Source organism: Lycium ferocissimum, chromosome 6, assembly GCF_029784015.1.
Source record: "Lycium ferocissimum isolate CSIRO_LF1 chromosome 6, AGI_CSIRO_Lferr_CH_V1, whole genome shotgun sequence".
NCBI lineage: Eukaryota > Viridiplantae > Streptophyta > Magnoliopsida > Solanales > Solanaceae > Lycium > Lycium ferocissimum.
The window spans coordinates 73,473,077-73,545,165 of record NC_081347.1 but is presented as its reverse complement, the minus strand read 5'-3'; the positions used below and the strand labels follow the sequence as shown (position 1 = coordinate 73,545,165).

Below are 72,089 nucleotides of genomic sequence, written 5' to 3'. Positions count from 1 at the left end.
ATACAAAAAAAAAAAATTATATTTTCCTATTTCGTTTTTGTATAAACGAAAAAAAAAAAAAATATTTATTTCGTTTATACAAAAAACGAAATTAAAAAAAAAAAAAATCTGTCCTATTTCGTTGGTAGTCCAACAAAATAGGATAAATTTTTTTTTAATTGTTTTGTATGAACAAATAAAAAAAAATTAATGCTATTTCGTTACTGGTACCACGAAATACAAAAAAAAAAATATATATATATATATATATATATTTGTTACATTTCGCTACGGTCTTAGCGAAATGCAAACGATGTCATGGGTATTTCGTTGGATAACTAACGAAATACCATTTTATATAAAAAAAAAAAAAAGCATTCTATTTTGGACTATTAGCTTAAAACAAGCAATTTTGGCTCCGGACTCCATATATTCCCGCTAAATAATATCAAAATATTCTATATTTATCCAACTGATATGTTAGATCAAAAATTCGTAATTAAATTATACGAAAAGTGCAAGTTCCTGAGAAAGATAAAACATAGTTAATCTTTATTTTTAGTCACCTTCAAAATGAACTTTAAGAAAAATGAACTCAATATCTGCAAAGACAAAACTTAATCTAAGGTAATTAGATACTATTTATAATTGTTTCAGTGGTATTGAAACAAGTGTTCTAATTAATTTGATAAGATTGGAAAAACTAACAACATCTAATAACTTCAACATTTCCTCTGAAATATCCCAAAAATAATGAACATATGCTAATACCAAAAGTAGACTCAAGAAATACTAATAGTAGACTAAAAACTTTGCAACCACATCTATGATTTGCTTCGCAACAGAGCAGAAAACACCATTAATTACGTGTGATGGATGGTCATGACATTGGCTAACAACTCCCAAGCTCTTTCTCGTCCCTCATAAGTCACAGCCCATGAGGAGCAAGGAACATATTTTGTTGAACCTATAGAAAAAAAAAAAGTTAAAATAAATAAGTAGCTTTAATTACCAGAGACGTTATACAGATTAGGATTCATTCAAGATATGCGACCATTTGAATGGCGTTCTAGCAAATTCATCTCCTAGGAATTAAAGCATTTGAACACATTTGCTACATTTTGGTGAAAATGATAAAATAAATTATGCATAAGATTGAACCTGAGAGGACACAAAATACAACGTATATGCATACTGCACTCTTTGTATGCTATAGAAAAATGACCCTATGTCCTTACCTCTCGGCAGAAAATCTCCAATATTGTTCTTGATTAGAATTTAAGTGTGGAAAGAATGAAGAAATAGAGGGATAGCGGTTGTTCTTCAATGTACAAGAAGTCAATAAGACGATAACTACGTACAGCCATAAAATCTGTTTAAGCATAAGGTGAAACCAAATTTATATATAACATTATAGAATTGTGACTCTTCACCTCCTCGTAATTTATGTTCATTCAAAAAACTGTGACAAATATTGTAACAATAGTCTTTCCAGCTTTAGATTACTTTAACTTTATTAGTAACTGTTCAATATATTAATTTGAAGAAGTATATAATAGCAGGTAATTAATGAGAGATACTCAACTGTTTTATTATAGAGATTATTACTACTATTTATGGACCATTCTTTTACGTTTCTGAAACAATTATTAAGATGAATGTGGTATATGCGAAATCATTGAATGTAATTAACCCCTTAAACTTTTCACCTTTTCACCTTAGCCCATTCATTGCATTTTCATGGTCTATAGCATTGAAGTGCTACTGTTTCATTTTTAATTCACTAGTTCACTTTCAATGTAATTAACAAATGATTACCTAAATAAAATATGAATATTTAATTAAATTTACTTTTTAATTATATATTTAATTAGATTTTAATTTTTATAGGGGCAAAATGGTAATCCAACATTTTTAATTCAGTGGTTCACTTTTAATGTAATTAACAAATGATTAGCTAAGTAAAATATGACTATTTAATTAAATTTACTGTATAATTATATACTATTTAAAGATTTTAATTTAGTATAGGGGCAAAATGGTAATCCAACTTTGAAGTTGGGAGCTTCCTATTTTTAGTATAATATGATATGATGATAAACGGGAATTGGGAAATCTCTTTTACTGCTTGCTGATTATTGTTTCCAGCTCCCTATTTGTAAGTAATAAACGGAAATTGGGAATCTCTTTTAGTATCCGTTGATTATTGTTTTCAGCTCCATGTTTATAAATAATAAATGGAATCTATTTTAGTGCTTGATGATGATTTCTGACAACTTCATCAGCAACTGGGAAGTTGCCTTCAACCATTTTCCTAGCTTCTGTTCCATGAGCAACCTGCCATATGAGGTGAGCAACATATATAAATGGAGTGGTGGAACTATAATGTTTGTCAAAATATGACAAAGTAAACATAAAAAAAAATTAAGAGGACTCAACACAGAGTATATATACATAAGAAATTTACCAATCTATATAGTGTAATGTTCAAGCGTGGAAACATGTGGCTCCGCTAATGTATAAGAGGTCATTTGGATGGATATATATCATAAAAAAAAAAATAAGTTACCTAACTTATTTTTTTGCTTATATAGTGTATTTTTTTAAAGCGTTTTATACATGTGGCTCCACTTAATGTTATAAATGCCAATCCAAACAGAACTCTAAATGCTCTTGAACAGTGTTTATATAATTAGTAACAGTATTGAACAAATATTACTCCTAGCTAGTATTTAAGACCGAGGAGAACACAGTGAAAATTAAATTACTAGCAAAATTAGGAGATTAAGGGAGAGAGCACAAAAACCAAGCTTAAAATCCATTGTTTTTCTGTTGAGTCCTTAAGACATTTTTCTGAAGTAATATATATATATATATAGAGAGAGAGAGAGAGAGAGAGAGAGAGAGAGAGAGAGTATGAACTGAACACAAAAAAAAAAAAGATACGAATAAAAATAATGGGACAATCAAATTATTGTTGTTAACTCTAACCATATGGTGAATCATGTTATATCTATCTTTCTCTGCACAAATAATTACGAAGAAATTATTTTACTCTAATCATATGGTGAATCGCGTTATATCAATCACTGTCTGCACAAATAATTAATAAGAACCTCTGCACAAATAATTAATAAGAAATTAGTTTACTCTAACCATATGGTGAATCGCGTTATATCTATCATTGTCTGCACAAATAATTTAGAAGGACTTATTTTACACTATATATATATATATGGTGAATCACGTTAGAGAAACATTGCTTTTGCCTGTGCTTGAGGGGTTAGCTCGAAAGGATAGGACATATATTCATTGGTACGTAATACTTTTTTTAAAACGAAAATTAAAAAATCGAGAATGTACGTAAAGTTTTCACAAAATTTAAAAGCAAGATTTTTAAACTAATTATCCTGGCATAATAATATATGTACATAATGATAAATCATGAAATGTTAGCTGTAGAACTATAAAATATTATTTCTAGACAAATGCATAAAGAAACTTCTTAAAAGACGCTCTAGGACATGTATAGAGGAGTCAATTCCTTGGACGGTCATTTAAGTTATAAAACTTACTAACTTTTGTATTTTTTAGGATAATAAAGTCATCCAAGTATGTTTGTATCTCCAATAACTTAAAATAAACCAAGCCGGCATTCCTTACAGAATCTATACGTTGTAATCATAGAGAGTAAACACGGTAAATCGTGTATGGTACAATTCCAAGAGCATATAATCCAAGGAGTAACATGTGTGGCTAAGTAATTCACATCCGTGAAGGTGTTAATTATAAGTTCCTTGAGATTTTAATTCCTTAAAGTCACCTCACGCTTAGTGGTTGAGCCATCCACAATTTATTTATAGTATAATCAGCTATATATTGTCCTTTGAATTATCACCTCAATCATGATTATGAAATATATATATATATATATATATATATATATATATATATATATATAAAAAAAAAATTTGAAGAGGTTGAAGAAGAGCAATCAACTAAACATTAGCTGTCGCCTTCACATTGCACACTCATATATTTGAGAAAAGAGTTTTAGTTTTATAGATTGTCAATGTAAATAATTTTTACACTGTCTGGTAATCTAAAAGATGTACAGATAAATCTCCTTAAGATTAGTTTTTGCTTAAATAGAACCTTGACGCAACACTACTAAACACTGGCCAATACCAAGATCCCCTAGCTTTATTCGATAAAGCAAACGATATGTTCCAAGAGTTTCGGACCAGATTAAGTCCTTTGAACCAGAAATTCATCTCGTTTTTCTTGTATTTGACTAGTAGGATTAATGAACAATCCTTTAATTTGATCTATACGTCATTCCAAATTCAGTAAGATCTGATTAAAAATTCAAAAATGAATAGAGCAAGGGGCTTTAGATTGGGGGGTTCGTATTAGTCTCACCCTTCTGCACCTGCTTTGTAAGTCCGATCAAGTAAGGGTCTACGTATTGTTTGTCCTTAATCTACTCAACCAAGTAAGATTGTGCCCCAATACTTGCGAAAACTCCACCAAGTTTGTCACCATTCAAATCTAGATATGCCATGACCAATAATTAATGAGGTACTTCCCATTGAGCGAATTCTTGAACTACATCATGGAGTAAACTAAAGCATGACAACACACATATAAAATGTTGGAGGCAGATAACACAGCAGTAAGATTATACAAACATAATGTTTGATCAGCCATATGTGAACTTCATATTTTACTGTTTGCTGGCTTTTTTAAGTCCACATAGGGATTGTGCAAGACTACAAGTCTACGAAACAACTGCATTTTGCCAGTGGAAAATCCCAGGTTGTCACATATACACTTCACCATGTGACATTTGACATGACTCTGACTTGACATCTTATTTAGCTAGAGATAGCTATGAACTTATCAAAGTAAATTCCCTAAAAGTTCACTCATGTATTGAGAATTTTCTACAAATATCACTTTTGTTTCTTTTAGGATTAAAATATCATTCAACTATCACTATTTTTCTCAGAATATACTAAACACATAATATCTTCCTCCTCTCCTAGTTGACATGCCTTGCCAAATAGAATTCTATCTTTACTAAAATTGAATTATTTTTCAACTATCCTCCATTAATAGAAACTTTAATTATTTTACGGCTTCCCAAAAGGATTCAAGAGTCGGGTTTTTTCTCTTTTTGATTTAATACCTTAAGGGCATAGAAGTTTTTAGATTTTTTATTATCAGATGTTATGTTATTACAAAATATGTGAAGTCACTTTAATATCAAACTCTTGATTTATCAAAGCTACTTCAATGGCTAACAAAAATGAAAAGAATATGTAAGGATCCTTTTTCTAGACTGAATAGTGAATAGCAAAAAAACAATCAAAAAACGACATGTGAGATTATCTGTACTAAATGACACAGTAGAAATTTTACAACTATACTTCTTAGATTGTTAAACTATCAAAGTTGGAATTATACACTTCTCGTAACCAAATATCTCTAGTAATATACAACAGGAGTATCAATGGCAGCTTACGTTGTGTTACATTTGAGCTGTTTAGGATGGATTATTTGCACCGTACGTGTGACTTTTTGCTTGAGGTCACCTTTTAAATTCTATTTTCATTACTCGAGTGAGTTAAATTTTGCTAATAAGTCTTTTATGCATGGTTTTGTAAGAAACTATAGAGATCAGGGTGCACATAATTTTAAAATATAGGATAGGTGCAAATCATAAAAGGAGTATACGTTAAGGGTGCAAAATGCAAACAAAATTGGGTATAAAAGTTATGCTTCTTTAAAATTTTCTAACCAGGTTAAATGTGTTTCTTTGGATTTAAAATTTTCTAACCAGGTTAAATGTGTTTAAGACACGAGTTGATTAGTTAAATAGATTTGAGTTGGATTGAATTAAATAGATTTGATGAGTTAAATGAATTTATTACTAGAAAATAGAATTTTATGTGACCCATCCATGCCAACTATTAAGAATGAGGATTTTAAATAGATTTAGTATATTTTGAATTGAAAATAGTGATAGTTGGGTGATATTTAAATTTTTAATGTCTCAATAAGAGAATGAAGATTTTGTGTATTTAGTATATTTTGAGAAAATAGTGATAGTACTAGAAAGATAAATAAAAGTCATATTTGTAGCGACCCGCCATGGGTGACCTTTTAGGCGCTCTCTCTCTAAGGCCTTTTTTACTATTTATCTTTTTTGTTGTTTCTTTAGCCTTTTACTTAAATATTTCCCGTTCAAATTCTTAAAAACATAAGCCCGAAAAGTCGCGACTAATTAAAATCCACCTAACCGTCCTCCCCCTTACAACAAAAGAAACAGCCGTTTCCCATATCCTTCCTTCACTTGAAAAACTCAAAAGCCTAATTGACTTGCCCCGATTTCTATCACCCTTTCACGTATCTATATTATGTATGCTTTGATGCTCCAGTAAGTGCGACTCGAAAAAACGACCACTGAAAACAAATGCTCTTGATGATATCTCTTTATTGTCTTTTTGCCTGACATCTCTGTGTATTGTATCTCCTTAATTAATGTCTTCTACTTTTAATTTTTCGAATTTCGTTTGTCGCTACCAAGATTCCATTTTTGGATCATTCAACCTGAATATGACTTATGTACCTTCAAATATCTTTAAAATCAAATTAAAAATTGAAACTCACAACCGTAAATCAAGTGTCTCCCTAATATCAAGTCTATTATAGTTTATAGCTGCCTAAAGAAACGAAGATCGATCGTAGGAAATTGAGAGCTTTTGGATTTGATATCATTTTTATTGTCCTCAAAGCAAGTTACGTGAATCTTGCCAGTTCCTCCCTCCATCATCAAAATACCTTTGTCTTGAAAAAGTATTGTGGTCGTAAAAAAATAGTAAACAAGTTTAAAAAACTCCCCTAACGTTTGTTGACCTGTTGGTTTTGAAGGGTTAAATAGGTACAATTAATAAAGATCAACTGTTCACGTGATCATAGGTTTAATTTAGGTGGTTATCCAAAATATGCAGACAAGCTCAAGGGGATATCTATGTATGTGGCCCTTAAAGTATAGTATATCTTTGTATTCCAGTACTCTTGATTCCTGACTAATTTCAGGTTGGTGGTGACAATGAAGTTTACATATTTTGGTAAAGTGTCCCTTTGTGAGATTCAATTACTCTCAAATGAGATTAACATGTTTTGTTGTATTTGTTTGTTCAATCTTCTTGACGTCTGCTTGATTTTAGGTTGGTATGTTGGTCACCTGCAAGTACTTCTCTATTTCAAACAACCAGGTTCGAACGGATGTTTTTACAGGGAAGCATTTATCAATAATATCTAAAGTATATCCATTTTGATGTTTAGTGCATTTTCATCACCGTTTTGACATTTTTTGAGAAAAACGCTTGGAGGAGCACATTTTAGAAACTTAATCAACCATTATGACTTTCTTAGAAGCAGAATCAAAGTTTTCTGATTGATCACTTCTATATTTCATCCTAGAATGCGACTTATTAAGCTTCCCATATGAGCAATTAAAAACTACTTTTACACTCTGAAATACTTTTTGGGAAAACAATCAAGTACAAGATTAATTTTGTTCTCGCCCGTTGGAACATAGTGTTATCTGAAGTGTATTTGCAATGACTATGACTCAGCATGAGCTCTCTAAATTTAGTTTTTCAATTAAATTTGTTATGAATGTATAGTAAGGTCAAGATGAATGCTTTCTCAATTCAGACTGAGATAGGAACTATTGAATATTGACAACAAAAATGCATGAGAATTTTCATTACAACAAAAGAAGAGACACTAGGAGGTTTCTCTTTGTTAGATCTTTTCCAGGGGAGTTCATTTTTGTTGGATTTTTGGCAATTATAATGGAATGTAGATATCATTTAAACAGTGTAAGACTCTTAATATAATGAGGCAGTTTGGAAATGAGGAGCAGCAGACATTATCAATGTTTCATTATTAATGTTGGCGATGGTCCTGGACACCATCCAACTCTATTTGCGCCTATTGTAGATAAATATATGTTTGCCTGCATTGTCAATTCATGCATGATTCTAATGATTCAATTTGGTAGTTATTCATTGTGACAAATTTAAACTTAGTTAATTAGTTAATATGTGCTTTTTCATTTCTTCATTCTTCACTTATGATTTAGCTAATCATGAGCTATTAATGAAGTAGCAACTAAAAGAAACGGGCAACATATATTAGATAAGATTCTAAAAGAAAATCATTTTGATATTAATGATATTTTTACCTTAATCAATTGACCTCAACCTAATCAAAGTTCTAATCAGATTCAGAAGTATACTGACTACGATAATATAAATTACAGTGGTTTCTCTTCCAAATGTTAACAGGAATTTGTTATCTTACGTTTGATAACTACTGAAAGCATATGAATTTGGGAGTTGTACAGCATTCCCTTATTATGAGTAGTATGTATCTGTTTTGAAAGAAGCAGTGTTTTTAAGAATTTTGAACATGTGAATATGGCATCTTTCTTTATAGCTGGACCTGTGACTTGGATCTATTGATGGTTTCATAGGAATTGGTAGTATGAGGAGATAGAACTATCTGATACCATGAAACTCTAATATCTTCAGCTCATAACATAATGGAAAGTTAAGTTCCACTCATAATAATGTGAAAATTGTGTCCTGTTGATATTGGATTAAGGATATCTATATGTTCTAATTTCTGGTAATCCATGATGTTCTGATTTCTGAAAATGCTTCTCTTGCACCAGATTTTGTCTTGTCCTATCACTGTGGATGGTGTTCCTCTTCTTTTTACGGTTACTATGCTGAAAAGGAGTTGTGGTTGTCACTAAATTTTGTACTTACAGGTGTTTTCTTTTCCTAATTAGTCTAATGGAAGGGCAAAATAGTTCCCTGGCAAAGTTATCTTACCCATTGTAATTGAAAAGTATTAATTAGACAAGACTGACTTTTTTTTAAAAAAAAAAAAGTTTAACAAAAGTATTTTAATTTTTATCAGATAAATCTTTTTCATTTTATCCCAATTTCCTTCCACATTTTAAGCACTATGGTGCTTTCATTTAATCGCTTTGGAGTGTTCTCACTATTTTAATTTTTTACAAGAATCCTTTTTCCCTGTAATATTCAGATATTAGGAAAAATATCATTTGTAAGTTTAACGAGGTTCTTTATGACCACACGAAGCGGGGGAGATCTTATAGTATATATATAATTGCAGAACATACACCTGGTGACGTGGCGCTCTCTATGCTCAGAATGACTATTTATTTATTTTCTCAATTTTTTGCCTTTTTAAATTTGAAAAAAATCAATTGTTTAAGTAAGTAACACTCAAAAACCCCTTCGGCCTTCGGTTAAAGCAATCTCAAAAGACGGTAATGTTTCCTGTTAACCAAAACATGTTCTTTCCCCATACCATCTTCAATTTTTCATATGATCTATATATGTAAAAAGTGCTATGATGCGCTCTTTATTTACTTCCTTTCCGGGTGAGTGCTTTGTCTCTTACATAAGTTTAAAGTTTGAATTTATTCCCAACCCATGAATAAGTTCTTTCAATTAATTATAGCTGTAGACAATTCAATTTGATTGGACTTAATCCGCTAGAAATCTACTGTAATACGTGATGGATGAGAGTCTTCTAATACCCTTAAACCTTTGCGTGTTCAGTTCCAATACATGGAGTTTTCAGTTCTGTGACGGATCAGAAGGGCACGATCAGTATGTATCTCAAAATTTAAGTGATGCTTACTTACAATTTGTGTCTGCATTGGCGATGTTTTCCTCCATATATGTCAAATACCCATTAACTTGAAATTTATTTGGCAGTTCATCGTGTTTGGTGTTGCTGAAAACTGAGATTATAAGGATAAGAATTAGTCCAAGTCAATTATTATTTCATCACTTGCCTTCAATGTGATTCTTTGCTTATATGCTTTACTTTGCGGCGAAAAATAGTTTGGATTGGACTTTCTCTATTATCTCAATTTACTATGAATGCTAGCATTGCAGGAATAAAGTTCACCTATAGGATATGACCACCAAAGAGTTTTGGTCCAGATGGTCAAGCTAATCAGTGCAAGGTTAGTTCATTGCAAGTTCTATGTATGCATACAAATCTCAGTCTCTCTTTTGCTCTTCGTTTCTCTCCATTTCATAGTACATAATATCAAATTCAATTGGTATATATGTTGTACGCACTGCTATTGTTTGGCTGGGAAATGTTTATTCTTCAAATTCTAAATTCATGAAACTTCATAGAGTTGAAATGTCAGTTTCAAAAACTATTTATGTATCTGGTTATAAAATTGGTGACTAGAGTTCAAAATGATATTTGACTCATTTAAAGAAATACGATAAAAACAAGAGAAACGGATCATGTTAGTCTTAGCACTTAAAATATGTTAAAAGTTAGTTATGTAGGTTCATAGTGCTTATCATCTCCTGCATTAGAAGTTGTCGGCTTTAGATCTTTTCACCAGTTGGAAGGTATGATCAAGATTGAGGTAAACTTCAACCACTGTTTAAGAAAAAGATGGTTGTAATGTGTAATTGTTGCTCGTGATGAAGAGGAACGTGAGTTCTGCACCATGATTGTGAAGTTTTTTAAAGGCTGATTTGTTCAAATCTGACATAATTAGTGGACGAAAGGTTAAATTATGATTGCTATAGTGTTGCAATTTTAAACTAAGTCGTGCATTCTTTGGCATGATTCTGAAAGTTTGAATAAAGAAAGATATCAATATGCACTAAGTTGAACTAATTCCACCATAGCAAAATCAGCTTAAGGAATTTGAGATGATCCATCAAGAATTTTTATTTTTTAAGTTTCAAATGTTGCAGAAATATTCAGTTTTTTCCTTTCTGTTCCAGATAAGCAAAATGGCTACAAGGTATTGGTAATTGTCTTTTTGGAGAGTAGAGACTGTTTAGTCTTGTGTTGATGGGAGAATTTAGTAAGGTTGGAGTTAGGAACACACCTTGCACAGAAAGATACAAGACAAGGTACTATTTGAGTATTTTGATAGAGTTGGACTTGGAGATGACATTTTGAGGTGTAATTCATGGCTCTGATGTTCACCACGCAGAATCTCTTTAGATGATAGAAATTCCGAACTTAAAATATGAGTTATCGTTGTTCATTTATGTATTATGACATATCTTTGTGTTATTTTGTAATGAATTCATGATTGTGCTAATTAATTCTGCAGTTGATTTATCTGGTTGTTATTATATCTACTTTGTGATGTTTTCAGGATTATGATTAAAGAAGAAAAAGAGCAAAAAAGAAGAGCCACGTGAAAAGGACTATGAATACATTAAAAGTCTTGCTATGGAATAAGCAGAAGAGCAAGAGTACTGCAATGAAACATCTGAAAACATAGACACAACATCATTGACAGGCTAAATACACACACACACCCAAAATGAGGAAAGTCAGAGTATTGGTGATCTACATTCTTCTACTGATAACGATAAAAGAGCAAAGACACAAGACAACACTGGGAAACAAGATATGCTGCCCCTCTCACTAGGCTCAATACTATTGACAGACAAAATAAAGGTGGCATGATCTTGGTGGACTTGGGTTCCATAGAACTCATAATTAAAACCGGACTGAACCAAAGGCCTGGCATTGACATGCAAAATGACATTGAACAACTGATGGAGGAGAGTGATAAGGACTGTTTCAAATGGAGCATATTCATGATTCAGATTTAAGAATCATATATTTTTATCATTAGCTATTGGGATTGGAGCCACAAATGTTTAATTCTTATCCCGTACTGAATATGATATATTTTGCAGCAAAATGAACTTTACATTTGCTGAATTAACTTCGAGAAGAGCTATGCTTGTGATAATAATTACTTACTGTGATGGAAATATCGAAATAGCAATAAGCAAACTTTTTTGGGATATAATAAAGATGAAAAAAAAAAAAAAAAAACTTATTAATAGTTGTGACCTAAAAAACTTATTAATAGTTGTGACCTAAAAACAGGCTAATGCACCGCCTCTAATTGACTAAAATAAGGCCCTAACCATGATTACATAATTAATATCTTATCCATAAATATATTAGTCTCTATTTACTAGTTGGTTAAATATTTTAGAGGATTTATTAGACTCACTTATAGACGATTCAATTGCAAGATCAAGGGCAAGGAAAGTCACCATTAAAGGTTATCATGATTGTGTGTAAGAGAGAGAAAATATGTTAAGGGTTTTTAATTATATAAACTATGAAAATTTTAGGGGTGCAAAATATGTATTTTGCCTTTATCTTCTGAGTTTAGTTCTATACTTCTATACATTGACGATATTTAAAATATCCACACAATAAAATCACTTCTAATCTAATTTAATTATTGGAAATTAAAGAATACCCCAGTTAAATTTTGAATTGGACCTATAATTAACCCTTTTGGTTCTAAAATCAATAGATGAAAAAAATAACTCTCGTCGCAAAAGGTTAAAAAAGTTTAAATGATGAGAACGTAATGGAATATCTTGAATCTAATTAGATCATGTGCCGATTTTTGCGACGTGATTATAATTTCTTGCTTGTGATAGTAAGCTATTTTCTTCAGCTTATTCATTGTGCCTTATGTTAGATGAAGATGATGTTACTTTTTTCTTCTTTCCTCTTTTTGTGAATTTGCTCAATCGAATGAATTTCGGCCTTCCAATGCTTTGTTTAATACGTTTCCCAGAGTGTTGTTAATGCAAGTCATTGTAATTGGATAGCTACTTGTTATACTATTGTGTACAATTTACATAAACCTTGTGCTTATTAGCTTCGTGTCGAGTGGAGTGTCAAATCGAAGTAAATATGTTAGTGTATTGACCAAAAGAAAAGACTAGCAATAGTTGTTCCTTGTATTGAAATTGATCTATAGCTCACCGGAAAATATTGTTCAAGGGTTTGATTGTCTCGCTCAAAAGTTGGATGGGGTGTTAGTTCTCAACTATTAGGGGTTGTATGGATCAAAATCCCGAAATTATTACCAAGATTATAATCTTAGGCTTATTACCAAAATTATAATCGAGATTATCTATTTTATTCCATCTTTTGTATATGATAAATAATTCCATGATTGTGATATAAAATCTTATTCACGGTTTTAAATAACCTTTAACCAAACACAAGAGAAATTTAGTCTCATATTTTATACCGGGATAACCCTCTTAATTCCTCCAATCGAATGACGCCTTAAAAGTTAAGGGGGTTTAACAGAATTTAATAGGCATTTGAGCATAGATTTGGTTGAAACTTGGAAAAAGAAGTTTCTGAAATTGTTGAAAAAGAACTCCTTTGGTCTCAATTTAAGTGTCATTTTTTGAATTTTGATAGTCAAAAACTTTGTCATTTTGACTACTAATTCGTTTAATTTTTTGAAATAAAATTTATTTATTTAGAGACTATATAAAAACAACTTTAATTCATAATAATTGACAATTTAAAATATTTAAATGACATATGAAAAAGTCAAGTAAAAGAAAAACTCGTCTGACTCTCGAAATCTGCACGATTACACATAAATTGGGACATAGTATGTATAAGTTAAAGTTGTGATTGAACATGCATTTCAGTTGAAAGAAAATTGAAGTTTTGTGAGGGGAAAAAAAGAGATAATGGTCAAAAACACACCTGAACTACCACTTTTGGTGAGTTTCCTATCTGAACTATGAAGGTGTGCGAGTTCCTACCTGAACTATCACTAATTATTTGAAAAACACGCTTCAACTATCAGTTGTTCGATTTTCCTACCTCAACTATTCAGGTAGGAAAATGGAACAACTAATGGTTGACGTGTGTTTTGATAAATAATTGGTGATAGTTCAGGCAGGAAGGTCGGACACCTGATAGTTTAGGTAGAAAGCTCACGCAAAAATATAATTCAGATGTGTTTTTTTACCATTAACTCGATTGAGGTAGGAAAAGGGAACAACCGGTAGTTGAGGTGTGTTTTAACAAATAGTTGGTGATAGTTCGTGTTGTAAACTAGCACACCTGATAGTCCAAGTAGAAAAATCACAAAAAAAATCATAATTCAGGTGTATTTTTTTTTTTTTTAATCATTACACCTTCTGGTTAAAAAAAGTATTCACTTAGCCATTTGTGTTGGGAAGAAACAAGCAACAATCAAATTGCACGACAAGGTAACAGCGGAAGAAATACCCAAGTCAAAACTTCACACACTATTTGAACCAAGAGAAGACAATAAACACTAGCACAAATGGAAATCCGGACATCAACTATATCAACAACAAAATAGCAAAGCAAGCAAAAGTAAATCAATACGAGAGACACCAAATTTACGTGGTAAAACCCCTTTAAGGTGAAGAGGAAACATCCACGGGACCTCCGGCCCACAAAAGCTCCACTAAAATCAACAAGAGTTACAACAATGTTCTCCAAATGGCTATAACATCAAAACCAAACACGAAGCAACAACACATAAAATATAGCACCAAAACTAGTGAATAAAGGAGAGAAATCACTCCAAAAAATGAGCTATTGTTCGTACTCAAAAACTGGACCTACAAGCCACAAAATCCGATCTCCACCATTGAAATTCAAGAACCAGATGTTGAGAACCCCCAGTTCAAATTTCAGCACGATCCAACGGTTAACGAATCGGGAAACACAATTTTAAGTGGACTGCTGTGGCTGATTTTCACTGGTCCGAAAATCACCTCTTCTCTCTCAATTTTTCTCTCTATATGGCTGCTATGAATTCACTCTTGTGTTATAAAAATAAGACCTAAGTTGATCCTATATATAGAGGATTTTAGGGCAAAAGTGGCCTGGTCCAAATTGGATTGGGTTTTATTAATCCAATTCCACATAGGAATGGAAAACCCAACAATTCTCCCCCTCCCGACTATGTGGAGGAAACCGCCATCCCGGCGATCAAGCAACACTCTAAATCTATACTTGTAGTCAAGCCCAGAACAACTTGAATGGATGACATCTTCACAACTGGAGAAAAGATTTCATCAAAATCAACTCCCTTTCTCTGATTAAAGCCCTTGATAACCAATCTAGACTTGTACCATGGAACTGAGTTACCATCTTTATGTTTCACCCTAAAAACCCACCTGTTTTTCAAAGCTTTTCTATCTCTAAGAAGCTTAACCAGATCAAATGTATGATTATCATGCAATGATTTAATCTCATCTTACATAGCATCAAACCAACTTTCTTTTTCTTCACTATTCATGGCTTCATCAAAACTTTTAGGTTCTGTCCTGTCAGTCAAGAATATGAACTCATTGGGAGAATAACGAGATGAAGGTACTTTCTCTCTAATAAATCTTCATATATTTTTCATTTTTTATTTTTTTCCAAAAAATATATATATATTTTTAAAAAATATTAAAAAATTTATTTAATTAAAAAATAATTTTTATATATATTTTTTTAAAATAATTTTATATTTTTTTAATTTTTTTCTCAAAGGCTTAAAAAATTACTTCAAATTTTTGTGTATGAAAGCTGTATGAAAAATGTATGAAATGTGTATGTATGAGCGAAATTTTTAATATAATTTTCATACACAAAATTGTGAGTGAAAACTTTAAGCCTTGAATATTGTATGAAAGTTGTTACAATGTTATTGTAGTTGAATTAATTTTCCAGAAACCTAATATGAACATTAAATACAAAAAATGTGAATGAAATTCTAAGTCTTGAGTGAGATATACATATTTCATACCATTCTCATGCATAAAATTTTGAGTGTAATGTTTAAGCCTTGATTGAGATATACACACTTCATACATAAAATTTGAGCGAACTTTTTAAGCCTTGAGTAAGATATACACATTTCATACACAAAAATTTGAGCGATTATTTTAAGTTTTGAATGTTGTATCAAAGTTGTATACAATATTCTTGTAGTTGTATTCATTTTTACAGGAATCTAACATGAACTTTATACACAAAAATGTGAGCGAAATTTTAAGACTTGAGCGAGATATAAATTTAATAATGTTTTCATACACACAATTTCATACATCTTTCATACCGTTTTCATACACTAAATTTTGAGCGAACTTTTTAAGCCTTGAGTGAGATATATACATTTTATACAACTTTCATACATAAAATTTTGAGCAAAAAAAATATATAAAAAAAATATTTAAAAAAATATATATATATTTTTTTAAAAAAAAGCATGTTTTGTATAGGGTTTGTAATGTTATGTTTTGTAAATATAAAACTATCGTCACGTTTCGTAAATATTTTCCTTAAGATGTATATATACATAGTTGTCCCATTCTAAAAGTTAAGGGTTCATGTCTATTATTTATTGCAATTTTAATAAGCTTTTACATATAAATGTATGCTCCCCGTTGAACGTTTGGGGTTCAAATTGAACCCCCACATATCATGCTACATCCACCACTATTTTTTTTTTTTTTACCATGAACTCGGAAAAAACTACTCCCTCCGTCCAATTTATGAGGCATCATTTGACTTGGCACGAAGGTTAAGAAAAAATGAAAACTTTTGAAATTTCTGGTCCAAAGCGAGCTTAGATATTTATAGTTGTAAATCATCTCATAAAGTTAAATTATTAGTAAATATCGAAAGGAGATATTCTTTTGGTACAGACTAAATGTGCCACATAAATTGATATAACTATTTTTGAAAAAAAAAAAAAAAAGAAATTTGCTTCCAAACTGCTCCTAAACTATATTACACCTATGTAGTATAATTTCAATTCCGAATCAACTTGTGTGACCTGCAAAACCCTTCTCGTATTTCTTTCTCTTCGTTTTTCTGCGACCATTAAAATCCACTTTCTAGAAGCTTCTTTCACCGACTGTACACTGTCACAACTTTTCATCATTGTTAATAACAGTTAAACCCCTTTCTTCTCTCTAGGGTTTTGTTTTACAGTAAAAACTCTTTAATAAAAATAAAAAGGGAAGAAATTAAAAAGTTACCACATAATTGGGAGAGCGTGTAATTACCAAGTAACCAAGTCACTGTCAGCTAAACAGGTAAAATTATATAATTACACTCAATTCAAATTCTCACGTGTCCTCCAAACAGGCCCTTGAACAAACCTTGTTAATTCTACTTTGGATATCTAAATTGGTCTCTTATGATAGAAGTAGTATTATATTATAAGAAAAAAAAAATTCTTGATTGCTAAATGGACAAATAGAATCTACTTCTCAATTTCAATTTAAGTGTCTTAGTTTGACTAAACAAGTAGTTTAAAAAATAAAGAGAGACTTTTGAATTTTGTGCTTTTAAATTAAAATGTGTATAACATACTAAAATGTCTTTTGAATATTATGGTTATAAACTTGCCATGTACACAGTAAAGATGTCTGAATGATCAACTTACTAAATAGAAACACTTTTTTTTAGGACAGACAAAATAAGAAAGTAAGACAATTAGGACCCATTTGGCTGTGAGAATTTTCACTTTTTCCCGAAAAATTATTTTGCTTTATTTAAAAATCTAACGTTTAACCATGAAAATTTTAAATTTTAAAATTTTAAAAACACCTAAGATCTTATTTTCACTTTTAATACATTCAAATAACCAGATATTCTTTACAAAAATTATAATCAAACACAATTCCATCTTTAACTCCAACTTCAAAATTTGAAATAAAATAAAAAATATTGGATTTTTGTAGCCAAACACCTACTAAATGTAAAAAACGTGTTATTCTTTTTTAAACTTAACTGAAAAGGAAACACTTTGTCATGTAAATTGGATTCACTAATCACAAACTTCTCTATGTAATTTTTTTTTCTTCTCTCTAGGGTTTTGCAGGATAACCTTCTTACAGTACACATGCATACACCTGATTCTTCCTCCTACAACCGCCGTTTTCCGGCGCCGGCGATGTATTCTCACCGGCAAACTTACCGTCCAGTTTACCACTCCTCGAAATTCGAGCCGCCAACAAATTTACACAAAAAATCCCCAAATTTCGTAATACAGCTTCATAATACATGTAATCGAAGAATTAGCCGGTACGAATTAAGTTGTTTGATTGAGAAATTACCGTTTTGCCCTCGGAATTGGTTTGTTTTTACTAAAGGGTTTATTTTGGGTTCTTTATTGTATGATCAATGGAGTGAAACACTTGAAGTTGTTGTTGAATTATGGAGAATGAAGGTTTCGGGTGATTATTCGTTTGTTCCATGGGTTAAAAGGAATGTTGAGGTTCCATCTGATGAGGTTGAGTTAAAGTATAGGGTAAAAATTGTATTTTTAGAGAAATTGAAGGGTTTGTTGGGAAAAGGTGATGTTTTGGAAAAATGGGAGAAGAAATTGGAGTTGGTGAACGTCGAAATTAGTGAATTGTCGAGAGTGTTAAAGGGGAGGAATAATTTGAGGGTGTGTAGTGAGGTTTTGAAGAAAAGGGAGGGACTTGAAAAAGAAAGGGATTTGATAAAGAAGAGGGTTGATGAGTTTAAAAGAGGAATTGAATGTATTATTAAAGAATTGGAAGAAAAGGACGGTTACGATGAGGGTTTAAGGGTGATTAGGATTGGGAGAGAGTTTGATTGGGAGAGAGTTTATTGTTTGATGACGAGGGAGTGTCGTAGGCTTGATGATGGGTTGCCGATTTTCGCCTATCGGGAGCAGATACTTAGGCAAATACATTATCACCAGGTGCTTAATCTATTCATGCTTTTAATCTCATTAGTGTACTGTTTTGTAACAATTTTATTGTTTGGTTTGATTGTATTGTAACAATTTTATTGTTTGGTTTTCTTGTATTGTACTGTATTGTAACTTTTAAGTTTACTAAAATGCCCTAAACTGTTGTAAATGTTACCAACTCTGAGCTTCCATCTGATGAGGATGAGTTAAAGTTTAGGGTAAAGATTGTATTTTTAGAGGAATTGAAGGGGTTGTTAGTAAAAGGTGAGTTGTTAGAGAAGTGGGAGAAGAAATTGGAGTTGGTTAGTGATGAAATTAGTGAATTGTCGAAACTGCTAAAGGGTAGGAATAATTTGAGGGTCTGTAATGAGGGTTTGAAGAAAAGGGAGGGACTTGAAAAGGAAAGGGATTTGATAACGAAGAGGATAGATGAATTTAAGAGAGGAATTGAATGTATTATTCAAGAATTGGAAGAGGACGGTTATGAGGAAGATTTAAGGGTGATTAAGATTGGGAGAGAGTTTATTTTTTATGACGAGGGAGTGTCATAGGCTTGACGATGGCTTGCCGATTTTTGCTTACCGGGAGTAGATACTTAGGCAAATAAATTATCAACAGGTGCCTAATCTATTCATGTTTTTAATCTCATTAGAATTTACACTCTGTTTGGATCATTGTTACCCATCGTTTCATAATGTACCGTATTGTATTGTATTGTACTGTTTTTTTAGATACAATGTTTGGATAGACTATATTTAATAACAAATTTGTTGTTTGGTTTGACTGTATCGAACTATATTTTAACTTGTAAGTTTACTAAAATGCCCTAAATTGTTGTAAATGTTACCAACGTTGGGGTTCCATCCGTTGGGGATTAGTTGAAGTCTAGGGTAAAGATTGTATTTTTAGTGGAATTGAAGGGGTTTTTGGTGAAAGGTGAGTTGTTAGAGAAGTGGGAGAAGAAATTGGAGTTGGTTAGTGATGAAATTAGTGAATTGTCCAAGTTATTGAAGGGTGAGAATAAGTTGAGGGTGTGTAATGATATTTTGAAGAAAAGGGAGGGACTTGAAAAAGAAAGGGATTTGATAAAGAAGAGGATAGGTGAGTTTAAAAGAGGAATTGAATGTATTATTAAAGAATTGGAGTAGGACGGTTACGATGAAGATTTAAGGGTGATTAAGATTGGGAGACAGTTTGATTGGGAGAGAGTTCATTGTTTGATGATGAGGGAATGTCGTAGGCTTGACGATGGGTTGCCGATTTTGGCTTACCGGGAGTAGATACTTAGGCAAATACATTATCAACAGGTGCCTAATCTATTCATGCTTTTAATCTCACTAGTCCTGGACACGTGCGTTGCACGTGTATTCCATGCTAATAAGTATGTATATCTTATGACGAGTAACACAAAATTTGAAAAGAAAAATGCAAGCCAATACTGGAAAAGTGAGTCTATGAAATCAATAATTATTGTTATTACAAAGCACAATCTTATCGGAAATTTATATGGAATGAAGTTAAAAGGACATCCTCCATTTTAGGGAAGAAAGAAACTTTTCCTTAGTATTATTACTTTCCACTGTAGTCACAATTAGAATTTTGTAATTGTATGCAATTAACTGAAGTGGTATGACTTTTTCTTATGTAATTCGTCTAATATATCGAATATTCAGCTTGTTACTTTTGTTTTTTTTCTTTTTATATATTACAACAAGACATAGTTTATATGTGAATATAAGCAGCATCAGCTATGATTTCAAATGCTTCAAATCGTAAAGTTGTGTTTGTGCTTAAGAAGTTGTGGCCGCCTCCTTTTTATAACCGCATACATATCAAGAAGTAATGAAAGTAGTATTTTGTAGAATTATCGTACCAAAATTCGGTTAAATATGTCCTCTTTAGGATTGCTTGTAGATCATCATCAATTTTATGATGCACGCCTGCAAAGTAGTAGTAGTTAATTGAGATATCGTAAAAGATACTTCATAGTGATTGTAATCGTTAGATTTAAATTGACGTGTATAAATCACAATTGCACGTATATATAAGTGCCTTCTCTTTGATTCAAAATTATGATTTTGTTCATATATGTGAATTAACAGAACATTACTTAAATAGTGTAAATGTAATCGTACGGAATATAATATGGCAATTGTAAAAGGGAGAAAACAAGGAAAAAAATCATAGAAAGATATTCCCTTGTCATCATAAAATTACTCAATTATGTTCATCAGTATGAAACTAAACTTACACGGTAATTAGTAAGAATGACAACAATAAAAATCACCAATCAACTATGACAATCTAAGTTACTCGGACTCTCCTAAAATGTCGTCGGGTGCGTGTCGGATCCCTCAAAAATAGTGTATTTTTGGAGGATCCGACACGGGTACGACAACACTTTCGAAGAGTCCGAGTAACTTAGATGACAAAAAAAAAAAAAAAAAAAAAGATCGCCACTCAACTAAGTTAAGAGTAGAAGCTTAACTGAAAGTAGAAAAAGCATCTTCTGCACTAAAGCACGACCACGGTGTTCCGACTTGAATCTGCTATCAGTCCTCCTATAATTATGTAATTTAAGAAGTAAGCATGAAAGGAATAGGAAAAATTGGAGCACTAAATACATTGAGACAATTAATTTTCTTATAATCCAATCATCAAATCTCTATTTAATAAAGCAAACAAATAGTCCCAAAACCGTTTCACATTTATGGTGATAATGTCTTCCACATTTATCTTCTTCCAATTTTTACTATTTTTTACTTCCTTTTTATTATTTTGTTGAATGTATATTTATATTTTTACATTGAGTGCAAAATTGAACAACTAAATTTTGTTAGATAGGTAAAATGTATAATGAATTACATTATGTTATTAGGTGCAAACATATAATAATCCATATGTTACCTAAATATAATGAATTTATCATTCTATATTATGTATATACAAATAATAATAGCATTTAATAGAAGAATATAATTTTGTATTAAATTGATCAAATGAATTTTGTCTATACTAAATTATTCAAAGTAACTACTGAAATTCTCCATATTTTTGCAACATATATTGGAAGGTTAAAGCACTTCCATGACATTGAATTTTGCGTTAAGTGCTAGGCTGAAACGCCGCGTCGATGTTTTATTATTTAACCCCATTCATTTATAACCTCATCTTATTGGAAGGTAGATTTACCTTTTGGTACAAAAATATGATAAAAATAAGAGTTAACTAAAGGGTGAAATGGTCGTTCAATATTTGATGGACATTTTGGTAATTCAACTTTGCACTTTAGATGTTCCCACTTTTAGAGTAGTATGATGATTAGAGTTTGCACTTTGGTTGAATCATTGTCACACATCGTTTCATAATGTTTCGTATTGTACTGTTTTGTAGATACAATGATTGGATAGACTATATTTTAGTAACAATTTTATTGTTTTGTTTGATTGTATTGTAACTTGTAAGTTTACTAAAATGCCCTAAACTATTGTAAATGTTACCAACTTTGAGGTACCATCTCATGAGGAAGAATTGAAGGGTAGGGTAAAAATGGTATTTTTGCAAGGAATTGAAAGGGGTTGTTAGTAACGGGTGAATTGTTTAAAAAGTGGAAGAAGAAATTGGAATTGGTGTGTGATGAGATTACTGAATTGTCCAAATTACTCAAGAATAGGAATAATTTGAGGGAGTGTAATGAAATTTTGAAGAAAAGGGAGGGTCTTGAGAAAGAAAGGGATTTGATGAGTTTAAAAGAGGAATTGAATGTATTATTCAAGAATTGGAGGAAAAGGGTTTTGAGGAGGATAAGGAGAGTTTAAGTGTGATGAAGATTGGGAGAGAGTTCGATTGGAATAAAGTTCATTGTTTGATGATGAGGGAGTATCGTAGGCTTGATGATTGCTTGCCGATTTTTGCTTTCCGGGAGCAGATACTTAGACAAATACATTATCACCAGGTGCCTAATCTATTCATGTTTTCTTATTCTCGTTAGGGTTTAAGTTATGTGCGCGACTGTTGAAATTATTACATGTAAATGTCTTTATAAGCATTAATATGTAACCTCGTAAAATGGTAACTAACTTGTAGTTTAAACTTGATTGATTGTATGGATATAACTTAAATCCTTCTGATGAGGATGAACTGAAGGGTAGGATAAAAATGGTATTTTTGGAAAGGGGTTGTTAGTAGAAGGTGAATTGTTGGAGCAGAAAGTGGAATTGATGAGTGATAAAATTAGTGAATTGGCGAAATTACTCTAGAATAGGAATAATTTGAGGGTGTGTAATGAGATTTTGAAGAAAATGGAAGGAAAGGAATTTGATAACAGAGAGGATAGAGGAGTTTAAAAGAGGAATTGAATGTATTATTCAACATTTGGAGGAAAGGGAGGGTTTTGAGGACGAGGAGGGTTTAAGTGTGATTAAGATTGGCATTGATTTTGATTGGAATAAAAATCATTGCTTGATGATGAGGGAGTGAGTAGGCTTGATGATGGCTTGCCGATTTTCGCTTTTCGGCAGCAAATACTTAGGCAAATATATTATCAATAGGTGCCTAATCTATCATCTTCTTAATCTTGTTTAGAGTTAAGGTTCCACACTTACTGTGTAAAAATTATTTAGACAATCAGGTCACTTGGCGGTGGTTACATGTAAATTTCCTTATAAGCATTAATTGGTAACCTCTTAAAAAATGATGACTTACTTGTAGGTTAAAATCACTGATGGTGTATAGAGATTTCTACAATGGCGGTATATGTAACTTAGATCCATTATTGCCCTGGTGAATATGCATATAACTTAAATCCTTCTCGTGGTTACTGTGCTGAATAGCAGGAGCAGGAATACTTACTTCATATTGGGCTTCGGAAAAAGGGATATTTGAGATTGTTGAATTCTCTATTTCCGGAGACCTTTCAATTGCTCCTTGTGTACTTGTGTAATACTATTAGTTATTTACCAGTCATCGGTGTTAAGTTGTTTGAGTTTGATTATGTGTTTTCCTTATATATTTACTTTTGTAATCTGGATGGCTGTATCTCGTAGGTGACTGTCTTAATTGGCGAGACTGGGTCAGGAAAAAGTACGCAATTGGTTCAATTCCTTGCTGATTGTGGGGTAACTGGTAATGGGTCTATAGTTTGCACTCAGCCCCGGAAACTTGCTGCCAATTCTTTGGCACAAAGGGTTGAACAGGAAAGCGAAGGGTGTTATGAAGATAGCTCAATCATCTGCTATCGGTCATATTCGTCTGGTCAGAAGTTTAATTCTAAGGTAGTATTTATGACGGATAATTGCCTTCTACAGCACTATATGGTCGATAAGACTTTGTCCAAGATTTCATGTATCATTATTGATGAGGCACATGAAAGAAGCCTAAACACTGATCTACTTTTAGCATTGATAAAGAATCTGCTCCTTCAGAGGCTTGATCTGAGGCTTGTTATTATGTCTGCCACAGCTGATGCTGACCAGCTTGCGGATTACTTCTTTGGCTGCGGAACGTTCCATGTGGCTGGTAGAACTTTTCCTGTAGATATTAAGTATGTTCCCTGTGAATCCACTGGATGTTTTGGTGTTGGCCCTATCTCCTCCTATGTCTATGATGTTGTCAAGATGGTGACTGAAATCCATGAAACAGAGGGAGAGGGAACAATTCTAGCTTTCTTGACTTCTCAGATTGAAGTTGAGTGGGCTTGTGAGAAGTTTCAAGCACCGTCAGCTGTTGTTTTACCTTTACATGGCAAACTATCCTATGAAGAGCAGCATAGAGTTTTTCTCAGCTATCCGGGCAAGAGAAAGGTAATATTCACTACAAATGTTGCTGAGACATCATTGACAATTCCAGGGGTTAAATATGTTGTTGATTCTGGTATGGTCAAAGAAAGCAGGTTTGAACCTGGCACTTGCATGAGTATTCTCAGGATATGCAATGTCAGCCAGAGCTCAGCTAAGCAACGGGCTGGCCGTGCTGGGAGAACTGGGCCAGGAACATGTTATAGACTGTACTCAGAAAGTGATTTTGAAGGTATGGCTCGTCATCAGGAACCTGAAATTCGCAAGGTTCATCTTGGTGTTGCAGTGCTGAGGATTCTTGCTCTGGGCATCAAGAATGTGCAAGATTTTGATTTTGTTGACGCACCTAGCCCTAAAGCTATTGAGATGGCCACCAGAAATCTTGTTCAGTTAGGAGCTGTTAGGCAGGAAGATGATGCTTATGAATTAACTACAGACGGACACAAAATTATCAAGTTGGGTATTGAACCTCGGTTAGGCAAATTGATCCTCAGTTGTTTTGATCAACGTTTGGGTAGAGAAGGTGTTGTTCTTGCTGCTGTTATGGCTAATTCCAGCAGCATTTTTTGTCGGGTTGGTTCTGAAGGAGACAAGCTAAAATCTGATTGCTTGAAGGTGCAATTTTGCCATCCAAATGGTGATCTCTTCACTTTACTTTCTGTTTACAAGGAATGGGAGGCTGTGCCTAAGGGAATGAAGAATGCCTGGTGTTGGGATAATAGCATCAATGCCAAATCCATGAGAAGATGCGAGGAGACAGTGCAAGAGCTTGAAGCTTGCCTCCAGACTGAACTTAATGTCATTATTGCAAGCTACTGGTGTTGGGATCCGCAGGTGCTTACCAAGCATGATGAATCTTTAAAAAGTATATTACTTTCTTCACTGGCAGAGAATGTTGCTATGTATTCTGGATACGACCAACTAGGTTATGAGGTTGCACTCAGTGGGAAGTGCATCCAACTACATCCGTCCTGTTCGCTGTTAAATTTTGATCGACGACCGACCTGGGTAGTTTTTGGTGAAATCCTTGCTGCAGCTAATGAGTATCTGGTCTGCGTTACTGCATTTGACTTTAGTTCTCTTTCTACTCTTAGTCCTTCCCCATTGTTTAATTTTCTGGAGATGGATGCCCAAAAGCTGGAAAAGAAGGTTTTGACAGGTTTTGGGACTATGTCGTTGAAAAGATTCTGTGGAAAATCTAACAGTTGTGTCAATAACCTTGTTTCACGCATTAGAACTAAATGTATGGATGAAAGGATTGGCATTCAAGTTAATGTTGATAAGAATGAGGTTTTCTTATATGCTTCATCCAGTGACATGGAGAGTGTTTCGGGCCAAGTGACTGATGCACTCGAGCATGAAAGCAAGTTGTTGCAGAATGAATGCTTGGAGAAATGCCTATTCAGTGGGGGATCGGCTGCATCGGCCGCAGTTGCCCTTTTTGGAGCTGGTGCAATTGTTAAACATTTGGAGCTTAAGAAGAGATTCTTAGCTGTTGACATATTTCATTCAAATACAAAAGCAGTTGACGATAAGGAACTGCTGATGTTTTTGGAGAGAAACACATCAGGTGATATTTGTGCGGTGCAAAAGTCCTCAGGTATGGCCCACGACCATGAGGAGAATAGATGGGGCAGGGTGACATATCTTTCCCCTGATGCTGCTAAACAAGCTACGTTGTTGAATCAGGTAGAATGTAGTGGTGGCTTTCTAAAAGTTGTTCCTTCGAGGAGTGTATTTTCTAATGATCAAAAGCAGTTCTCCTCTGTCCTCAGAGCTAGAGTAAATTGGCCTCGTAGATGCAGTAACGGTGTAGGTATTGTAAAATGTGAGCCACATGATGTTGCCTTTATGGTAAATGATTTCTCTTGTGTGATGATAGGTGGATTCTTTGTCCGTTCAAAGCCAAGCAATAAGTTCTTTGACAGCGTAGTAATTTCAGGACTTAATACCGATCTTTCTGAGCCAGAGATATTTGAGGTTTTGAGTGCAGCAACAGAAAGGAAAATTCTGGATTTCTTCTTGGTGAGAGGAAATGCTGTGGAAAATCCTCCCGTGGCTGCTTGTGAAGAAGCACTTAGGAGAGAAATATCCCCCTTCATGCCTAAAAAAACGCCTTTTGTCCAGTCTATTCGTGTTCAGGTCTTCCAACCCGAACCAAAGGACACTTACATGCGAGCGGCTATCATGTTTGATGGAAGTCTTCATCTTGAAGCAGCTCAGGCTTTGGAGCATGTTGATGGCAAAGTTTTGTCTGGATGTCTTCCCTGGCAGAAGATAAGATGTCAGCAACTTTTTCAAAGCTCCGTTTCCTGTCCCGCACCAGTTTACCGTGTTATCAAGAACCAGCTGGATTCTTTACTCGCACGCCTCCAGCGAAGAGAAGGTATCTTGTACTGCTCCAAATTGTATTTCCTCTTTCTGATTTTATTTTTTGAAAATTCTAATATAAATAATGATCATCTTTGCTGAATTTCTTCATAAAAAAGGCATGGCAAAGTGGGAACTACACTATTGAGCAGTGGCTTAAATGTTATCTAATTTAGGGGGCCAGAGTTAGTGTACCTCATTACCTCCACTGATCCAAATTACTGCTGTCACTTTCTCGTTTCCTTATTTCCTAGAACAGAATGACATCGGACTTGGACAAATTCTCCATTTGAAAGTAAAGGAGAAACTAAATAAACGCTACAAGTTGAAACTATTTGTCCCATAATATCAGATTGTCTAAAATCATGCTGTTCGAGTTAAACAGTTGGCTTCTGATAAAAGAAAAGTACCTGAGCTCTATCATAAACCCTTATTATTGGCTCCCTGATTCGATGTTAATGTGATGATTACTTGCCTTGTACTTGGAAGTCATGCTTTCAACACAAATTTCACTTGTCTGGTCAAATTCTAAACGGTAATTGGAAAAAGTATTCCTGCATAATACGGATTAGCCTCTCTCCATTTCTGTCCTCCTCCATTCTGGAGATGCAGAAAACTATAGGATATAATGAGAAGGGGGTTTGGTAAAACGATTTTTTAATGAACTTTAACAAAACATAATTTTCAGAGACAAGTTGATTAGGTGGTATTTGGCTGCTGAGAAGACTTTGGGATTGTTTTGCAGGTGTGGAGTGCCATCTGGAGAGAAATGAGAATGGTTCTTATAGGGTTAAAATATCTGCCAGTGCTACAAAGATTGTGGCAGAATTGAGAAGGCCATTGGAACAATTGATGAAAGGCAAGATTGTGGATCATGTGGGAATTTCTCCAACTGTTATTCAACTTCTATTTTCTAGAGAAGGGACTAATATCATGAAGTTGGTTGAGCAGGAGACAGGAGCCTATGTTCTTTTTGACAAACATAGCCTTTCTGTGAGAATCTTTGGTTCCTCAGACAAAATCGATATGGCTGAGCGAAGGTTTGTTAACTCCCTTCTGGCGTTACATGAAAGCAAGCAACTCGAAGTGCATCTTCGTGGAGCACTTTTGCCTCTTGACCTGATGAAAAGAGTTGTTCAAAAGTTTGGACCAGATCTTAGTGGTCTCAAACTAAAGGTGCCCGATGCAGAATTCTCTCTGAGCACCAAGCGTCATTGCATCTCTATCAAAGGTACTAAAGAGATGAAGCAAAAAGTTGAGGAGATAATTTCTGAAATTGCTCAAACAAGTGATCGGAGGATGGATGATGAGGCTGACTGCCCTATTTGCTTGTGTGAACTGGAAGATGCTTATAGGCTTGAAGGTTGTAACCACTTCTTCTGTCGATCGTGCTTGCTGGAGCAGTGTGAGTCTGCAATCAGAAGCCGGGAAGGTTTCCCGCTGTGCTGCATGCATAAAGGTTGTGGGGCCCATATTCTGGTTTCTGATTTGAGGTCTTTGTTGTCAAGTGAGAAGTTGGAGGAACTTTTCAGGGCTTCTTTGGGGGCGTTTGTAGCAGCAAGTGGGGGTCGTTACCGGTTTTGCCCCTCACCCGACTGCCCATCAGTTTATCATGTTGCCGAATCAGGAGAAGTTGGTACACCCTTTGCTTGTGGTGCGTGTTATGTGGAGACGTGTAGGAGTTGCCACCTCGAGTACCACCCTTACATCTCGTGCGAGAAGTACAAGGAGTTCAAGGATGACCCTGATTTCTCTCTAATCGAATGGTCAAAGGGGAAAGAGAATGTGAAGAAATGTCCTGTTTGCGGGTTCACGATAGAGAAGGTGGATGGCTGCAACCATATTGAGTGTAGGTGTGGAAAACATGTTTGCTGGGTTTGTTTGGTATTCTTCAGCAGCAGTGATGATTGCTATAACCATTTGAGGTCCATTCACCAGGCCATTATATGAGGTACAAGGGGAACTATAATTATATATATATTTGCTTTCGTATGTATATAAACTAAGGTAAGTAAGTAAATGAATGTAGTAAGCACTAAGCACAATAGTAAGGTATCAATATATTCCCCTGTAAGTATGTTTATGGACTTCAGTAATTGTGTGTTCAGAACTAATTCTCTATGTAAAGTTAATGGGTGTCCTTTATAAGCTAGTTGACACAAAGAATGTACTTTTTTTCTTGATTTTGCTTCTGTTTTTGATGTTCAAGAGATGCTAAAAATAGTTGATATTGCCATGGGGAGCCATTTCATATGATAGATGCTCGAAGAGCTCACGGGTATAACGACTAAAGCGGGTACAGTTGCAATGGCAACTTTCCCACAAGCTGGAAAATGTGAAGTTTAGAGAGTTTTAACTAATCAAAGTTGTTGCAGAGGAGAAACTGAGAGCTACAAATGCACATGCTGCACATTGTAAGTTCAGGCGTAAGTTGGACAGTTTTTACACAGAGAAAGAATAAGTATCGTGCAAATCGAATATAGTTGGGTAGGAGATTCATTTAAGCCATATCAAGAAGTCAAATGTGAATGGATATAAAGCAATAATAATATTATTGGAAATTTTCGAACAGGTTTACAACATATTTCAATTAGTAGATATCGCCTCTCTCTCTCTCTCTCTCTCTCTCTCTCTCTCTATATATATATATATATATATATATATATATATATATATATATATATAAATTGTGTCCTTCGTTTAGTGAAGTTCATATTGATTCCAATGTTTTACTTGGCTGCATCTTCAATTTTATTTTTTGCTCTAAATACAATGAGTTCTCCATTCTTTCAGAGGAAAAGACACCAAATTTTTACTTGGCCTACAACTTTTTGGAATAGGCATTTATGACAACAAGGTTTTCTTTACTCTCCTTAAATGCTTTTTAAAAATAATCACAATTATTATTTAAGTACTACTAAATAAATCATTTAATTTGTAAAGCAAAAGAAAGTTATTATAGGAAAAGAAAGAAGAAACGATTAAGATGGTCACTTATATTAAGGATAGGTTCAAAGTAGTCCCTTAAATATACTTTGAGTAGTTTTGGTCATTTAAGTTTGCTAAAGGCGAATAAGTTTGATTTATTATTTTAACAAACTTTGTATGTTGCTTTGACGAGAACTATGAAAAAGAAGAATTTAAAGGGAACTCATAACTAGAGATGTAGTTTTTGCAGTTTTGTTATTTTTTACCTATATCATCGTATTTTATGTCAGCTTCTCTTGAAATATCGAACAAAAAGAAGAAAGAGAAAGAAGGAAAGCAATATCTAAACTCCCTAAGAAGGAATGTGACATAGAGTTCCAATTAACATTTTAAAAGTCATTGTATCAACGTCATACTTGATTCTTTTGTGTGGCGAAGGTGACTCTAGAGAAGCTAAGAGACCCATACATCAATTTTCTATAACAGACTATGATGACTTTCCAGTCAAAGAAAAAATAAAAATAAAAATAAAAATAAACTACTATATAAATAGAATATTGGCCCTACCTGCACCGACTACTGCGATCACCATTCAATGAATTAAGGTCAAAATTAAAATAAAATTCTACTAGAATATATACTTTTAAAACAATTATTGAGAATGTGTGTTGCAGAAGCCCATTTCACCACTTAAACACTAGTCCTTCACAGTCCTTCACTTATAGTTGAACTACCCTTTCGGTGTGTTATTTGTGATGGACCAAAGGCCAAGTCATAGAGGAATACCAATGTGAAGAGACACTTTTAAGTTTTGAAAATAAACATAAACAGCAAAAATTGGCTTGAATGATCATGTTGGCAATATTTGTGGTTGTGAACTTTTCGTCCTTTTTTATTTTTAATTTGTGTGATGCTGGTTTGATCAGATGAATTTGAATAAAGAAAAATAATCGGAGGGGATTCATATTACTGACTAACTTATTTAGGAATGTTGCATCGATAATTGTTGTATCGTTAAGTCTATTAGGAAATAGGGTAGAAGCGGATGCAGCCTTCTAATATTGGGTTTATCTGAATCCAAAGAATTTCGATGTCTAGTATACATTTATGGATCATTATTCTGAAGATACAATAGATTCAATACTAAAACCATTAAAGGATGAATCAATAAAGTTTAAATCTTGAATTCGCCTTTAATTAGTAATACTTCTAATCGGAACTGCCTTCCGGTCTTCCATTACTCATATTCATAAAAATAATTGTGTAATTTCTTGAAAAAGAAACGAATACCCTATGATAAAATCACAATAGTGGAACAATTCGTTCTTATCTAGCATAAATTTAAAGGTAATAAATGCATAGCATAAATGAATATCCTGTATAACTTGTGGTTGAAATTGAGATGTCACTCTTTAATTTCTACGTACAAGAACAAACAAAAATAGCGGCAAACAAAAATAGCGGTTCATGCAATCACAATAATTTTAAAAAAAAAATCTGTAGATTTCAATCTCTGTGTGTGTGTACACCAATATAAAAGAAATAGATTTCAATGTGTGCGTACAAACCAATAAAAAAAAAAAAAAGCTTTAATTTCATTAAAGATTGAATTATGGCCCTACCAGTGCACCGTCCAACACTCCACACCACACCGCCTACTGCCACCCTTCCCATAATTGCCAAACTATTAAAAGACAGTGTTTTTCATATATATTACTATATTATATAAGAGCAAATGTGAGGACTTTTGTAGTCCTCACAATAATTTTTCAATTTTTTAAAAACTTTTTAATTAATTACTTTTATGTCCTAATCTTATTTATTTACGTCAATTTTTTTGTTTTTCGTTTTTAAAGTCTACTTTTCAAAAGCTATCGAACCTGGGGACTTTTGTAGTCCTCACAATAATTTTCAATTTTTTTTAAAACTTTTTAATTAATTACTTTTAGGTCCTAATCCAGATAATTCGCACTGCATCGCGCCTATTCGGGGGGAGCGCTTCCTCCAAAGATTTTTTTTCCATATCCATGTTCGAACCCCTAATCCCTGATTAAGAGAGGAGTGACTCCATCCGTCGCACAAGTTAAATTATGTATTTGTCTTAAAAGTTCATTAACTATGTATAGATTATTTATTTAGAACTAAATAACTTCAAAAATTATGATACATAAGTTATAATGTCAAATTACGGTTCCAAATTTGATTTGAATTAAATAATTTCATCAAAATAGAAGTTAAAATATTAAAGGAGTGGAATGAAAATTTTGTTTTCATATAACTACCCACTTGTGGGGCTACAATGTATATGGTGATTGTTGTTGTTGTTGTACCTTGTACTAACACAAATTATATTTCTTTAGTTAAAATATCTACTTTTATATCTTGGGGTTTGAAGCAGCAGACGCACATAACTAGTATATATATATATATATATGAGCAAGAACGAGGATTTTTTGTAGTCTTTACAGTTTTTTTTTTTTTTTTTTTTTTTTTAAATTTTCTAGAGTTTCTTTTAAAAGTGGCATGTATTCATTTTTATGATTTTGTCTCATTTCTCTTTTATGTTGCCCCTAATTTAGTTTAATATTACTTTAATTGCCATCACATAATTTGGTAAATAAGAAAAAACACTTTTGAGATATTTTTTAAGACCCTAGCTAATTCAATCTCCCCACCCCACTCTTTTGCGTTGCATGCACTGATGTTTAGTCACTAATTTTCTACAATATAAATAAATATGTGTTGCTTGCATTTATTTTATTTATAAGCTTTTGTCAACAAAAAATAATCTTAAAAAATATAATGATTCACGTAGGAGTGCAACTATTCAAGAAATAAAATCACTAATAATTCATATATTTTTGCATAGTGTTTAAATTTATAAATTTATTTTAATCATTCAAAAGTACTATAAGTCCACATAACTAGTAATTCAAAATATTTAGAAAAATATAGTAATACCTTCACATAAAATGAAACGGAAAGAACACTTTTTTTCCTTAACAAAAAAATGAAATCAAGAAACATATTGCACTATGTTATATCTACTAAGACACGATAGACATTGTGCATATTCATTTCTTAATGATTCCGTCTTCTGAGATGGATATCACTAACATAGATATTTACAAGTCTACTTATAGATCTTTTTCTTCTATCTTAAGCTCAAAAACTATATATGGCTTGAAAACCTCTGCCAAAGACCGAGTTACTATCTCTTCTTCAGCTTTAACTTGAACACACGTGACTCACTCGACCAAAAGAGTTAGATTTCACTTACAGTATTGTTTGTGGCACTCTAGAGATTTTAGAATTTAAAATTATTATGAATAATTTGTTGAGTTCTTATATGATGACCTTGCTATTAAAAGTAGTGTCTTTAGGATAGCTAATAAAATCAATGAATATAGTTTTGTGTTGTTTATTAGTTTGAGCAATGACCGTCTTCTTCTTGGAATGATTTGCAGAAAAAATGCACCGGCCTATTTGATGTTGAATTTCAACGATAAATATCGAAATATCCAATGCGATAAAGTAAAATAAAAAAGAAAAAAATTTGCAAACAAATGATTAGCTTCGTGAACAGACTGTTGCTTTGTAATGCATAATTTCATTTTCCATTAATTATAATGTTACTTATTCACCATTAATAAATCATAGTTTCTTTATTCATTATGAGGTTGAAAACCATGCCAGCATTTCTTGAACACTCAAATATCTTTTTGTAATAGTTGGTTAGTGAATATTGATTTAAAAAAAAAAAGAGTGAAATTAATTCAACATATGATAAAGTTCAATATAAATTACTAGGCACTATATTCTCAAAAGTATTCAATGAAATAAAAAAGAGAAGAGCTCTTATATCATGAATTTATTCGAAAATAAAAAGAAATTCTTTTTTAACTTTCAAATACTTTTATATTATAATTTAGTTTTTAGGAGTTCTCAGAAATGTCCGAACTACATCTTCAAGACTTAATGTCACAAATAACGTGAAAAAACTAATGATTATAAATTTAATTTTACAGTTAGTATTGGATTCGAATTTGGCACGGGCAAAGTGACATTTAATTTTATCAATTGTTGGAGGGTGTGTCTGTAGAAGCTCATTTCACCACTAAAACACAAGTTTCTGCACTTAATTGACCTACTTTTTAGGTATTATTTGTGATGAAGCAAAGGCCAAGTGTAAACATAGGAAAATGGCAATGTGAATGGCATATTTTCTAAGCTTTGATTGAATAGTCATGTTGGCCATACTTGAGGATATGATTCTATCTGTCACGATTCTCAACTGTCAACGCATTATTCGTTATTGACTTATTGGTCCAATTTCACTGCTTTGTACTTTTGAAACTTTAATCAAAAAAACGCTTCAACAATTGAATCTTGAATTCACTCTTATATAACTTCTACTTTCCCCTCTCATTCCGGTGTTTGCCTAGGGTAAACTTCATTATAAATCCCTTTCAAGTTCAACCATTGGTGGTCCGTAGGCTCTTACATGCACTCATTTCAATTCATATGTCCGAATTTGACTTAATATAAAGTAAAGAAAAAAAAAAAAAAAGGAGAGAATTTCAAAGTTTGTGATCTTAACATATTAATGACTTATGACGTTTGTATAGTTATAAAAACATGTTATTTAATGTACATTTAAAAAATTAAATTATTTTCAAACATATGAAGGTGCAAGAAGCTCCTCTCTATACAACAATAAACCAAAATAACAAACTTATAAATCATAGGATTGCCTTAATCAACAAACAAAAAGAAAGGTATTATGGATTATGTGTTTAAGGATAGGATAACAATTGGGTTCGGAAGAGATTATCTAGATATATTAAGTGAATCTCTTAATACAGATACAAAATTTGATCTAAAACTACAATATCGAAAACTTGTCGTGTAGATCCGCCCCTCCCCATTAATACCTAAAATTTCACTGATTTAGTTCTACTAACTAACTTGTCTAACGTGTTACAATACATTAATAAGGAGTATTACTTAATTCATTTCTCTGAACAGTTTTAACTCTCACTTTAACTAAACAGATATAAACAAAAAAGCCTAATCAGTTTTTGTCCTATTATCCACAATAAATAATTAGTCTCCCAATACCTTTAATTACGTGATGTAAGCTTCCACATCATCATTTTTTAACGCAGCATAGTACGGCAAAAACATTTCTTGACTCTCACAAATCTACCACGTATCTAATAATCTCTTACAAATTCTTCTCTTCATCTCCACCAAAATAGCAAAAATAAAATAAAAACCTTAACAAACACAGACCCAAAATTTTCTCATACTTTAAACTAGCTAGATGTAGCTTAATCCAAAAAAAAAAAAAAAAGTTCCTAAAAGGTGTTACAATATTTTCTTGAAAAATTAAGGTACTAAGTTTCACTCTACTCTGTTTTTTTCTTCTGTTTTTGGTTTCTTGATGGCTTTGTATAATAGGAAGATGTTAGTTATAACTACAAAAAATATGGCAATTTGTGTGAATTGTTTAACAGAAAAGTGTCCTGATGAATGTGGGGTGATGGTTCCTGTTTTGTCACCACCTTTTAATCCTGTTAGAAGTGAAAGCAATCATATGCCTTATTATTTTATAATCTTGCTTTGTGTTCTTGGAGCAATATTTGTGTTCATTTGTTATATGATTACTCTCAAGAAGTACAAAATGAATACACCAAGAAGTGATGAATATTTGGATAGAAATAGTGAAGATTTTGTTGATGAGAATAATGGACCAGTTGTGGATAATCCTATTTGGTATATACATACAATTGGACTGCCTAAATCTGTTATTGATTTGATACCTGAGTTTAAGTATAATAAGGTTGAAAATTTGGTTGAAGGGATTGATTGTTCTGTTTGTTTAACTGAATTTGAAGAAGATGAGAAGCTTAGGCTATTGCCTAAATGTAGCCATGCTTTTCATGTTACTTGTATTGATACTTGGTTGAGTTCACATACGAATTGTCCGTTGTGTCGTGCTCCGATTGTTTCGGATTTAAATGCTGCACTAGGATTGAACAATAGTGTAAATGACTCCATATCAATTGAGGTCAATAATCCAGTGGAGAATGGAAGTGCTCGCGATGGTTTGGAAAATCAAGAATTGGATGAGGGGGAAAATCGCGATGCCTTGCCGAATGAAGAAGGAAAAATTGCGCGAATTTTGGAGAAAATGACTTGTGTTGTTGATGAAAGAGGAAAAGGGTTGCGAGTATTTAGTGATTTAGCTGAGCACCGGGTGAAAGTAAATGATAAAATGCAGCCCGACCGGGGGTCAGTTTCAATGAATTCATTTGTTGTTTCGGTGACTCAACTGAATTTGGGAAATGGCGAAGGGTGTTCGAATTCGGGTGATCAACCGGTTGAAGGGAAGACGGAAAATTCTGATGCAGCTGCGAAAAGAGGGAATAAGAACTCGAGCTTATATGAAGCGATGAAGAGTTCTTCCTTCGGTCGTTCTTTGCAAAAAGTTCCAATTTGTATGAAAAGGTCCTTTTCTTCTACTAGTGGGAAGTGTTCGATATCGACAAGTGAAAAAGAGGTGAAGAAGCCAAATGATGAAGGAAAAATTGCAGGAATTTTGGAAAAAATGAATCGTGCTGTTGATGAAAGGGGAAAAGGGTTGCGAGTATTTAGTGATTTAGCTGAGCACCGGGTGAAAGTAAACGATAAAATGCAGCCCGACCGGAGGACAGTTTCAATGGATTCATTTGTTGTTTCGGTGACTCAATTGAATTCTGGAAATGGCGAAGGGTGTTCGAATTCAGGTGATCAACCGGTTGAAGGGAATGCAGAAAATTCGGATACAGCTGCGAAAAGAGGGAATAGGAACTCGAGCTTATATGAAGCAATGAAGTGTTCTTCCTTCGGTCGTTCTCTGCAAAAAGTGCCTATTTGTATGAAAAGGTCCTTTTCTTCTACTAGTGGGAAGTGTTGTTCGATATCCACAAATGATAAAGAGAAAGAGGTTAAGAACCAAGACAATCAATGTAAGTGAAGCTGAAAGACTTTTGCTTTCTTGAATTTTAGTAGGGGTTCGAGTTTTTGCATTCGGAAGCCAATCATAAACATATTGACAAATAGTGTCTGCATAATAAGAACTGATGAACAGCTGAATTAAGCTGATTCACAATCTTCAAAGGATATGTCATTGAAAGATGGTGTTTTGCTATGTATTAGAATACAAACAACCCCCCCCCCCCCCGGGCCCCTGCCTGCCCAAAAAAAAAAGAGCAGCACCGGAAAAGGAGAATTATAAATAGTATAAGTTTATATGAATTTGATTTTACCATTCTATAATTTGTGTTGATGAAAGACACAAGTTTTTAGGTGTTCTTAAAGAGAATTCTTCTGAATGATAAGGAGTGCTGCGAAAGTAAGCGCGATTTAGTTCAGCTATCTATGTCCTTGACATCTGGAAAATGTGTATATTGTTCGCACCAAACGAGTTTTTTAGCTCTTTACACATTTCTGTATTCATCACTTCGTCACATGTTCAAAGCGATGAGCGATTTCAAGAAACTGATGCAAGTGAAATGACTTGGTCTGTGTGAACATTCCGACACAATTCATTAGCTGAAAGTCTGAAACAGCTTTGATCAGTAACAATATTTTCAAAACAATTCAAAAGTTACCTTCTATTGTTTTGCCTGATCCTTCTTGTAGATGTCTGGTATGCTTAAATGTAAGTAATTGACTACAGTACAGTCATTGGAAATACTGCATCACCATATGCACCTGTAAAATCTTTGTGCTTGGTACTTTGATTGCTTTTAAAAGGTTTCTTAATCAAAAGAGTAGTTGAGTAGCTATTGTATATCCGGCTATCCTTAAAATACTTAGTACTCATAAATGTGATTCAAATGCTGACCCTCTCAAGAGATTAGGCATAGAAGAGACCAAACACAATGTATACTTTGTGTTTAGTGATATCTAGATAGAATTAATGATCTCAAACAAATGCCTTGAATATCTTAATTGAATTTTCCTATTATATTTAATATTTAAACAAACTATTAAACCTAAACGACGACCGAGACGACCGACTAACCAATGAAATCTTGACGTAGTAAGTATGTTCAAAAGCGCTTATCAACATCTTTTTACCAAACATGCTATCTGTTTATTATCAATTTCAACACTTTTATCTAAATACGTAATTACTTACTTATAAAATCAGACATTTTCAGCACTTGATGCTTATCAACTACTTTAAATGAGCAAAAATTATACCGATTAATATTAGATACACGTGCAAGGCGATCAGAAACTAGTACTTGAACAAAGGGGAACAGACAAGAGTTAAACCTTCGACTCTTAATTGTACCCCATAAACAATGCATAATAGAAACATTATTCATTTCTAACTATCACATAAAACAAATTAGATATTACAGTACATTAATAGTTCTCGTTTACAAAATAATAAATCACAAATGGGCGAGACATGTATTAAAATGCTTATTCCTAAAACATGAATTGAAGAAACGATCAGAACATAAAAGAAAGATTTTACTTTTCAAAGTATGCATTAAAAATTTCAGCATTTGGAAGATTGTCCAAATAATCATCAATTTCCTGCATGCAAGATAAAAAGTAGCAGTCATCATCTTAATTTCAAGGAAGATGGAGTAATAATGTGAAGAATCAAAGAACTTTTTAGAGAGATCTAAAACTTACAGTGATTGTTATGTCTATAGACCTTAAGGACATTATTTCCCATGTCTGCTTGTTCTTTTTCAATGTTTGTTACAGAATCCTCAGCATCAGTGCCACAGTTATGTAACTCAATCGACTCCAAAGTACAAATTTCCCCAAAATCTGTTGGAATTTCTTTCAGCTTAATGCAATTCTTCAGAACAAGACGTTTTAGACTTGGGAAGTTATCTCTGCTAGCTTCCCACAGCTGAATGTATAGCCCGCTAAATAACAACAACTTGAGGCTTTGGAACTTGTCTTCGTCACTCAATCTCCATACTTTACCCCAGGCTGCCTCATCTTTAAGTTTGAGCTCTTCAAGTTTTGGCAACATGACAAGAGTTGATATGTCTTCCCAATGAAAACGAAACCAGCCAGTTAAAGTCAACCTCTTAAGTGATGTTGGCAAACCAAACATCTTGATGGAGATTGGTGTCCAAGGAAGATCGCAGAAACACTTCAATGCTTCGAGTTTAGTCAACATGGACATATCAAGGCCCCAACCCTCTGATAAAGGTGTATGATGGACGATCAATCTCTTTAGATTGGGAATGCTAGAAAAGATTTCATTTGTACAACTGGTGAAACAGAGATTAGAAATTTCCTCTAAATTCGGCATCCCTAGCGAAAGATGCTTATTTAGAATACTCTCTCTTCCAGGACTGGGTAAATAACAGGCTCCCCTCAGATGTATATGCCTCAAGTTCTTCATCGTCCATATCTCCTTGGTAAAGTTGTAACATTATAATTTCCCTCATGAATTAGAGTTTGCAAATTCTGAAGCTTTGAGATTGATGTAGGAAGATTGCCATAAGATCGAACATGGAGATATCTCAAATGAAATAACTTCGTAATCACAAGTGGAAATGAATTGAAACTATCATATTCATGGAAGATGGCCAGTACCCTGAGAAGTTTGAAACGTGAGAAAACTTCAAGTTTTACAGAAGGCCGTCTTTCAGAAAATAAGTAGATAGATCTGGAAACTACGGGTAATTTCTTGCAACAATTATCAACTGAATAACTGCTAGTTTGGAAACTGATGCGACGGACATTATGCTTTTGTGCTGGAAGAGTAGGGACTAGGCCAGTTCTTGCAACATGCATAAACTTTGTCATTTCAACTTCAGTCAAACAGAATTCACGCAGTAGATCATGCATAGCACATGCTTTTATCTCACCATTGAATCTCCTTTTTCTAACCATGATCAAGTTCCCGCTGATAAGATCCTCCAAATAATCTTCTGCCGCTTCCTCCAAGCTTTTTCCACTTCCGGACGTCCTTACAAAACCTTCTGCGATCCATAATTGGTACAATCTCCGAGTCTCAACCTGAAAATCCTCAGGGAAACCACCCATAGAAAGAAAGCAAGGTTTGAGGTGATTAGGCAAGTGGTGGTAACTCAAACCGAGAACTCCTAAGCATTTATCTGGATGACTAGTAACGATTTCACCTAAGGTTTGGGCAATATCCTTCCAACTTTCTAATGTCCTTGCCATTTTCGAGAGATACCCTGCCATCACTAAAATTATTAAGGGTAGTCCTTGGCATTTTTCTGCTATTTTTTTTCCAATTTCTTCCAACTCAAAAGGATGATCATGTTTTCGTCCAAACACCTTATCACGAAGCAACTTCCAACTCTTATCTAAATTCAAGAAGTCCATCTCATGAGGGCTAGTAGGATTTGCATACATTGCTACCTTTATTTCCCTAGTAGTCAATAAGATTCGACTCCTATTGTTGCAATCAGGAAATATTCCTCTTATGCTATCCCAAACGTTCGTACTCCAAATATCATCAACAACTACAAGGTATCTTGGACCTTTTAGTTTTTTCTGCACCAGATCGGCTAACTCATTCTCATCCTTATCATAATCTTTTGTGATGACAATATTTGTTTGCTTTGAAATGCAATGTAAAGCTTCTAACAACACATTCCTACTTTGAAAATCTTGAGATATTGTAACCCAAACACGAATGTCAAAATGATACCTGATTGGGAAATGATCATAAGCTTTTCTAGCGAGTGTTGTTTTGCCGATGCCACCCATGCCTGTTATTGTGACAATGTCGAGATCCGACAGTGGTCCTCTCAATTTCTCAACAATTTTCTCCAAGTCATCATCAAGTCCCTGCACGATATCATCTTCCAAATTTGGCAGCACTGCATAACTTCTCGAAGAAGTGCCAATTAAGGAATCCCCAGATAATTCAAGAATTTGATCATCATCAGCATTATGAATGCTTGTGCTAAAATCAGAAACAACCTTCATCACTTCTTTCTTTGTTGAATTGATTTTTCTAACAACTTCTCGCAAATTCCTATATAAAAGTGTACCTGATATTCCAAACTTCCAGCTTGAGCCTTTGATTGTTTGATCAATCTTCAGCTCAACCACATCTTCTGCATCACTAGCAGCAACTCTTATTTTTTCCTCCAAATATTTGATCTTTTCAGGGTCATATCTTCTCTTGCTAGCTTCTTCAAGAACATCTTGAAAATATTCAGCGGTAGCATGAAGAGAATCAAGCGTTTTAGCAGTATGACATTGAATGAGCTTTGGGTTTGTCTGCTGAAGTTGCTCAAGAGTTTGAAGAAGAGAAACTACAGCAGTATAAGCTGCCATATGGAGAGGAAGAAAGAGAGTTTTTGAAGGAGTAAAGAGGATTTAATTCAAGATATCAAGTATACATTAGGAGATGGCACAAAGATCATCACTTGCAAACCCATTCACAACTAAGGAAAAACAATAAATTACTCTCTTCGTCTCAAATTATCTGTCGAGGTTACTATAAATAGTTATCTCAAGTTATTTGTCATTTAGAAGTTTAAGGCATGATTATATCTTTTTGATTTTATCCTTAGTAGAATTTTATCATTAATGAAGATGACACATAAATAAAGTAAATATGTAATGGAGAAGATTCAAACTTAGACTGTCAAATATTCCATTAATATTTCTTAAAGGAAGTGTAAGACGAAAAAATGACACATAATTTGAGACGGGGAAAGTAAAAAGCATTGTTCTTAAAGGGAGTGTAAGAAGAAAAAATGACAGATAATTGAGACAGGGAAAGTAAAAAGCATTGGTCAGTGTGACATAATAGTCCAAATGAGATGATATAACCCCTTTTTATAATGGAAGGATAATCAATAATTCGGGCTGCCAGCTTGGGGTGTGTGAAATTTTAATCCCTCAACAAATATAACACCGTTTAATTAAGTAATTTCCAATAGGGAAAAGGGTCAAAAATACCCCTCTATTTTGAAAAAAAGGTTAAAAATATTCTTTGAACTTATTTTGGGTTAAAAATATCACTCCCCATCCTTAACAAATATAATAGTCCAAATGAGATGATATTTTTTAAACCCCTTTTTATTTAATGGAAATAATAAGGAAGATCCTCTTATTCTCACAATACGTAGCCTTGAAGTTTGAGAAAATTGGGGGAATAAGGAGATCTTATATGTTATTATTTAGTTGGGTGGGGTTTAAATGATAGAACGGGTTTAAAAAATGATTTCGGGTTATTTTGGGGGGTAATTTCCGTCAAGACAATATTTGAAAAATTTAAGGATGAGACACCAAAAATAAGTTAATTTTTTAAGTAATTTTGACCCTTTTCCCTTTCCAATACCATGATAAATTAATAGCGTCCCTCTATTGAGACAAGCACACGCTAGTTGCATTAAGAAAAGAGACAAATGGATTTAAAAAAGACCATAGTGTAGCAAGATTGATACTCACTCTATTGAGACAACCAATTGTTAGGTGCGTTAAGAGAAGAGGAATAACAAAAGGGTTTTTAATTCTCCTCTTCGTACATAAAAACGATGAGCTTCTTTGACATTTCATAAAGATAGTACCTATTAGTACTTAGATTTGACTGTAGAAGTTGACCCAAATTTTAAAGAAATTTCAAGGAAACTTACTGATTTAGTGCGAAGTTACACAGGAATATTCACCACAGTGTAGCAAGATTGACTAATAGAATAAGTAATCATTTCAAGGGGACTTTTGAAAAATTCTAAAAGTACTACTACTAAATTTACCTAGTCCAACTAGGGGCGCTTGGAATGTGCTAAATCCGAGTCAGAGCCGACACTAAATCGATGACCAAGCTGTTGGGATAAAAAAAAACACAACCTCATGCGGAAGCAAATAATTATAAACCTTGAAGGACGATAAATCAGATAACAAAGAAAAACTGTAACAAAAACTTTATTATATTATATGATATGAGTTTGGTCAATTCACCTACATATGATAATACTAATAAGAAAGAATAAAAACTATTGAGATAATAATCTCCTCCTAAACAAAATTCTAGGACTACGTAAAAAAAACAAGCATTAGTATAGGGCTAAAAACAAGCACAAAAGAATAATTTTATTAGTATAGGGGTTAAGTGCGGGCCCCACACGAGAGTGACAGGATCGTTGGAGTATTTGGGCATAACGTTCAATTGGCCCTTCACCTTAATTGATATGGCCTCATAACTATTGTGTTCGGGTGGATGAATTTGAGGCCATGGATTTGTAGATGATGATACAACTAAAGATCTTGATAGAAATTATGGAAGGTGTTCGAGTTATGTGTGCGTCTTAATTTTAAAATTATAATATTAAAGTGCATTATATTTTATTATGTTAGTGGAGACAATTGGCCAAGAGGTCATAAGTTTCAAAAAATTGGTGGAACAGTCGCCATTTATGACGACAGCATGTCAGATAGTTTGTGTTAAATTCTAATCCCAAAGTTTTGAAAACTACACTTTGGCCTCCCACCCCCAATATTTTAATTACCCCAAAAAATAAAAAATAAAAATATTTCCCTCCAAAAACTCCCGATTTATCCACTTTTCATATCCCGTTTCTCGCGGAAGTTCGGGCTTTTCATCAAAAAATCAGTCCCCAGCGACTTAGTATGGCAACGATTGCAGTCATACCCATAGTCGTAGTCTATTATAGATTTATTATGGCGTCGATTACAGTCATAGACCATAGCCATAGTCCACTATAGATTTATTATGCCGTCAATTGCAGAATATATTATAGTAGGTGGTGATTACATGGGTGAATGGCAGTAGACCTCAAAATGTTGGAATTGGATTTCTGTGAGGTAGGTGACAGGATGATCCTGATAGTGATGACGAAGAGTGTACGGATAAAAAAATAAAACCACAAACCCCAAACCTCAAATTGCACAAATCTAAAGGATCGTGGATAGGTATACCATAAACCGACCATCGTCAATAGCTAATAGTTAACATTTAGGATCGACTTCACGCATGATCAAAAATTTTCCACATGTTATGTATAGACCAAGGACAATATTTGTCTAAAAATCCATAAGTAAATAAAATAAAATAAATAAAAGTTCACTCCACTTTTTAAATATTATAATCACTCCACTTTTTAAATATTATAATAACACTTTAATACACAATATAAGAGTCCTCATCCATTGAACACATGATCAAAAGAGTTTTAGGACAAATAATGGTACTTAAAAGGCCAATATTTGTCTAAATTGCCATAAATAAATAAAAAAAAAGGGACATACCACTATTTAAACATTATAATAACACTTTAATACATCATATGAGAGTTCTCATCCATTAAACACATGATCAAAAGAGTTTTAGGACAAGTAATGGTACTTAAAAAGCCAATATTTGTCTAAAAAGAGCCATAAATAAAAATTTTTAAAAAGGACATACCACTATTTAAAATTATAATAACACTTCAATAAATCATATGAGAGTCTCCATCCATTGAATACATGATCAAAAGAGTTTTAGGACAAGTAATGATTCTTAAAAGGCCAAGTAATGATACTTAAAAGGCCAATATTTATCTAAAAAAGCCATAAATAAAAGGACATGCCACTATTTAAACATTATAATTGTTACGGTCCGCTTTCACGCTCACGCATAAAAGGTTCTCATAACTTTGGCTCTTTGTCGTGAACAAACAGAGTCGCCACCCTATTTATTGAATGAGAATTAGGAAACCAATTTAAAGGTAAATTTTTGAAAACCTTTAAAAATATCCAGAGAACGGGTAAGGGTTCTGGTGATCCCCCAAGGAAGGTTTTAAGCACCTCGGTGTTAAGGATCCGCCCAATGCGGTTTATCTACGGATCTAACATTTTATGGCAAAAAATTGTATAACTTGTTTGTAAAATGTGTTTAAGGCTTTTGAAAGAGGCATATTCATGACAAATTACTTTAGAAAGAAAGTATATTTTATTTGAAAAATGAGCTTTAGAGACGTTTTACTTTTGAAAATCATTTTTAGCACTTTAATTATATCTTCAATTCAATTAATGAATTAGTTCTGTAATTGAGCTAATTATGAAGGAATGAATCACTTCAAAATGTGTACGGTTTATTAAAACCTTGAACTATAGATATAACTCAACTTCTTATTCTGTAAATGGATTTTCTTGTTTATAACCAAAAAGAGAACCTCCTAAGTTATTTGACAAGTACTCGGCTTTATTATATAAAAACAAGTTCATTTCTAAGATGTTTGAAGATCGTTTTGGACCTTAACTAATTTTTTTGAAAATCTGTTGAACTTTGGGAAAAGTATTTGGACTTTGATGACCCATTTAAATGTCGTTATTTCTCATGAAAAAAGGGAGTATTTCCCATTTTAATTCTGAAAACACTTCCTGAACTCAAGCCAATTTTTGAAATCACATAACTCAAACAATGTATCCTTTTAGTGTTCAACACTATTTTCCAGAAAAAAAAAATTGCTTTGTTTATAAACAGTTTTGCGGCTTTTTTTAAAAATAACAAAATTGTGATAAGACATCATTTATTCGTTTTGGAGACTATGTTAACACATTTCTGTCCGGAGATCCAACTGGGTTAAGAAAAATAAAACAAGCTAAAAAGTTAGTCATTTAATACAATTCAGCAAATATACAAAGAGGAAATAAAGTGAAGAAAAGCAATTTAGCAAAGTGGGCTTAGCCCATTTCCGCTGCCATTCCTTTAGGCTGTTGGCAATTGGACTCGAGCTTTTACGAACGGGCTAACTCGATAAATATTATGTTGGGCCTAGCCCAACACCTAATGCGGAAGAGAAGTCCATTGGACTTGTCGAGGTTCATGCATAGAAAAGAGGAGCAAAAGAATTAGAGATCTACAATATGATCATTTTTTTGCACGGATTGCCCTTCGTTTGGGGTGGTCTTTAAATTTTGCCACTCAAATTTGTGGTCTTTAAATTTTGCTTAGCATATTTGTGGTCTTTAAATTTTGCCCTTTGCTTGGAAAGATGAGCGAATACATGAAATTCTTTCGAACCCCATTTTCAAGCATAAAATAAAAAAATAATTTATTTTAAGGGACTAGGGGAGTGTATGCCGGATCCAAATACAATCTTTAAGAAAAAGTTAAAGTTATGCATGATCAATAACTAAAAGTCCTTCCCCTCAAGGCAAAATCAACTCCTAATTCTTTTAGTTAAACATAACTAAAAGTCTCTTGGAGGGGTATAAATTTAAACTTTGCCTTATAAGGCAAACTTTTTTTTTGGTTGAAAGTCTATTTTATTCCATCCAAAAAACTTGTACGACAAAGTTGAAGTTCCCTTGTTGACATGATAAAATTCCTACTCACTAACTTGTATAAGTCAAACTAGGAGCAACTATTACATTAAAAAAAACAACTCACCTTTTAATCAACTACACTTAGCTAGGGATAGCAATTCATAGATGAGCTCTCTGCCATTTGAAATTGTTCCTCGCCTTGGATGTGAATATGTTGTGCAATCTCTCTGCAGTCTAAGAAGCAAACCGAGTATTTTGAAATCTAAGTAGGTTCCTTTCTCTCCAAACCAATGCCACTAAGCATACCAAAAATGCGAAAGTAATGGAGCGGTGGCGATTTGTTATAGCAATGTATGAGATCCATGTAATTTCAAGGTGCCGATATATATTCTTATTACAAAGATTATTACCCACCCATACCAACAACTGCATACAATCCTTTGTGATGGAGCATTCAAAATAAAGATGGGAAAATATTTCTTGGTGCATAAGAATTATTTACGATCTATCAACGATTCCTAATCTACCTTGTATTGCACCAAAGTGTGAATTTGTATCTCTATGGACATTTGGTTGTAGCATAATACTTTTCCATGTAACTTTGGTATATATGCTTGAAAAAATACATATATATGCTTCAAGGCAAAGTTTGCCCATAAGGCATAAGTATGCCCCCATCGGCATAAGTTTGGTAAATCCTTAACAAGTTTATGCCGATGGGGGCATACTTAAAAAGGCAAACTTTTATATCTTCCATAAACTTATGAAGGAATTATCAAAGTTATGCCGGAACCCAGCATACTTATGTCAAGTCTACCATAAGGCATAAGTATCGTCCCATAACTTTGCTAATTCCTTCACAATCTTGTTTCCTTATAGCGAAATTTAAACTTTGCCTTGCGAATTTTTTTAAAATTTTGAATGTGGGGGTTCGAACCTGAAACCTATAGGATTTAGCGAAGGGCAAAATTTAAAGATTTCAAATATGAAGGGCAAAATTTAAAGACCACCCCAAAAGAAGGGCAATTCTGCGAATTGCCCCAATATGATTAAGAGAGTCTCAATATGGATAAAACAACTCATTAACACACACTAATAAATTCTTTAACGTAGTTAAACTCAAAGTTCTCTGGAAACATTTTGCTAAAGAATTTGGACAAAAACAAATAAGTAGCCCCTAAAACACTATATAGGAGAGAACAGGAGAAACTCGAACCAAGAGAACCTAATGAAGACTGCTCAACTTGAGCTAAATAGTCCCTTTTCAGATTTTCTATTGTTGACTTTAAATTAACAGGAACTGGATCCACACTTCTCAGAAGTTTTAACATAAAGGGGGAACATGATCTGATTCCCATTTTAGAGTTTTTAAACCAGTCATTAGTGAAGGAAAAAAAGTTTTCTACTCCATAAGTTAAAGTCATACTTAGTCGTATCTAATGAAACTCAACATGTAAAATGGACATGCTATCATCAAAACTTAATGCATTTTAGACATAATAGACCCACTTTAAGGATTTCAGTGAAGATTCAATTGTTCCACGACCTGTATTTACTTATTTTGACTCGAAATGCTAACACTTAATAAATGAGAGAAAATACATGGGCAGATTAGGACATGTATCAAGACTCTTTATTAACTAAAATAATGTAGTGGCACCTAACATATTCAAACCAAACACACAGCAAAGACTAATACTTTTGTAATCTGGATGGGTGTATCTCGTAGGTGACTGTCTTAATTGGCGAGACTGGGTCAGGAAAAAGTACACAATTGGTCCCACTCGAGCTTATATGAAGAGATGAAGAGTTCTTCCTTCGGTCGTTCTTTGCAAAAAGTGCCGGTTTGTATGAAGAGGTCCTTGTCTTCTACTAGTGGGAAGTGTTGTTCGATATCCACAAGCGACATAGAGAAAGAGATGAAGAATCAAGACAGTCAATGCAAGTGAGCTTAAAGGTACTTTGCTTTCTTGAATTTCAGTAGGGGTTCGAGTTTTTCCATTCGGAACCCTATCAAAAAAGATGGTGTCAATTAGTGTCAACGTAATAAGAACTTATGAACAGCTGAATTTAGATGATTCAGAATCTTCAAAGGAAATTTCATTGAAAGATGGTATTTGCTATGTATTAGAAACTCTCAAATGAACAACACCGGAAAAGGAGAATTATAAATAGCAATCCCTCTGCTTCAATTTATGTGAACCTTTTCGGAATACGATGGCCAAATTTTATAACTTTGACCTTAAATTTTGACATAGATTTTTCAAGTTTGTAAAAATAAAATTTATATATTTAGAAACTACATTAAAAGTACTATAAGTCATGATAATTTATAATTCAAATAATTTAGAAAAAAATGTAAGGAAAATGTGATCAAAGAACCACCTCGTAGACAGTGGCGAGCCACACTATGCCGAGGGTGTTCATCCGAACCCCCTCGGTGGAAAAAAACACTGTTTTTACAAGGTTAAAATTATTTTTGATGTATATATAGTAGATGTTGAACCCCCTTAGGCTTCTTCGTATGTTTACTTTTTTATATTTTGAACCCCCTCGGCGAAAATACTAGCTCCGCCACTGCTCGTAGACTCCCAAATAGTAAAGGGTTCACATAAATTGAAACAGAGGGAGTATAAGTTTCTTTTTGTCAGTGTTGTGATGTATTTAGCAGCAAGCTACTATGAATTTGGTTTTACTACTCTACAATTTGTGTTGATGAAAGCAGTATTTTTTTAAGTGTCCTTAAAAAGAATTCTTCTTAACGATATATAAGTTTTTCACCATGTGTAAAATTTTGGACCCACGATGCCATTATAGAGAGGTCTGACTATACTATTTGTGTTGATGAAGGCGCCTGAAAATCTTGGAAAAACTGTAAAGCATGTTGAAGATGGTAATTTGTCTCACTGATAACAAATTCATGTTTTGAGATAACCAGTTGAGAGTTGGGAAACTGAAGCACGATCCGGATTTTCACCTTTCTTTAAGGGGTGGAAAAAAGGTTAAAATGTTGTCCTTTCAAGCATACCATATAATGAAGCTAGGAATATTGTTAAGGGCGTTCAATATTTGATATATATATGTATAAAAAGGTAAGATTTGACCTATATATACATACAGTATAATTTTTAGTCGAAGGGTGTTCAACTGACCATCTTTTGCCAGCTGTAGCTGCGACATGTTAAGCCTTGAACTTGCCATGCTTTTGAATACTCACAGAAGAACAATTAGCATATTATGCATGTGGCATAGGCAATGCTCTAAATTAGTTGTTCTATTAGGCTATGTTTACTGTTTCCAGCATGGAATAAATGTTGATCACACAGTAGATATTGACTGTTTTCTGCAACACTAGCAACTCTCACAAACGTGTTCTGAAGTAAAACAGCCACAATCACATAAAGAATAAAGTGCTTATTGATTTTCTAGCAAACAACCCAGAAAACTGGAAAATTTTCTGCCATCTCTTAGTCCTAACTTTTGTGTGAACATGAAGATGGTTTTTTCTTTGGGCAGTGAGTTCACTACACCGCTACAGTCAAACCTCTCTATAACAACATTGTTTGGAGTCAAACCTCTCTATAACAGCATTGTTTGGATATCTTTTGGCTGCTACAGCGAAATGATGTCATAGAGAACACGTAATATAAACAACAGGAAACTTGGCCGTTATAGTGAAATATTGTTATGGAGGTTGATTGTTATAAATAGGTCTAACTGTATATGAAAAAACCAAAAGTGGATCAAGTAGTGTGACCATGTATGATCAATTGCCTAAAGTTCACTATAACAAGAAATAATGTATCTATTCGGGCGATTTCTGTCAGGATTTTTCTCCTTATTCACCTCCCCCACCATTCCCCTGAAACAACTCTGTGCATCATGTTCAGTAAGTTGGCCGCATTTAGAAGGATTGGAGGTGTAATTTAGTAGTCAGTTGAGGATACACAACACAAAGATTATCAAAATCCAAGGGCTAATAGACGAATCGGAAGACTAAACGTCTTCCATGAAAATTGTGGATGAGATTATTAGAAAAGCGCTCAAATAAGTTTTTTTTTTTTTTTTTTTGGTGAAGAATTTTTTTTATTAATCCTCACGAACCAACATTTACATTGTATCTTCCAGTTTAGTCCCTATTTAGAGTATGCAAATAAAAACTTTTCATGTACAAGTGTATTTTCTATCTTAGTAGCTCCTCTATCCATTCCTTGTGTTCCTGCTTTTGTGTTCTACTGAGAGTAGTCTTTGCGGTCCCTGCATTCCTGTTGAACTTGAGTCAATAGGATGTGAGGTCTTGGGACTTTAGAGTCCCATACGGCTGAGTTCCTTGCCTTCCATATTCTGTATGTTAGAGCTGCTAGGGCCCCCAGTACCATTTCCCTGCACCCTTTTCCATGTGTTGACCTGTCTAGTCTTCTCCATATACCGTTGAAATCCAGTATCTGGGGTCTTTTCTGGAGCCATTGCAATAATTCCCCTAGGCACCTATTGGAAAATTCATATCCAAAGAATAAGTGCTCGACGGTTTCTCTATCAGTTCCACAGAGTACACATTTGTCATCCTGGCTTATTCCCATCTTCATTAGTCTATCTTTGGTTAATAGCCTTCCATGTAATGCTAGCCAGTTGATGAAGCTGTGTTTGGGTAGAATTCCTCTTCTCCATATCCATCTGCTCCATGGTCATTGATTTTGCATTCCCATACTCCATTTGTATCCACTGCCAATGGAGTATTTCCCTGTCAAAGTTAGCCAACCATCTTGTACATAACCTGCAGCATATTTGTCTCTTATATGACATAATTTCCGCCAGTACCAACAGCAGTCTGGGGGGTGTATATATATATACTCAAATAAGTTAAGAATCCAAAGTTTATCTTTTTCCTATAAGAAAGGTGATTTGAGGACCACAATGAATGAGGTAACAAATTAGAAGGGACCCAATTTGTTATCAAATTTACATGTCCCTAATGCTCCCTACTAGGTAAAAGGATAACTAAATATCAGCTTTTCTCTATTCACTACATGTATATAGGTGAGGGGCGTATCCAGCATGTTGCATGTGGATTCACCGAAATTCAGTAACTTTTGCTCAAATTCTATATATGTACTAAGAACACTGAATATTATAAATATTTGTCTGTGCACCTAATTATTTATTGTATATTCACTTAAAGTTGTTGTAGGAACTCATATACCTCAAATCCAAGATCCGACTTTGAGTAGGTGAATATTGTTGTTGATGCAACTAAAGCATATATTATCTGTCTTCGGGAGATTAACATTGCATAAAAATAAGCCATCTCTCTCATATTAATACAAATTTGAAATTTAAAATTTCTTATTTTATTGAATTTGTGATGTCTTGCAAAGCTATCTTGTTTTTATTTAATGAAAGAAATGACGTGTGTTTAATACTTTATATAGAGCTTGCAGATTCTTAATATTATTCAATTTTATTTGACTTCAAATCTTTGACAAGCAAACTATATCAAGATGTATCACGTAGTTCGTTTTCAATTGATATAGCTTAATTTATTAATTTGAATAAATTAAATCATTCATGGAATCTAAACTCCAATACTGACAATTTCCAGGAACAATCAATAATAATAGTAGGTTGTAATTTGATGCATGGTTATTGAACTTTATTCGTTATAACAGTAAAATCATAAAATTATTTTTACATCTCACCATGGTACTATGTTAGTTAAGAAAATAATAATAATAATAATAATATAACTAAAATTCTTGAACTAATTTCCAAGCACTAAGCTAGTTATATTCCGTGGCTGGAACGCAAACAAAATAATAATGATTTCAATTAAACAAAGTAGCCAATTGTTATTTGACAATGACAAGAGATTATACAATCTTGAGAATGACTTTTTCTTTTTTGTTTACGAGTGGTTTCCTTTCTCTCTCCTTTTTTTGTTTTTTTTTGGGTTGGGGTGTGGGGGGGGGGTGGGGGGGGGTGGTGGGGGTGTGTGCAAGAAGAGAGAAGTCTTCTCAATTAGACATATATGGCCTCCTCCTGTATCATGGCCACCATTTCATGCATATATATAGCAGCTGCTATGTCATCAGCAGTATTCAACTCACAATTATCTTCAACCTGTCTCAAGGAATACAAATTAGAAGTCTAAATTCTAAGCATTGACGATTCAGACTTAGCGAAAGATATGATATAATGGAATAAAAAGATCTCTATACATAGACGATACCAATTATTTGGAAATATGTTTTAGTCATGTTAATACATTTATTTTATGTCTTATGCTTTTAGGAGTCTTTTAGCCATATTAGTGCAATTAGAAAATATAGATAACTTCGATTTTTTAAATATTTATTTTGTATAATATTTGCCTATAATGAGTACGAATGAAAAAACATGGTCAACAAAGATCCATATATAATCAATCCTAACTTGTTTGGTACATGGGATTGAAACGTAATGGCTGAAGTAAAATAGAAAATCAGAACAAACAAAAGAAATGAGATGATGTTTATACATTGCTCGAAAAATAAAATTCAGAAGTCCCTTTTTATTCACTATCAAAGTTTCACTCAAACTCGATCAGTTATCATATTGCACGGGGAGAATATATAGTGCATGTGAAAAAATGCGTTTTATATATTGTCAGCGAATTTCACTTCCTTCTTTGATTAAGAATTTTGATTTTCAGGAAGTATCATAATCATCCAATAAGAAGGGTTTCAATTTTTTTTTAAATGAACGATTTAGACTTGTTGATTCTAATAATTGATTGCAGAATTGATCATTCGAACTTATAGTGCATGTACAGGAAAAAATACGAACATATAACTAACCTTGGCACTGAAAGAGTATAGTACCATATGATCCACTGTGGTGACATTAAGGTGAAGCACGGTAAGAAACATAGCATGAAGCCAAGTAACAATCTTCAATAGTTGTTTTGGCTGTTTTCTTGATAACACCTTTATATTTGCATGACTTTCTGCCATTGTCACCTCAATATCCGCCACACCCGACCCGCCATCTGCTGCCCCGTTTGGGGCAGCCTTCGGGTAGCCGTGGCTGTGGTGGTGTCCGGTTGAATATTGAGGAAAGGTAAAGAAGCTAGAGAATAATGGATGACATGAATTTGGTGGTTGGTGTTTCACTTGCTTATTAGTATGAGCTTCCAAAAATTGGAGGAGTTGTTCAAGTTCTTTCACAAAGTTAATTGCACCTCCAACAATTGATGCTTGGTCTCCCTGTTCAAATTATATATCCAAAAAATTAATAAATTTGAATTATTCACAAGTCATGTAAAGTACAATTAATTAAGAATTTAAGTTATATATCCTGGCCGTATAAAAAAATTGTTATATAATCAGTAAATTGTAATAGCAAGTTTATCATTTTCACCATTATGATTTTAGCGGATTATCAAATAATACTTCTTATGAAAAATCTTTAATTATCTACTAAGTAATATATATATACAATTAATTAAGGATTTAAGTTATATATCCTAGCCGTGTAAAAAAATTGTTATATAATCAGTAAATTTCACCATGTAATAGCAAGTTTATCATTTTCACCATTATGATTTTAGCGGATTATCAAATAATAATTCTTATGAAAAATCTTTAATTATCTACTAAGTATATATATATATATATATATATATATATATATATATATATATATATATATATTTTCACCATTATGATATATATATATATATATATATATATCTAATAAGTGTATATATATATATATATATTTCTTACATTGTCGATGCATAAAAAATGTTGAGAGTCAATTACATAAAATATAAATCTTTCGACCTTTATAATACACGGAAGATCCGTAAATCAAAAAATTAAAAGAGAAATGCTCGAATTACAGGTTAATTATCATTTTTACAAGATCACTAATAAATGATTATTAAGAGATTTACATGTAATTACTTATGAAGTGATCTAATTGTGTAAATGGATTTAAGTCACATGTGACAATACAAGGATATATTAACATTATCAAGCTACTTCTCATTTTTATGAGGTTAGCAAATTATACTTGTAAAAATATCCAGTATTTATAATTATTTTATAAGTGACCTGATTATATAAATACTTTAACACCGTGAGTGACATGATGAATTTAAACTCGTATAATAATATCTTCTACTGCATGCATGTCGTTACTTGCATGAAATAAATTGAGAGAGAAGAGACAGTACCCTTTGAGCATAAGAAGGTGGCATCAATGACCGGAGTACGGTGAGGTAATCCTTCATTTGCCGGCGACGATTTCTTTCAACGGCAATGTGACTCATCCTTTGATTCTCTATTTCTTCCTTATTCTTACAGCATGTGTTGCGTTTCATTCTCTTGGATTGGCGTGTCGTGGTCACTGGAGTGTATTCCTGCGGCAAGAATCCATTGCCGGAGCAAAGTTCAGGTGAGGAATATTGAGAATCCCAATATCCTATGTTGCAACTTTGTTCAATAGTTGTTTTCTCAATGCCTAAGCCATACTCATCAAATATTCCAAAGTTGTACAAATCTTTGTTGTTATAGCTAAAAGGGTCTTGTTGGAAAACAACAGTTTCTAAAGCCATTTAATTCGTTTTTGGCTCTCTAAAATTCATAAAATCTATGTTTAGGCATGAGAAAGTAGCTGTCTTTTTTTTCTTTATATAGGCTTCTAAGACTAGAGGCAAATATATTTAACCAAGACAGGTTGTACCCATCATAAATACATTAAAAAAAAAAAAAAAAAATCTATAGAAACTATCACGCGTGAGGCTATATGTTGACTTGGATTACTTCGAGCTAGCTAAGTCCCTGTTCATGTTAATTTAGTTTCTATAACATTTATTTACTATTGGACAAGAGATCGGATGGTAAGCACCCTCCTCCTCCAATCAGAAAGTTGTGAGTTTGAGTCACTAAGGGAGTAAGAGGGAAGCTGCCGGGGGAGGGATTAAAAAAATTATTTATTATTGAATTTAGGTCTTATACACTAACAATAAAGATATTTATACTATTAGAGATCACCTTATAAAGTAATCACAAGTTGATCTATATGATAAATATATTAAATGATTTAGTAAAATTGTAATTACCCTCTATCATATACCATAATTCATTAATAGTGTAAAAAGTATTTATAATTAAATCCTCATTTATTTATGCCTACTAATGATTTTATTTGATCTATTGGTGTCATGCCAAATTGACCAAAAGCGACTGTGGATCGCGTGGTCAAAAGGACCAATTAATTAGTAGATTGAATATTTGGTACATAGGAATATTAGAAGTCCTAAAGCTTCGTTCAAAGATTTTTGCCATTTCTATATATTGTAGTTTTCATATACATTGGTTTTCCAAATAAATAAGTAGATTCTCAAATTACAATATGTGATAGAGATCTTCTCACAAGTATGAAGTAACCTTGTTGGACCGGAAAAAATTCGAGTACCCTTGTGAGAAGAAAAAATACCAAAAGTATTATTAAGATGCGTGTAACAGAATCGTTCGCCGAAACTCTTGTATACACTGTATAACTATGTTTAACTAATGTATACATTTTCATCCCAATTATTATTTAACCATGGAAAGTACATTGGTTTGGTATGTAAACTCCGGAAGCGTGTAAGTTTTTAACACTCGGTATGAAGAAAAATAATGTTCAATTTTCTCAGGTTTGATTGGTCAAAATATTTTGATAAATATTTGTTGGAGGAAAAAATAAATTCTTAATTAAAAGTCAAGAAAACGACTCTCTTGGTAGTCTACTTCCTACACCGAACACCTTACCCTAAACCCATGCTCCTGCCTCTCTGAATCAGAGGCTTATTGGTGCTGGATTCTAATATTTTTATGTTATTAGGTTCTAAATTAATATGTATATATTCAATGAATTTTTCTTTCTCAACCTTTTCATTATATGTTAGAAACTCGAGCATCTGGTGACCTTGGGCGATTCTATAGTGTAATATATGGGTTCATATTAATCCATTAATTTTTGTTCAAATCATGTATAAATATAAAACAATTCAATAAATATTTCTAAATATTTATTGTATATTAACTTCTTGTTATAAGAACCCATAAACTTTTTTTATTATTATTTTATTTTATTTTACTTTTTTAAGAATCCATAAATTTCAAATTCTGAATTTATCTCTGATGGGCCAAAAAATACCGAGAGAAAATAAAACAAGAAACAAAACAAAAACTTGAATAGCCCCCACGTTGTAGACAGAAGTCTTAGTTTCAAATAAAAGTTCAAAGTTGAGTTTATCAGTATAGGCTGACGCAATGAAATCAAATGAGCAAATGCATGCATGAATCCGTAGGCTGAGTAATTATTATTGATTGATGGGAAAGTTTAGCTTTAGATACAAGGGTATCTGCTATACATTGCGTCAACTTGCCTTTATATTATTTACTAAAATTGAACATAAATTCAAAAGTGGAGCTTTCCAACATTGTCTAAAAATTGGATCTTCTAGATCAACTTGTTCCTATGTGTTTTCTAAATGTTCACTTTCTTGTACATAGGGGTGTACATGGATCGGGTTAGGGTCGGATTTTTTAAACGCCAAATCAAACTAATTGCGTCGGGTTTTTAAATTTATACACCAAACCAAACCAATAAAATTCGGGTTTTCCAATCTCCGGTTTTCTCGGGTTTTTCGGGTTTTTTTTTTTTTCCGAATAGTCTTGATACAAAACATATAACTTTTATTTCAAATATTTCTTTAGTTCTAGTAAGATACAACTATATAATTAAGGTGTTTCTTAAGAAAATAACACAAAATGCGAGAAGAGTGATGACATTGTATTAAAATATTCAACAAAAGCTAATAAATTCGGTCAAAATAAATATTGCTAATTAACAAGCCATAAAGAAAATGACCATAATCTAAAAATACTAAGTCATGCTAAAATAAGTACAACTAATAAGTATTAATTACATGACAAAGAAATAAAACTTAAGTTATGTTTTTTCACTCTCTAAATCAATTATGCAAAGCGAAGAATAGATATCCAACATTATTGTCATTCCTAGTGGTAAATTGAATTTCTTTTGTTAGCATTAGTGTTGAGTTAGTTTTGGTTTGGACTTTATTTGAGTTACTAACATCCATAGGATATAAAATTTATTGACATTCAAAATTCGAAGTTCAAGCTTGAATAGTATGATAATAGTTAAAGAACTACGAAAAAATTTAAGCAATATTTATAAATTACATTACAAATAAATATTTTTATGTATAAAATATTTTAAAATTATGGTCGGGTTTGTTTTTCCAACACCAAACCAAGTCAAACCAAACCACTAGTCGGGTTTTTTTCTCGGTTTGACTCGGTTTATCGGCTTGGTGCGGTTTGTCGGTTTACTTTGTACACCCCTACTTGTACATATAAGACTGATGATTAGAACGTACTATTTGGCTTTTACAGGAGTTCCAATATAGTTAGACACATGAATTGTTCCATGCATAGTACAAACTTACCCCTCCCGATATTTACACCAAATCAATAGATGAGAGGCGGATGCAGCTTTAAATTTTTGGGATCATCTGAGCCTAATACTATTAATGTCGAACATAAATTTATGTATAAAAATTCATTAAAAATATAACAAATAATAAATATGAGCCCATAATCTTAAAAATATTTTGAGTCCAATACTAAGAACGTCCTAAATATGCCTCTGAATAGATGCAGAAAGATAGAGATACCTAGTGGTGGGTGGATACTTGGACAATTTGGAGCGCCACTAATGCTTTATTAGGAAGGATGTTGAGGTATCTAGTACTGCATTTCTAATTCACAAAATATTGGAGAGAATCCTATTGGAGGGGATCCCGAACCCAGAAAAAGAAAGGCAAAATTGACTATGTGTCTAAAGGAGAATCTAGTTGTTAAGATGCTCTTAACAATATAAAACTTTTTTTAAGAAAAAAGCTTAGTTCAGAACGAATAATATCGCACCTTAAGAGTCTGTAGGCGCTTGAATACATAGAACTCATTTTATTGCTTGAAATTTGTAACAAACTGTACACCTAGCATATATGATGCTGCAAACTCTTAAGAAAAATAATACAACATCCAAATTAGTAACTCGACACCTAAAGTCATTTTGACACGTATTTTTATGAGATCCTCTTTTATTATATCCCAACGTTGTGGTAAAAAGATCCCCAAAGTCCTCCGAGCCAGGAGCACTATTCGGACAATGTGCAAAGACAACCTCCTTGATTTCAGCTTCTTCTAGAATAGAACATAACATGATATTGTTAAAAAAATCAATATATTGAAGATCAGGCTTATTCTCTTTCTAGAATAAATGACTTTTATTCTGAAGTGTTTAACAGGTTCCTCAGAAATCTCTTCATCACCACTAATTCATTGCCCCCTAGAGTTTTGAATTCTCTGAGTGTTGAGTCTCCTCCTCTTCTCAATGATGATGGCATGAAAATATTTGTTGTTAGCATCTCCTTTGTCCAGCCATCTGATGTTAGTTTTTTTTTTTTTTTTTTTCTAAGAATGGACTCTTCAAACTTAAGTCATTTGGTATGTTCAGCCTGTGCATCGTGGACTAGTTCTCTATGATCATCAACATCATTTTCAATGAACTCAACCTCCAAATTCTACATATCTCGATTTCCCATTCTTTAACAAGATCAAAAACATTTCCAATAGAACTTGTAATCATGATTCCCTCTTGGTACGCAAAATGTTTCCATTTCTGCCGCTCTCTCCATGTGACACAATTGGGGTGGCTCAAGAGGAGGCTAGTGAAGCCTTTGCTTTAGGCCTCCAAAAATCTGAGGCCCCAAACAAATTTTAGTTAGTAGTGATTTTTATAATTTATTTTTGCTTAGAGAGTATTGTAGTATGTAGAAAAATTAAAGAGTAAAAAATCTTTATTAAACCAACAAAAAAAAAAATACCTACTTTTATAAGAGATTTTTTTTAGAATTTTTAATCAAACTACTCACATTTTCATATTAGCAAATAAAATTTTACACAACAACATCATACGGATTGTATTGTTAACACATGGTTAAAACCTAGTGGAGGGTGGATCTTGGGCAATTTGGAGCGCCAATAATGCTTTGATAGGAAGAATGTTAAAGAGAATTATATGTATTTAATTTTTATGCCTACGAACCCTATCGCCATATTGAAATTCGTATATAACTTAAATTGTAACAATAAGCCAAACACCCCTTACAAAAAAACAACGTGAAGTCATATATTTTATTCTTCTGTTACGAAATTAAGCGGATACCTTTACAGTGAACGTAAAGAATAGACATCAAAATTTGGACATATTCTTCTTTGGGACATATATATATATATAGCCTTTGAATAGATGCATGAAGGTAGATGTTTCTCCCATTTCACACGCAAGTATACGTGGTCGCCAAGTAATATAGTGACTTGTAAAAGTCGGATGTCGTACCCACAGACAACATATATAGAAAGAAACCTCCTGTGGACAAATCTTGTTACCCATTTTCGACATCAAATCTCTAAGGGTTCCCCCATGTGTATACTCCAATAATAGATTTTATGTCTTTTTGCCCTTTTCTATACTCTCATCTTCACCATAACAATGGACAATGTAAGGACATCCCCTCATCTCTTTCAAGATATTCCCTTCCTTCCTTAGGGAATCAGAATGTTGATCTTCAGCAGATTTCACCACAACAAATGTGGGAGAAGAAAAAACAAAAACAAATCCTCCACGAGTGAAGCCAAGTGTATGTTGCTTCCATAAAGACCTTTACCAAGGAGATAGTTTTTCTTCCAATGTATCATATTTTGATCACCCATGTCTCTATTTTGATTAATTCTTGCTGGTTTCTTGATGAATTCTTGACGAATGAATGTATATGGATTGAAGATGAGTACTAGGTTTTTTCCGAAGAAGAAAGTGGAGAGAAGCTTATGGGTAATCTTTCTTTCTATTCTCAAATATGATATAGTTTGGGTTAGGAAGTAAAGCCTACGAACCCTATCGCCATATATATATATACACACACACACACACACACACACAAAACTCCACTCTGTATATGTCAACTTACTACTTTTGCCCCGAATCCCCAAGTCCTCGTGCGGTTGTTTATTGACGTGACTTGTTAGATACAAGTTTTTCTTTTCCTCTTTTCTTCTATAAATAAAATACAATAAATCTTAATTTTTTAAAGTGAAGTGAAAAGGTCCCTGTCACGCCCCGAACCATGGCCTGGGCGTAACACAACACTCAGTGCCTGACTGCATGTGACCGAGCGAACCACATGACTTGCTGAATAAACATGGGGCATGACTTGAATGCGGAATATAACTTTAAAACATGGATAGTCTGAATAACATGAGTTATCATAATACTAATGAAAATACTGTTTAAACATGATGCGAAAATAATCTGAAAATATAATAGATGCCGAGCCAATACTGGTTATACGACTCTGAACATCTGACATGACATAACTGGACTAGTCTATGAAACCTCTGACATGAGTCTGACTGCTAAACTATTTATTAGGACAAGGCCCCCGGTATACCTTAACTGCAAAACTAACATAAAATATAAATACTGACTAAACCCCGAATGAGATGGGGCTCACTAAAAAGCTGATACGAACATTGTCCTAACGAGCTGATCCGTCGTCCGTGAAATCTCGCATCGTGAAATGCAGTTCCAGCAAATAGAACCGAAACCGAAACGTATGCAGTAAGTTGAACATGAACATGAACATGAACATGAGTATCATACGACATGAGTATGTACATATATATATATATATATATATATACACACACACGCGTACATATAACATGAGTAAAAACATTTTTAGTTGGGAGAGCATTAATATAACCTACAACATGAATTACCACGTGGGTACGCGGAGTCTGGTACCTGGCCCGACCAGCAGAACAATCTCATACCTTGCTAGGGGTATGAGACATAAACATGACATGAAAGGATCCAATTAATAAAACATGAAGGAATCATCCTAACTGGGTGGAACGATCCTTATCCTACAGTGGCAAGCGTAGTTTCAAGCTATCTAAGCCTTCTCGGTAATCTGTGCAACTCCCAAAAACATAAACATGAAAATAGGTGGCATCTGAGCCCATGGTTTTCTTAAACACGATTTGTAGACATGAATTGTAAGTATAATATAACATGAATAAATAATTACATAATATACTTGTATGAAAACATGGAGACATGTAGGATTTTCATGAAAATAAGCATAATAGTTCATATCTTGCATGTAAGAACCCATGGAATGCAAAGTATGGGTTTTCATAGATTACAGACAGATTCTCAATAACCAAAATGGAATATCAAGAATACAATAACTAATTATCAATACAAACATGGTATATCATGGTACATGAGCTTAGGGTTATCATAAACATGTCTAGAACCCTAGTTTTGGTGAAATTTCGTATAATCATGGAAGAACATGGCGTGAGAAGAACAATGATGTTCCCACACGTGGATAGAAACCCTACATACCTTAATCGCTCCAAAAACTTGAGAAAAGTCTGAATCTTTGAAGAAGAATTCCAAAATCTTGAATCTTGAACCTTGAGATGGGTTTTCTTGAAAACCCTAGGTTGTTAACATAGGATTTCGCTTAGAATTCATGTATAATCATTAAAATTCACTTGGGAATACATGGGAGGGTCTTACCTTGATGTATGAGGATAAGGAGAAGAGAGAAAATCCGTGCCAGGGTTTGAAGAAGTGAAGAATGGAATGAAAAATCAGGAAAAATGCACTTAAAAAGGTTGCAGAGATCACACGTCAAGGAAGACGTTTACGTGCCTAGCAGCGTGCGCTGCCTGTGTATGCACGAGCATGCATATGAAATGGACCCCACTTCATTTCCCTTCTGCTCGATACATGGCCTTAGGACGTCAGTCTGCACGCGTTGCATGCCCGTGGACGAGCACCACTGATAGCTCTTTAGTAAAATGTGCATTCCTTTTTGTACAGATGTCTGTTTGACCTCCATAATATATTGTTGGAAAGGCATTTCAAACATCTACAACTTTAAAGAAGGAAGTTTCCCCAAATTCCATAAATATTTTTCCGTATACTCACTTTAAATGAGACACCCGGTGCAAACTCACTTGAAAACATGCTCCGTATGGTAGCTTCCGACTATACTTTTCCCAAGGACTATTCTTATGACTTGATTGGGTTTCAAACACCCTTTTTATACTACTCATATTGAGTTCATTATACTCCCGTCTTATGACTCAAATCTTAGCGCGAATGCACGAGGTGTTATAATATCTCCCCCTTGGGATCATTCGTCCTCGATTGATGGGTCATGGGTAAGAATGCAACTGGACATGGCTTGAATACATGAACGTGAAGAAACATGACATGGAACATGAGAACTGGACTGACATGACATGGTTTCGTGAAAACATGAACGCTGAAACATGAGACATGAATAGAGAATACATGAACGTAAACGTGAAACGTGAGGCATGAATACATGAGGATATATCTAGATTTGATTTGATGAATACATGAGGATGTAGCTGCATGAATACGTGAACGTGAAACGTGATTCCCCAACTGGGGTAGCCACCTCAAAGGGTTCATGCAACTTTTCTAGTTCAATCCCAAATTTCTAGCAACAAATGGGGTTACATAAGATAAGGTGGATCCTGGGTCAATAAGGGCATAGACGTCAAAAGTGAAAACTGTTGGTGTACCTGTGACAACATTTGCACGTGCTTTTGTATCCTGACGAGCCGCTAAAGCATACAAGGGGTTCCTATCTCCGCCTGCATTACCAAACTTAGCTGCACCATGCCCTGACTAGGCTTGAGAATTACGAGGAGTTGCTGAATTTGTGGACTGCGCCACATTACCTCCGGTACCCTGCCTCGCTGATGGACAATCTCTCTGAAAATGGCCCTTCTAGCCACACCCATAGCAAATATCCATACCCATGCGATACTCCCCTGGGTGTCTCTTACCACACTTGTTGCAGACAAGATTAGTATAAGTTTGTTGACACACACTAGCCTGAGAGCCAGAACCCGCCGGGGCCCGAAACTCGTCTCTTACGTTCATTCCTAAATTGAAATTTAGTAACCGGCTGTAGATGGACCGGGTCCTGATGACCTGTTCTTAAAGAATTTCCTACATCTACCTCCCCCATGACTGAAGTTACGTGCAGACTTAGCTCTTTTGTTGAATTCTCTGTCTTTTTCTTTCTGGAGTGCTTCTTCTTCCTTCATTCGGTCCTCATTACCCTGAACAAAAGCAACCATGTTGATGATGATCATTTCTCTATTCTAAGCAGTAATATTTGCATCACCATACAAGTCGGGTATAAGGCCCAATACAAATCGTCTAACTCTAGCCCTCATATCGGGAACCATGTAAGGAGCATGCCTGGCCAACGAAACAAACTTGAGATAATATTCGTTGACACTCATGTTGTTCTGTCTAAGTATTTCAAATTCAAAATCCTTTGCCTCCCTGACCTCAAGTGGCTGAAAGTGGTGAATGACATCTATAAACTCATCCCAAGTTGTTGGAGGCACAACTTCCCCTCGTGACTGTTCTGACGTCTCATACCAAATATGAGCAACATCCACGTCTCATCGAGTCTCTCCATACGGTAAGATCCTGCCTCATCAAGTTTTCAGCTTCCTCCTTTCTTCTGAGTCTTTTATCGAGCACCAGATTTCTAGTAGCCGTCTTGTTGGAGTTGTCCTTGAGACTTTCATTGTGACTTTTCTTTTTTAGGGACTCAGCACTTCTTCAAACAATTATTTGGAATCTATGAGTGAGATATGCCATTTCTAGTTCGTCATCATCACTTGACTCACTTCTTCCCTCAACATTCAAATTTTTTCCCTTCTCTTCTTTGTTTAGTAGGGCAGCCATGTGAACGATCCATTCTAGGTGTTAACCTTTTAGAAATAACCTGCTCTGATACCAATTGATAAAGGTTGTGCGTCCACCAAACAATATATGAGGGACCTGGTTGTGTACCAATTCTCTGATGCAGTGCAGTAAGTAAATAACACAGGATATTACCGTGAAAACTCCTTGCTCAAGGGATTAAAAATCACGACCTACCACGTAGGATTTCAACTCCACTACACCGAGCAACTTCATATTATAATTCTTGCAATCTAAGAATTAACTCACATAATCTCTCCACCCTTACAATACCCCTACTGCAAGGAACTATTGACTACATCTAGCCAAGCCACTAATACACCTAGACTAACTCTAGCCTAGTGTACCACTCAAACGTTTGTGAAGATTCACTTCCTACAAGCAGCCTTTGAGAGTTCAACGTTGTTTGACTACCTCCAGCCAAACACACTAATACACCTTGACTAACTCTAGCCAAAAGTGCCACTCAATAGAATGTAGGTAAACTACCTATGCAAAACTACTGAGAATTCGTAGTACCTACAACAGCTACCTTTGAGAAGAGTGGGTTACAAGTTTAAGAACAAAAGAACAGAAACTTAATACTCCTAGGACTTAACACAGCTTCAGTTTTAGAAGAACAGGTCCTTGGATTTGTTGAAGCTTTGTTCTTGAACACACCTTGATGTGTGGAGACTTGCACTTTTTAGATCTGAACAATTTCTGGATTTTACAAGAATCAAATCTTCACTTTAGCATGATGTTTGAATATGTAGAGAAAGAGTGAAGATGACAGCCCATAAAGCAACTCTGCTATTGTATGCTGCTCTATTGTACTCCCTATTGTGAAAGAACTTTACAAGAAAGTTAACCCATGTATCGACACTTAGAGACCAGGTCTTTCTATCATCGTAACTGGTTCCTCGAGTAGGTTTGTCAAGTCATCAAAACACCAAAACACATGGTAGCATGACTTATCAAGTTACAAGAAAGAAGGTATAATGGCTGACTTTTCTGTTTCCGGATGTTTCTCACGATTACTCTGATAGGGATATTGATATAATTTGAATATAGTTGGCTTTTTTCTTATTTATTTTTAGTTAATATGGAGTTAGAGTTTTAATTTGGTACGTAGTTAGGACAAATAATTGATATTGGTTTATATTTGTTAATGATAGTCAAAAATTTCGAATTAGCTTTGACAAATTATTAAGTTTCATGACAACCTAAATGAGTCATGTCACATGTGTCAACCCTCAACCACTTATCCATTCAAATGCCTTGACTTGACTAATTAAGTGAAACAGAAGTTGATTGGCAAATCATCAATTATATATTGAGTCTTTCACCTTACTCCAACTTCTTTGCTTGAGTTCTCACAAAAACTAAGTCTACCTAAAAAAACAGAACTATCAAACGAATGGAAGTGATATCATATTGTTGGTGGAGTTTTCCATACATATTTAGCTGCATTCGGTGTTTATATCAAACAAATGATAACATAACATGTTCTGCATACTTTTTTATCACCTAACTATATTTACTCAATGTATACATTTTCACCACATTTATTACTTAATCATGGAAAATACATTGGTTAGGTATATACACATAGGGTGCGTGTAAGTTTCTATCACTTGGTATGGAGAAAAATAATTTCAATTTTCTCATGTGGGAGCAGGAAAAACAAGTTCCTTAAGTGATGTATTCCACATAGATTGTCTCTTCCTTACCCCCAACATCTTACCCTACACCCTTACCCCTTGCCTACCGAATTAGAGGTAGAGCCAAGATTTAAAGCCAATGGGTACTGCTGAATTTTTATCCTTTTAAGTTATTTTATTAGGTTCTAAATAAATAATATGTATATATTCAATGAATTTTTCACTCTGAACCTTTCATTATGTTTGAAACTCGAGCATATGTATGGTGACCCCAGGGAATGTATAATGTAATATACACGTTAACATGAACCTAGTAAATTTTGTTCAGATCATGTATCAGTATCAAAAAGTTCAAACAATATATATAAATATTTGTTGTATATTAACTTCTTGTTATACGAATTCATAAACTTTAAATTATGAATCCATCCTGTAGACAAGAAAGAATAGCAAGAAAATAGCAAGAAAGAATAAAACAAGAAACAAAACAAAAACTTGAATAGCCCTCACGTTGTAGTCAGAAGTCTCAGTTTCAAATAAAAGATCAGAATTAATTTTGTCAGTATAGGCTGATAGAATGAAATCAAATGAGCAAATGCATGCATGAATTCATAAAATCTTATTATTATTGATTGATTGGAAAGTTTAGCTTTAGATACAAGGGTGTCTGCTATACATAGCGCAACTTGCCTTTATATTTTTACTAAATTTCAATATAAAATCAAGAATGGAGCTTTCAAACATAGTATCAAAATTGGAATATCTAGATCAACTTGTTCCTATGTGTTTTCTAAATGTTCACACTTTCTTGTGCATATTAGCCTGATGATGAGAACATAAATTTGGCTTTTACAGGAGTTTCAATATAGTGAGGCACATCAATTGCTCTACAAACTTACCCTACCCGATATTTACACCAAGCCAATAGATGAGAGGTGAATGCAACTTTAAGTTATCGAGTTCATCTGATCCCAATACTTTTAAGGGAGAAGGGTCAAATTTACCCTCCAAGTATGGTTTATAGTTTAAATTTGCCCTCCGTCAAAGTTTGGGATCAAATTTGTTCTCCCCGTTAGGATACTTGATAAATTTGCCCTTATATGGATGGAAGTGTGACTTGGACTCCACAACACAAAAAAATTAGCCACGTCAGATCTATGTAGGCTCTACGTAAGATCCCGGCCCCAATTATTATAACCCGTAACCCGTTTCCCCATCCCATAAAATCATACAACCCTTATTCATTTTATTTTAGAAAAAGAGGGAATCACCCCCATTTGGGTCTTCTTAATGCACAAACCAGTATCATTTAATATGACTGTATTATTAACTGATGATCCAACATCTTATAATTTGCATTGCACAATGCTATATAATGATACTACCTCTGCATCATGCCATGTTTGCACTAAAAATTGGGTTAAGCTTCTCTTTTAGGTGTACTCATAGTACCTTGTATCATGCAATGCAATACTAACTCCATGCATTTGGCAGCAAACTTAAAGGGTGGTGATTCTCTATACAAGCATGTTTAGGTGTCAAGAGTTTCTTTGCTTTTGGAGCTGCTGTACCTCTTTTGTATACTGATTTAGTTCAGAATTATATGGTTCTTACTTCTTACCTTCAAGTTTACTCTTTTTGCTGGTGGGATACTGGTTTGTGCATTATGGGATGGGGAAACCTTCAACTCACACTTCCATCCATATAAGGGCAAATTTATCAAGTATTCTAACGGGGAGGGCAAATTTGATCCCAAACTTTGACGGAGGACAAATTTAAACTATAAACCATACTTAGAGGGTAAATTTGACCCTTTTCCCTACTTTTAATGTGTAACATAAATTTATGTATAAAACTTCATTAAAATTATACTAAGAACCTATATGCGGCTCTGAATAGATGCAGGAAGATAGAGATGCCTATGGATGGTGGATACTTGGACAATTTGGAGCGCCAAAAATGCTTTGTTAGGAAGGATGTTAAGGAGAATTATATGAACTTAATATTTTTTTGAATAATATATGCCTATAAAATATCAAATAGGTTTAAAGAATACATATTTTGTTTATAAAAAAGATATGTATATAAAATAGGACGGCATTGTCTGAATAATAATGAAATAAATATGCATTTGGGTTAGGAAGTAAAGCCTTAGAACCCTATCGCCATATCAAAATCCGTATATAACTTGAATTGTGACAATAAGCTGACACCCTTACAAGAAAACAACGTGAAGTCTATCTTATTGTTCTGTTAAGAAATTAAGCGGATAGTGACCTAAATGTGAATGATAAAATGAAAATAAAAATTTGTCACGGACTTTAGAATTAAGTCAAGAAGGTGTAGAATATAAATGTTAATGTTCACACTTTCTTGTGCATAGCCTTGTGATTAGAACATATATTTGGCTTTTACATGAGTTTCAATATAGTGAGACACGTCAATTTCTTCATGGTGCAAACTTACCCCCGCCCACCCGATATATATTTACACTAAGTCAACAGATTTGAGGCGCGCGCGGATGCAACTTTAAGTTATTGAGTTCATAACTATGAAAACAATTAAAAACACCACAGCAAATAGAACTAGAAGCATGAAGAATTCCCTCTATCTAAGAAACTAAGTTAGGCAGCAACAAGAAGAGTAAAACAAACAAAGCTGGACTATTGAACACCCGACTCATTGTTAACCATCTCAAATCAACAACATATCTAAGGAGGATAAATTAACTAGACACAAGAAAACCTCATTCTTTCAAACACATTTAGTAAGTAAGACATCAGAACAAAACTGATACCAAAATATCTAACATATATACTTTGAGTAAAACAACTCTTCTTTATTTGTCAAATGATATTTCTAAAGTAAACAAGTAGACTAGGACAGAGACAAATTGAACTCTATTTTTTAGGCTCTAGAAGCAGTGGCGGAGCCAGGATTTCGGCCGAGGGGTTCAAAATATAAAAAAGTAGACATACGAAGAAGCCTAAGGGGTTCAACATCTATTATATATACATAAAAAATAATTTTAACCTTGTAAAAACAGTGTTTTTTTCCGCCGAGGGAGTTCGGATGAACACCCTCGGCTCTATGTGGCTCCACCACTGTCTAGAAGAGATCAGAGGCATCATGAGTCGAACTCAGATTCTGTAGAAAAGAAACTCAGAACTAAAGCTTTAAGGAAAATATCTAACTGCTCTTTAAAAGGGGAAAATGATGAAAACAAACTAATGAGTATCTTGGTTAGAAAAATCTGAAGTATATATTGAACGTGGGATAGTATTAAACTCAGTTGGGCTAAGTAGTTTCAGTTTTAAAGAGGTACATTTCTATACCTTAACATTATTTTGAAAAGAAGAAGAAGAAGAAGAAGAAGAAGAAGAAAGAAATAGAAGAGAAAAGAAACTTACAAATCCTCACTGTTATGACAGAACTTTACCAAAGTACTTAGCTCATGTTAACATACTCCTTAGTCGACCATTTTAGGAAAATGTTTAATACTTTGCAGATTTGAAAGGTTTTGGAGTCATTTCTTAAGAGAAACAAGTACCAAAAACCAAAGTAGGGACTGAATATGTTTATGTTTCATTACTGTGATTTCTCGTTAATTGTAGGCAAGAAAGCAAGAAACTTAGAAAAAATAAACCTCTCATACTCTTTCTTTAAACAAAGTATTCACTGTCTGGCCATGAGAATTATTCACTTTAACTTTTTAAACTTTTTCCATTTTCAGTTTTGGACAGTTCACTTTTGTCTTTCATTTTTCAAATTTTACCCTAAAAGTTTTTGTAATGTTTAATTATGCACATTCTAGCTACATTATGAGCATTCTAACCAAAACCTAACCGAAACATTCTAGAATGTTAAATTATGAAATTCTAACTTTTTATTTACCAGTTGATGCTTTGTAATATTTTTTTTTTTTTAGCTATCTTGGTTGTGTTTGTGAAGAGAATATCCGTATTTACATCTGCGAAAATATTTGAGAACTATTGTTTTCTATCTTGGGTGATTTTGCTAGTTCTTAAAAATTGAGGGTATAAATCATATTTCATATTTATTAAAAAAAGTACATTCAATCAACCAAATACTATTTACAAAAACTATAACGAAACACAACTCCAACTTCAAAAATTTCAAATAAAGTGAAAAAATATCTGGCATCTATGGCCAAATGCCTATTAATCATTTGAATTTTAACACACATGGTTACGTACATGCTTTAAGGGAAATGAAATTGGGGAAATTAGAAGGAGCATATGGGCCGGGCCGGGTGCTTTGGACTGGGCCAACGATTCGGTCTAGAATTTAGTAGAAGAAGGGCCTATTTTGGGAGGGGTCATTCGAACAAATGTCCCTCCTTCAGGGTGGTCTTTCATTTTTGTCCCTCAAATTGTTATTTTTTAATTTTTGTCTTTCGCTTAAAAAGCGAACGAAAATACACTTGAGGTTCTGGGTCGAAAACTAGCAAAGTGAAAAAAAATCGCAAGGCAAAGTTTCAAAGCAAACTATGCCTATTCGGGCAAGTTATACATAAGTTATGTCTTAAGGCATTACCTTGCGAAAGATTTTTTTTTTTTTTTTGTTTTACTGAGCTGGGGTTCAAAACTAGAACTACAGAAGTTTTGCCTTCAGGCATAACTTTTGTGAAACCTTTATCTTGCGAAATTTTTTTTTTTTTTTACTGAGCTGATGTTCGAACCCGAATTTCTAATTTTGTAGATGCACGAATAAGGATATTTTTGTTCACAATTTTTCATTAAAAGAGATATAGGGCCAAAATTTAAAGACCACTGATTTGAGGGCCAAAAATTAAAGACCAGTCCATATGAAGGACAATTCTCGCAAAACAAAGTTTTGGGAGTCCAAATAATGGCTAAAATTGAGTTGTAAATATGGGCGTTTATATTCAAATTGTACCCGAAACGTGAAAGTCGTGGCCACGTTAAGATCAATTTGTAATCAAATTCTTTTCAATCACAACCAACTTTAAATAAAATCCAGACTAATTAATTATGGGAAAATGTCATAAATGACTAACTTGGAAGCCTTATTTTTGCTTTTTGGCTATATTTTATCTATTTACATCACATAGCAAACATATAACAAAACTCAGCACTTGTTACTTATTGTATTTGCATCGCTGTATTCATGAATACAATCATTAAAATTTGCTGAATTTTGTATTCAATTTAAATGTATTCAAACTCAACTGTATTCATTGAAGCTACTTTTACATTGTATTCACTTTATTATATTTAATCGGTTGTATACAAAACACAGAATTTTGCACTAAAAAAGTTGACGAATACACTCAAAAACTAAATACAAAGAAATAAAATTCACTCTATTCATTTGTATACACTTCAAAATTCAATGTATTCATTTGTATACAAGAAATAAAATTAACGAATACACTCAAATACAGAATACAACAAATAAAATACACCCAAACACTAAATCGTATGCTAAAAAATTAATGAATACACTGAATTGCATGCTAAAAAATTAATGAATACACTAAAAAAGAAACACGATTTTTCAGATCCGTCACCGGAATCTGACCGGAAAAGCCCCCATTAGCCAGATTCCGGCAAAGCAACATATGACCGGATCTGAGGTCTACCGGATCTGACGTATACCAGATTCAGGCAAAGCAGCATTTGTCGATGTTGAAGATCTAATGTATATCCGGTCAAGATCCGGCCGGATCTGACCGTCAAAGTTCGCCGGAGAAGAAATTGCACAACAGAAATTGCAAAACGTCATAATCCCAATATAGTGGATACGTGACATGTGGATAGCAGAAGAAGAAACCTAAAGAAATTTGAATCAATAAGGAGGGGGAAAATTATCTTCATGGCCGCATCACTCTTCTCTTTAGCTTTGTTCAAATAAAGTAAATCTGAGCCCTCAAATAACCCACTGTTTTCGTGGTGGCCAACGGCAGAGCAGTAGGGGAAGATGGGAGAGAGAGAGATGGGGGGTTGGGTTGGAAGTGAATAATGTGATGATGGGGTATTCTACTATATATATATATATATATATATATATATATATATATATATATATATATATATATATATATATATATATATATAGTTGTATTTAACATATTATTATTAGCTATGGGATGTAATTATTTTAAACTATAGCTACTAAATATAAATATGTAGTAGAGTTAGTTATGTAATGTAGTTATTCCATTAATTATTCAATTAATCAATTATGCTTCTCGAATTTTAACAAAGGAAAATATTTATTTTAAAACTAATTATATTAATTAAATCACATATGGTTTGAAACTGACAATTAAAATACATACTTATATTGATTTCAAATTGATAAAATAGAAATAATACTTATAATATATATATATATATATATATATATATATATATATATATATATATATATATATAATCTTTTTCTTAAAATGGCAAAATATCACCAAAGACATATTAGAAAGTG

General features: G+C 33.5%; 3 protein-coding genes and 1 pseudogene across 4 annotated transcripts; 2 read left to right on the top strand and 2 right to left on the bottom strand.

Annotated features, from left to right (window-relative positions):
• The first annotated feature begins 17,742 nt into the window (after window positions 1–17,742).
• LOC132060404 (ATP-dependent RNA helicase DEAH11, chloroplastic-like) lies at window positions 17,743–28,982 on the top strand. Of its 2 annotated transcripts, none has more exons than XM_059453446.1 (3): window positions 17,743–18,643; window positions 23,680–26,815; window positions 27,545–28,982. In XM_059453446.1, the coding sequence occupies exons 1-3, from the start codon at window positions 17,816–17,818 to the stop codon at window positions 28,747–28,749; spliced, it is 5,169 nt and encodes a 1,722-aa protein (XP_059309429.1). In that variant the 5' UTR covers window positions 17,743–17,815; the 3' UTR covers window positions 28,750–28,982. The 2 variants fall into 2 exon arrangements, with proteins under 2 accessions (XP_059309429.1, XP_059309430.1); XM_059453447.1 differs by lacking the exon at window positions 17,743–18,643 and adding an exon at window positions 22,306–22,589.
• A 5,907-nt stretch (window positions 28,983–34,889) lies between these two features.
• Window positions 34,890–36,892, top strand: LOC132060403 (E3 ubiquitin-protein ligase Os04g0590900-like). The gene has a single exon (XM_059453445.1). It carries the CDS (start codon window positions 35,174–35,176, stop codon window positions 36,746–36,748), a length of 1,575 nt encoding a protein of 524 aa, XP_059309428.1. The 5' UTR covers window positions 34,890–35,173; the 3' UTR covers window positions 36,749–36,892.
• Window positions 36,893–38,048: 1,156 nt separating this feature from the next.
• Window positions 38,049–42,276, bottom strand: LOC132060402 (putative late blight resistance protein homolog R1B-14; annotated as a pseudogene).
• A 9,704-nt stretch (window positions 42,277–51,980) lies between these two features.
• Window positions 51,981–54,670, bottom strand: LOC132061026 (transcription factor bHLH94-like). Its single transcript, XM_059453910.1, has 3 exons — window positions 54,236–54,670; window positions 52,854–53,261; window positions 51,981–52,137 (listed from the first exon to the last, which is right to left on the bottom strand). The coding sequence occupies exons 1-3, from the start codon at window positions 54,614–54,616 to the stop codon at window positions 52,036–52,038; spliced, it is 891 nt and encodes a 296-aa protein (XP_059309893.1). The 5' UTR covers window positions 54,617–54,670; the 3' UTR covers window positions 51,981–52,035.
• Between the last annotated feature and the right edge of the window lie 17,419 nt (window positions 54,671–72,089).

What these genes read in the sequence shown, in the direction of transcription:
- LOC132060404 (XM_059453446.1), top strand. Translation starts at nt 17,816, where the DNA reads ATGCATACACCTGATTCTTCCTCCTACAACCGCCGTTTTCCGGCGCCG. An exon ending in GGCAAATACATTATCACCAG is followed by an intron (nt 18,644 to 23,679) that starts GTGCTTAATCTA and finishes TGTATCTCGTAG; the next exon opens with GTGACTGTCTTAATTGGCGA. An exon ending in ACGCCTCCAGCGAAGAGAAG is followed by an intron (nt 26,816 to 27,544) that starts GTATCTTGTACT and finishes ATTGTTTTGCAG; the next exon opens with GTGTGGAGTGCCATCTGGAG.
- LOC132060403 (XM_059453445.1), top strand. Translation starts at nt 35,174, where the DNA reads ATGGCTTTGTATAATAGGAAGATGTTAGTTATAACTACAAAAAATATG.
- LOC132061026 (XM_059453910.1), bottom strand. Translation starts at nt 54,616, where the DNA reads ATGGCTTTAGAAACTGTTGTTTTCCAACAAGACCCTTTTAGCTATAAC. An exon ending in CACCTTCTTATGCTCAAAGG is followed by an intron (nt 53,262 to 54,235) that starts GTACTGTCTCTT and finishes TAATTTGAACAG; the next exon opens with GGAGACCAAGCATCAATTGT. An exon ending in TATACTCTTTCAGTGCCAAG is followed by an intron (nt 52,138 to 52,853) that starts GTTAGTTATATG and finishes TCCTTGAGACAG; the next exon opens with GTTGAAGATAATTGTGAGTT.